This window comes from Octopus bimaculoides, chromosome 3 (genome assembly GCF_046866305.1).
Source record: "Octopus bimaculoides isolate indiv1 chromosome 3, ASM4686630v1, whole genome shotgun sequence".
NCBI classification, from domain to species: Eukaryota; Metazoa; Mollusca; class Cephalopoda; order Octopoda; family Octopodidae; genus Octopus; species Octopus bimaculoides.
The window spans coordinates 47,109,723-47,178,727 of record NC_142930.1 but is presented as its reverse complement, the minus strand read 5'-3'; the positions used below and the strand labels follow the sequence as shown (position 1 = coordinate 47,178,727).

The window sequence follows — 69,005 nt, the reverse complement described above, 5'->3', positions numbered from 1 at the left end:
TTGGAAGGGAAACAATGAATTATTTTTCAGAAGTTATTTCCCTTGAAAACAATTTATATATTATTGATTTCAAATTTTAGCACACGGCCAGCAGTTTCGGGTAATGGACTAAGTCGATTGCATTGATCTCAGTGCTTATCTAAGCATTTGTCCTAATGATTCTGCCAGCTCGCTTATTTACCTCTAAAGAAAACATTTATTATTCAATTACATCTTGGATGCAGTATAGAAATATTAAACTGATCCTGTTCTGGACTGCTATTCTATCTCAAAATTAAAGGGCAATAAATTTGACTTTGGCACTACGTATATAAACTTTGTTTGTAAAGGGCAGTAACTACATACGCAAACATTTCGTCCAACGATACTAGTATTCTGTTAATTCAGTCCCCTTGTCATAAAACATTGTGGTATAGCCGAAGACTGGGTTTTCAGTGTTGGCTTTTAAGTGGTAGTGTTAGTAAGGGATAGAGGGGGAGACGCGATGAAGTCCGCCCTGAGTAATACTTTTATGGAAGCGGCAATTTTATGTCTTCTGTTTAAGCTTGTATATGGCGTATAAGTCTCCTGGGAAAGTGGCAACGAACTCAGGTGCAGCACATAACTTTGCTACGCCACTGATCTTAAGCTCTTTTTTCAACCCTACTTTTTTTGTGCTCAGCACTTACTACTCTTATTTAACGAAGGGATTGTAATTCAAATGTATAACCCACAGTCTCTTTTATGGGTGCTAACGTATATCCCTGACGTAGAAATTGGTATGGATTCTCTTGGAAATCAGTGATCCTAACAGATTCTGGTAGAATAAGAAAATATCAGTTCCAGTGATATACCATGCTCAGTTCAATCAACTATATCATTCCATTACAAATTTGTAACTTTGTGCTAATATAGGAAATTATTTTAAATATAGTTAAAAATGATGGAGTAGCCGATCATATACGAAGTGTATTCTAGAAGTTTCCTAACTTTTTTTAGGAGAAACATTTATTAATTTCACAGAAGTACAAAAACTCCAATTTATTTCAGAATAGGATCCTCTGACCTCAATCCACTTGCTGTAGAGCTCCAGACTCTCTGTGAAGGCCCCATGGAAGTCTTCCAAAGTAAAAGTGCCTGGAACCTTTGTCAAGGCCTTCTTCATCTTCAAAGCTACCGTCCATGAGGTTCTCCTTCAGTTTAAAGAACAACCAAAAGTCACTGGGACCAAGGTATGAACGGGAGAGAGGGTGAGGGGCAGCCAAGTAGTTGGTTACCAGGATGTTTGTCACTGCACATCTTGGGAACAAACTTGCACATGTTCAGATTTTCATGAATAATTTGGTGTACAGTTGCTACACCAACTCCAAACTGTGTGGTTAATGTCTTTACGGACACTCGATGGTCATCATCCAAAAAACTGTGAATTTTTTCAACTGGATCTGATGTTCTGATATGTCTCTTCTTCATGCACCCCTCATCAGCTCTCTTTTCCTCTCTACTACCCTTGAACCTCTTGTGCTAGTGAAAAAGTTAATCCATAATCAGTCTGGGGCATTTCATAAGTTTCTGTAACGTTTTTGCCCAGTTTAACACAAATCTTTATTGCATAGCAAGCTTCCAAACATCCCACTGCATTCTGCAAACTAGCAGTGTTTAGTAGGGTGTGTTCAAAGTGTTGTTACATCTGTCTCCTTCAGTCTGGTATATAAAAGTTGGCAGGTCAACTTATTCAATGTATAGCAAAATATAAACTAAAATTATAATAATTTCAGACAATTATAATTGCCTCTCTTGAAAAAATCTCAAAATTTCTGATGTTCACCTTGTACCTACCATGATATATTTTCGTCACTCAACACACTCAGTTCAAACTTTACTGCAGTTGACTTTTTTTAATATTGTTCTACAATAAAAAAAAAATCAGTACCAATCATAGGAATTGCATCAGTCTAATTAATTATACTCCTTCTTCCCTGATTTTATTGTTCTTGTTCCTTTATGAGAAATCGTTATGAACAATGTCACATCAGCAGAAAATGAGCTTTTACATCCACTTATGTATTATTGAAGGCAATGCCATCTATTAATCCCCATTCAAGTTTATTTTAAATGAAGTTAGGCATCTCATGAATAAATTGATTTCAATCCATGGTCATTTGTTTTTATTCATTTTGTAGGTGTGCTATGTTTAACATGTTGAATAATTAATAAGAGAAAAAAATTATCTTCAGCAATGTTTATTAACAACGCTAAACATTTTTAATATACATAATGTACAATTTATTATATGCATGTTATATATGTGAATTAAGAAATAATGAAATTGTCAAAAAAGGAGGGCTGAAATGGTATATGGTATATATATATATATATATATATATATATATATATATATATATATATATATATATATATATATATATATATATATATATATATATGTATATATATTTTATTTTATTTAAAAGAGTTCCAACTCTGTCTGTTTTTTATGTTTTATTTATATTCTTGTAAAATTAATGTGGGATATAGAATATGGAATATATGATATATAATATAAAAATAGATGGTACAATGAAATGAAGTATTGAATGTCTTATTGAATATATGAAATATTGAGTGCTCAATATAAAGAATTAAATATATAAAGGCGAATACGTATTTTCATACCTTGTGGTATTCATCAAGGCCTTCGTCTGACAGACTGTAATACACATATATATATAGTTAATAAAATAACATATATCAGAAAGAAGCACACTTTAAAAAGTAGACCAGTAATTACTATAACAAAATTTAATATCTTGGGCAACTCTATGTTCAACATATAAAATTTTGTTGTAATATATGATATATATATTTAGGTGCAGGCATGGCTATGTGGTAAGAAGCTTGCTTCCTAACCACATGGTTCCAGATTCAGTCTGTGTGACACCTTGAGAAAGTGTCTTCTACTATATTCTAAGACCAACCAAAACCTTGTGACTGAATTTGATAGATGGAAATTAAAAAAAGCCCATCGTATATGTATATATATATGTATGTGTGTGTGTCTCTGAGTCTGTGTTTGTCTCCCACCATTGCTTGACAACCGGTGTTCTTTATGTCTCTGTAACTTAGCAGTTCAGCAAAACTGGCCAATAGAATAATTACCAGGCTTGAAAAGTATTGGAGTGAATTTGTTTGACTTACAGGTCTCCAAGGTAGTGCCCAGCATGGCTACAGTTTGATGACTGGAACAAGTAAAAGATAAAAAATAAAAGATATGTAAACTTGATACCAGTTCAAATATGTCTGAAAGGTATTTAAATCTGTAAAAGGCATTTCATTACAGTTTGTCTTGAAGGAAGAAATTCTTGAAACAAAAGGGTGTCTTGAACTAATTTATACTTGTGTTTATCTTGGTTTTCCTCTACATATGCTCTTTATATCATATCTACTAACACTACTAACACTACAACAGTGGTGTTGTTGTTGTTGTTGGCACTCCGTCGCTTACAACGTCGAGGGTTCCAGTTGGTCCGATCAACGGAACAGCCTGCTCATGAAATTAACGTGCAAGTGGTTGAGCAGTCCACAGACACGTGTACCCTTAACGTAGTTCTCGGGGATATTCAGCGTGACACAGTGTGACAAGGCTGACCCTTTGAAATACAGGTACAACAGAAACAGGAAGAAAGAATGAGAGAAAGTTGTGGTGAAAGAGTACAGCAGGGTTCGCCACCATTCCCTGTCGGAGCTTTGTGGTGTTTTCGCTCAATAAACACTCACAACGCCCGGTCTGGGAATCGAAACCGCGATCCTACGACCGCGAGTCCGCTGCCCTAACCACTGGGCCATTACGCCTCCACGTCTTTATGTGTATGTATGTATATTTGTGTATGTGTATATACATGTATATTTCTGTATACACATACATATACAGTGCTTACACACCCATAGACACATAATACATACACAAAAAAATACATAAATATAAGCGATTCAGATGAAAAACAATTCAAGGAATTAACGTGCAAGTGGCTGAGCACTCCACAGACACGTGTACCCTTAACGTAGTTCTCGGGGATATTCAGCGTGACACAGTGTGACAAGGCTGACCCTTTGAAATACAGGTACAACAGAAACAGGAAGAAAGAGTGAGAGAAAATTGTGGTAAAAGAGTACAGCAGGGTTCGCCACCATCTCCTGCCAGAGCCTCGTGGAGCTTTAGGTGTTTTCGCTCAATAAACACTCACAACGCCTGGTTTGGGAATTGAAACTGCGATCCTATGACTGCGAGTCCGCTGCCCTAACCACTGGGCCATTGCGCCTCCTCCAGTGGTGTATGGTGGTTGTCGTCATTGGGTGTTCTGCCACACTGACCATTCTATGAGTAACATTAGTATTACTCAAGTTAGATATACAAATTGTGAATTTTTATTCAAAGTTCAGGAGCCAAAATGTAAATAATGTAAACTTAATTCAATTGGGATACAGATATATGTCACTAAAGTAAACTGAATTAATAATAACCTATAAATTGTAAGCATTCTAAAATAAGCCATGATTTTCTTATGCACACACACTGAAAAATAAGAAACCATATAATTTTACTTACTTAAATTATTTATATGTAATTTCTCTTCTTCTTCTTTGAGATGTAAAATGTTTAATAACCTCATCAAAATTCATTATTGAAATATAGTGAAATTTAAAGAACAACTCGTCAATTGTATTTATAAATGCTTTTTATCATTGCATAATGATAATACATGAAATAGTTTTTTCACAAAAATATTTCTCCAAAATCAAATTATTCAAATTTATGAAAAACTTCCGCTTGGCTATATAGGCCTCTCGCAGGTTACAGTTTAGACTGTGAAATTCTTAAATTTTGTTACTAATCAGTATATAATCACTGGAAATCAAATTAAAAGCATGTATTTCTGTGGCTGGAAAAGCATTTAAGATCAACACTAATTAAATTTTAAATAAAATGCCTTTAAAATTTAATTAGTGTTGATCTTAAATGCTTTTCCAGCCACAGAAATACATGCTTTTAATTTGATTTCCAGTGATTATATACTGATTAGTTACAAAATTTAAGAAAATCACAAAATTCATTGAGCAAAATATCAACGCACAACCTTTCAGAATTTGACCTGACTTAAGTTTTGTTTCTGACTTCTAAAATTGTATTATTAGTTTTGAAAACAAATCAAGATCAAAGTTATACGATGATATTGTAAGAAAAAAATTATTAAAAAAAATATTAGTGTTTTCTTTATGAATTTGAACTGAATTTAAACGTACAACTTCTCACCATGAAAATGACTATGTGGCCATGCTGTCAAAGCTGTCGCACACCCTTTTCCATTAATGTTTTGGCATTCTCCCATTATCCTATGATATGCCAGTACCATATTCTTTTCTACTCTAGGCACAAGGCTTGAAATTTTGGGGGAAGGAGCCAGTTGATTAGATCAACACCAGTACACAACTGGTACTTAATTTATCAACCCAAAAGGATGAAAGGCAAAGTCGACTTCGGCGGAATTTGAACTCAGTACGTAAAGACAGACAAAATACTGCTAAGCATTTCGCCTGGCATGCTAACGTTTCTGCCAGTTCCCTGCCTTATGCCAGTACCATATTATGACACAATGCACTGTGAGGTGTGCAGTGTTATTTCAAGACACCTGACACCAAATTTAAAGCAAGGGTACAACAGTTTTCCATTATGATTTGTGATTAAATTAATGAGTAAAGTTAATATTTATAATGAATTTGCCAGCTAAGTTCCCAAGGAAAATGTTGTCTGTAAATGGTAAAGGAAAAATATAATTTACTGAGAGAAATAACTCAACTTTCAGCCTTGACAACTCTCCCACTCTCTCTGTATCACCACCAATCAATCTTTCTCCATATATTTAAAATACTATTTGACTCACACTCTCTCTGTATATGTAATTAACTCCAATGCAGAACTCTACTTTTGTTTAAAACCTTGCCTTCTAATATTTGCTTTCATTTTGTGATATACAGCTTATCACACACTAAATGCTTAGCTTGCAAATTCTGTTTGCTGATTGAGTAAAAATGCTCTTTAAACCTCTGTAACATTTTTCTCAAATTTTTCTCGAATTAATGAATCACAAACTCTGTTTGGTAAGTAGCTTGCTTACGAACCACATGGTTCCGGGTTCAGTCCCACTGCGTGGCACCTTGGGCAAGTGTCTTCTACTATAGCTTTGGGCCGACCAAAGCCTTGTGAGTGGATTTGGTAGATGGAAACTGAAAGAAGCCCATCGTATATGTATACATATATATATATGTATGTGTGTGTCTATGTTTATGTGTCTGTGTTTGTCCCCCCAACATCGCTTGGCAACCGATGCTGATGTGTTTACATCCCCGTAACTTAACGTTTCGCCAAAAAAGACTGATAGAATAAGTACTAGGCTTACAAAGAATAAGCTCTGGGGTCGATTCACTCGATTAAAGACAGTGCTCCAGTATGGCCACAGTCAAATGACTGAAACAAGTAAAAGAGTAATACATCAAATTTGAAAATTTTCATTTAATTTTAAGATTTAAAAATCAGTGACAGCAAGAGAGAGGATCTTCTTTCCTTTACCATCTCTTTCATTTTCTGATGTTAAACTTTCTCACTCCCTATAAAAGTATATCACTCACATTGAGTGTGTGTATGTTTGTCAGTGTGTGTGTATGCATGTGGAGGCGCAATAGCCCAGTCTTTAGGGCAGTGGACTCGCAGTCATAGGATCGCGGTTTCGATTCCCAGACCGGGCATTGTGAGTGTTTATTGAGCGAAAACACCTCAAGCTCCACGAGGCTCCGGCAGGAGATGGTGGCGAACCCTGCTGTACTCTTTCACCACAACTTTCTCTCACTCTTACTTCCTGTTTCTGTTGTGCCTGTAATTCAAAGGGTCAGCCTTGTCACACTGTGTCACGCTGATTATCCCCGAGAACTACGTTAAGGGTACACGTGTCTGTGGAGTGCTCAACCACTTGCACGTTAATTTCACGAGCAGGCTGTTCCGTTGATCGGATCAACTGGAACCCTCGACGTCGTAAGCGACGGAGTGCCAACAACAACAGATGTATGCATGTAAGGAGTTTCTTTAGGGCGACAGATTTATTTAAAAAAGGTATGTAAAAGATCATTTATTTTAATAGCATGCTTTTCTGTTAGTAAAAAGATTTTTTTTTTACATACACACACACATACTTGTTTGATGCCGAATGGGGTGGGTGGGTTAAAGATTTAAATAACAAATTGTTTGGTTGTTGTTTAGATCCCAGCAATGGACAACCACATCATCATTCCACTAAATGTGTTCATGGGGAGAAAGATATAGAAAAGCATCAATACCTGTCAGAGTGACAACGAAACAAGTAAGGTACCAGGTGGTTGCGGGATGTGCTAGAAACAACAGCTAAATCTCCCTTAAGTTACACCATTACATCTGAAAATTATTTTGGAAATTTTAGGACTTATAGGGTAGAGGTGAGGTTAATGAAAAAAAAAAAAAAAATTTAATTTCGTGACTGTGTGGTAAGAAGCTTGCTTCCCAACCACATGGTTCCAGGTTCAGTCCCACTACATGGAACTTTGGGCAAGTGTCTTCTACTATAGCCTCAGGCTGACCAAAGCCTTGTGATTGGATTTGGTAGACGGAAACTGAAAGAAGCCCGTCATGTGTGTGTGTGTGTGTGTGTGTGTGTGTGTATATCTTTGTGTGTGTATCTTTGAGTCTGTGTTTGTTCCACCCCCACCGCTTGACAACTGGTGTTGGTGTGTTTACATCCCCATAACTTAGTGGCTCAGCAAAAGGGATCAGTAGAATATGTACCAAGCTTTAAAAAAATACTGGGGTCTATTCATTCGACTAAAATTCTTGAAGGTGATACCTCAGCATGGCCACAGTCTAATGACTGAAACAAATAAAAGATAAAAGATTTTTGTTGTTAAATTATTTTTCATTTTCTATGTGAAAATAAAACAAGAGGTGATTATAATGGAGATCACTGGTTTCCAAAATTATTTTTTATAACCTTCAAGGTTTCTCCATTCGTTTTTAGGTGTGTAGTGCAAAAAAAAAAAAAAAATTGACAAAATCGGTACTGGGCGAGGAAGGGAGGTTGAAAATAAATTGCTAAATTTAAAAAAAAAAAATCATTCAAAGCTACCTCCGCCCATCATCTACAAGTGTGTGATGAAAAAAATTTGAAAAATCCCTGTCAAAATGGAGAAAATCAAATTTATGTGGTTGTGCTTTCCGAAAGTCTGCTAAGGCATTCTAGTGTGAAAATCAACCGGCAACGACGGGATATTCAGGTAGTGTAAACGTACATATGTATATATCGAGGAGGCGAAGGAGAGATAAAAGCAAAGAGTGAGGTAAATCACGTACAACCCAGTCATGAGACTGCAGACTTTTAACACCCTCCACTCTTATTGATACACCACAGCTGACCTGTGAAACCAAACGAGGATTATCTCCTCTTATTACTGCCTTAGAAGCTCGTGCAGAAGTTACAGTTGAAACGATGTTTCTCTTAGGACATTTCGCTCGCCAAGCCTTGAGACGTCAACTTTATTTTAAAACACAGACACCATGGTAAGGGAATATCAATATATAGATCTACAAAGCAACAGCTGATTTTTGTTTTCTTTCCACGTATTCTTGTCGATCTAAACTGTTTGTTTCGTTTTTCATTTCTTTTCTAAATCACACTCGTATTGATAAACACTCGAACAGGATTGTTTATTGTGAGTTCAAGAACTGGGACACTTCTAACCGCTCTGGTTTTATTCTTTTGGGTTTTTTTCTGATTAATTTTTATATTGTTTCGTAGAATCATTGTTTGATTTTACTACTCCTTTTGAAATTATTCCCTCTTCCACTTTTTACATTCTTCGTTTTCCCGTCTTTTGTTTTACTTATACTGTTGTTATATGAATCAGACAGAGTACTGAGTGTCTTGCAGAAGTTATTGCTCAGTCACATTCATGATGAATACCCTTATAATTTAAGTTAATGCCACACCATTAAGAACCATTACTGTTAGTTAGAATCACACCCTTTATAAACACTAACACATTAGGTAATCATTCGCTTCTGTGTTGTGACAGACACTACCACACGAAACGGAAACCAATACTACTAATATCAAACACCCAGACTCATAATTCGATCTGATTTAAGTAGATACTGGTCTAGTGGTAAATATACACCCTAACAACACTTCATCTGGTTGTGCGATGGTTCTGTTTTTCCTCACGCTAAAGAGATTATGAAATGTATATGTTAAGTACTTGCGTACTTGTTTACTGTCAATCTATAAAATTTTGACACTTGTCTGTTTTTCCAATTCAAACGAAGACGAAGAGTAAAAGAAAATATAATAATTGAAGCCAGTGTTGTTGGTCTAAATGGCTTAGTATGTGTAAAACTAACATATACCTGTTTTTATTACCAATGACTAAATGTATATATTTCTTTCTGTTTGTTCCAGCCTTGTTCCAGTCACTTCAGTCAACACATCGAAATGTCGAGCTCAGTCGACTCAAGCAAAGGTACGTTTTTATTTGATTAATTAATTGATCATATAGCTTAACGTTTTATCCGAAGCTTCAGATCTCACGGCTCACTAACTTGTTTTATAAACTTTTGTCAACAGTGTTTACTCGCCGCACACAATTATTAATTAACTTGGTTTCCAGTTTACTTACATTTCTTCTTTGAACTTTTGGTACCCATTAAGGCGACCAGGTTGTTCTTGGGGCACTGGTTGGCATGGAATGATTAAATTTAATATTTCTTATCATAATAATGACTTTTCTTCTTTAAAAAAAAAACAAACAAACCCAGTTAACTGGTAATTTAAACCAGATTGGGTAAAAAGAAAAAAAAGCATTTGTTTATTTTAAAGTAAATAATTTTGTTTATATTGGCAGGGAAGGGTTAAAAAGAGTAACCAAGCCCTGTTTTTAGATTTGCTTTGTTCTTTTGAGTATGGTTGAAGTCAGATGTAACGTTGATAACAGAATGTCAGGAAACTGTTATGATTAAAAATAAAATGAAAAAATATATTGAAAATAGTCTTTCTAATTCAATGAGTTTTTTGTGTGATACTTGATAGTGTAATATTTAACGTATGTCTCCCAGGGGAATCAACTATCAACACCAGTGGCCCAAGAAGGACAGTGTCCATGACCTTTCATGTTTACACGTTTCTTTTTTCTTTTTTAAATATACAGCTTTTATTATCAATTTTAAGCTTAGATATAATAAATTTGGTTTTAATCATTATAAATATCTACAAAAAAAAGTCTGTTTCGTTTATGTAATTAATAATGTTCCATAATAAAATAAAATATGTTGCTTTTAGTTTTATTATATAATCTCACCTTCACACATTAAAATTCTCTAACATCCCATCAAAATAATTGAAATGCTTCTTCGGACATAAATGAACTTTTGATCATCACTATCAAACATTTAAACCCTTCGACAAGTTTAGAGCAGTACATTTTTTTATTTACGTAAGGTATGTTTGTACATGCGTGTGTGTGTGTGTGTGTATGTATGTTGTGGCCTACTGAGGTTTCGTAGCAACGTCTTCTTTTTTTTTTTTTTTTTCATTCACGGAATAACATCCAGTGAATATTCGATATACTATATTTTGTATTCTGTAAGATGATATAAGAATGAATATAAATCGACCCAGTTCTTGACTGATACTTTAATTTACCCACGCGCAGAAGGATGAAAGTAAAGCCGACTCCTATAGGATACCATATTAGTAAGGTTCTAGATAAACACCCACAATTTCATATCCGAATTTTGACAAAATGTGACAATCAGAATTTCGAAATTTGGTTATTTTGAAAACACAATTGCTTTCAATCTTGTTTGTTCACTACGTCCTTCTTTCTCACCCCACCCCTCTCTCCCTTCCCTTCTCTCACACTCCCTCTCTCTCACACACACACATACACACGTTTCATTTTATACTCTCTATTTGGTCTATTTGACATATTAGGTGACTTCACTTCCATGATTCACACATAAAGCGCGACGGGCCACAATCGTGGTCCAGATAGATGCATTTCATTTATGGGCGTTTGTTGGGTCTAATGTAACTCAAACGCTCCCAACTAATGACTTTTCAGATGATGTTATAGGAAAGTTGGTTATACATCATTAGATGTATACCTGACTTTCCTATATAAAATTAGAAATTAAACGGAACGCTGAACTCCAGACTATCAACTTAAACAACATTTTATTTAGGTGGTAAATATATACATCTTTAGCTCTTGTTGTTACAGCTTCTATGTATGTGAGTATAGTTGTTGGGACGTTGTTATGTAGATGTGAGCGAGCTGTCGAGTGTAAGTCCGAAAGATGGAGAGTGACAGCTATACACGTAGAGAGACTGTCTCCAGGTTGCAATGTCAGAGACACTGCTTGACACGTCCATGCTCTATTGCTGGCCAGCAAGAAAGAGAATGAATTGAGCGGGAACGCTTGCTTGTTTAATTCCACGCATGCTAGTTGTGACCGGTTACCCGGTACGAAATATTCAATTCGGCTAGCTCTTACTGTTGTGCGTTAGTGGAAACATCCACTCTAACAGAGTCGATAAAACCGAGTGTGTTGATCTGGTGTGTCCCTGGTGGTGGGGTTGTTGGCGCACGACATTGTGGTAGACAGTACATTGATGGTGAAGACGGCGCAGGAACTGTAATATAGCTGTGTTCTGTATGTGTGGTGGTAATGATGTTGACAGTGGTAACGGGTCAGTTGAAACTTGGCGACGTCGGGGGGAATGCTTGTAGTTGGTAGTAGTAATTGTTGTCGTCACGGTGGTAATCTTGGTTGAACGAAGCTGGTGGCGAAAAGGCTGTTTGGTGATGAGTGTTTGAAGAGGTACGCTTTTACAGACAATCGACAGACAAATCTCTGTACGACCATTAGCGAAAACCTCGAAGAAAAATTTTCTTAACCCAAGATGAAAAAACGACCGTGCGAACTCAAAAAAGGAGAAATGGTGACGAATGGAAAAACAGAGGACTCCTTTTATTTAAACGCGTCACACGGTCGAACACCAAAATATATATCAAAGATGATATACAAGTAATTATGTTATACTACGGTAACATAGATTTCGTAAATACCAGTAATGAGACAATAGAAAAGACAACCGTATGAAATGAATAACAAGAGTTATTGTGTGGCATAAAAGATGTATGTGTATGTGAGAGTGTGAATGTGACATATAGGAACATAATAAAAAAAAACAGGCCGTCTATATGTATGTTAGATATCACAGCAGAAAGAAAGTCAGAACACGTGAGAGTTTTATACCAAGTTTTTTGAGTACACAATTGGAAAGTCGCAGGCTGTAATTCTTGTCTGTTTGTCGAGAGTGGAAAAATCCACTCTAACAGAGGCGAGAATAAAAACCGCGCTTGTTGAGTCATGTTGACTATGGTTGGAGATGTTGGTGGCGTAGTAAGTCGTGTTGGCCATGACGATGATGCTGGTTAGTAGTTCAGTCTCCATGGCCGCATTTGTTCTTTAGTCGGGTTCACCAGTTATAAGTTGGTAGTCCAGAGTCCATGCTGCGTTTGTTTCTTCGTCGAATCACCACTTTATAAGAAAGTGGGTTATTGCAGCTCAGCGGGCTGCGTGTTTGAATCACGTCGGGGGTCACCAGTATAGGAAAGTTGGTTATTCAACATTAGATGTATACCTGACTTTCCTATATAAAATTAGAAATTAAACGGAACGCTGAACTCCAGACTATCAACTTAAACAGCATTTTATTTAGGTGGTAAATATATACATCTTTAGCTCTTGTTGTTACAGCTTCTATGTATGTGAGTATAGTTGTTGGGACGTTGTTATGTAGATGTGAGCGAGCTGTCAAGTGTAAGTCCGAAAGATGGAGAGTGACAGCTATACACGTAGAGAGACTGTCTCCAGGTTGCAATGTCAGAGACACTGCTTGACACGTCCATGCTCTATTGCTGGCCAGCAAGAAAGAGAATGAATTGAGCGGGAACGCTTGCTTGTTTAATTCCACGCATGCACACGGCGTTACTACAATGTAAAACTTGCCACCATTATATAATAATAAGATATTTTAACTATTTTTTTTTTGTGTGTGCAATGTTGTCTCATTTTCATAAAATGTGCTCAGCAGTCAATGCTATGTAAGTGCAAATTTCAGCACTTTATGGGTTAATCACAACTTCATGTCACTAATTCTATTAAGTGTTGTAAACTATTTTCCCATTCTCCTATAGTTACATTTCCAGCTTTTATTAAGATTTTAACTTTATTTCCTGCTAACGCTGACCACTCTCTATATTTAGTAGACCACCACTGTTGGTGCATTCATTTGATTGTAAACTTCATTTCATTGAGTCCTTCGTCCTAATTATATGTAATATAAACCCTACTTAGTGGTGTGAAGTTTTTTAGTTACAGATTGAGTGTAGGAATGGCTTCATGATTAAGATGTTTACTTCATAATATTGCAATTCAAGGACCAATCCCAGTTCGTCACTTCTTAGGCAAATGTTTGCTACTCTAACCTTCATTTGATCTAAGATTTTTGATTGAAATTAGATAGACAGAAGTTGTACGGATACCCATTGGATGAACAGTACCTGTTGTTCTTGGTAAGCTTACTCTATTGCCCTGCTTAACTGTCATATGGCCCTTGTATGCTGTTAGTGAAATCTGCTTTGTTGCTAGCATTTGGATCAAGTCTTCTGTCTGAAGACAACCCAACCCATGAGTTAAAGTGTGGTTCCTTTCTCTATTTCCCCTACAAGTCTTGGAGGGTCTCCGTGCCGGTGGCACGTAAATAGCACCTGCGTGATCGTTACCAACGTCACCTTCCTGGCATTTGTGCCAGTGGCACGTGAAAAGACATTCGAGCAAGATTGTTGCCAGCGCTGCTGGACTGGCTCCTGTATAGGTGGCACGTAAAATACACCATTTCGAGTGTGGCCGTCACCAGTACCGCCTGACTGTCCCTCGTGCTGGTGGCACGTAAAAGCACCCACTACACTCTCGGAGTGGTTGGCGTTAGGAAGGGCATCCAGCTGTAGAAACTCTGCCAAATCAGATTGGAGCCTGGTGTTGCCTCTTGGTCCACCAGTCCTCAGTCAAATCGTCCAACCCATGCTAGCATGGAAAGTGGATGTTAAACAACGATGATGATGATGATGATGTTGTGGGAAGCTTACAAGTGCAGACATGGCTGTGTGGTTAAGTAAATTCGATTCCCAATAGTGAGGTTTCAGATTCAGTCCCACTGCATGGCACCTTGGGCAAGTGTTTTCAACTATAATTCTGGACCTTGTGAGTGAATTTATTAGAAAGAAACTGAAAGAAGTCTGTTGTGTGGGTGAGTGTATATATACATAAATGTATATATTTGTGTGTATATATAAATATATGCATATATTTGTGTCTCCTTGTCCTGATAGTTGTAAATGAGTGTCACTGTCATACAAGTGGTGTTATTCATTTTCATTTTCCATGAAAACATGCCCAGCCAAGGGGAAATATTACTTTACTTGGAAACAGGTGGAAGTTGGCAACAGGAAGGGCCTCCAGTAATAGAAAATCTGCCTCAATAGTTTCCATGCAAGTATTGAAAAGGGAACATTAAAATGATGAACATAGGTAGAAGGCCTCAAATGTTTGAAGCAAGGGTATGGTTAATTAAATACGTAAAATATGCTGTGCATGAGAAGACCCGGCAAGCCAAGTGAGACCTAAATCTAAGGCCTCAGCCAGCCCACTTATACGTACCTTCCTTCATTGGACACTAAACTCCACTTGCGAAGACCTGTTGAGGCAAGTGAAATCGAAATCGAATTAAATTCGGCGACTGGCACCCATGCCAACGTCGTCTCCTTCATTGGAAACGAAACTTGGCTTACGAAGACCTATTGGGGCAAGCAAAAGCGAAACTGTCATGGTACCTGTGCCCAGCATCACCTTCCTGGCACTTGTGCCGGATGGCACGTGTAAAGACATTCGAGCGAGATCGTTACCAGTGCTGCTGAACTGGCTCCTGTGCAGGTGGCACGTAAAATACACCATTTTGAGTGTGGCCGTTGCCAGTATCGCCTGACTGGCCTTCGTGCCGGTGTCACGTAAAAGCACCCACTACACTCTCGGAGTGGTTGGCGTTAGGAAGGGCATCCAGCTGTAGAAACTCTGCCAAATCAGATTGGAGCCTGGCGTAGCCATCTGGTTTCACCAGTCCTTAGTCAAATTGTCCAACCCATGCTAGCATGGAAAGTGGACGTTAAATGACGATGATGATGATAATGATTGATATTTGTTGTGTTGATGCTAGAAGGATAAAAGCAAAGTTGAAGTGAGATTGTAAAGGGATGCAACCAACTACTGTAAGGCATTCAATCTAGGCTCTATGATTATATAAATCCACTACCCTAATAAAGTTATTGATAGACAATCCATTCTATTATAGGCACAAAGCCTCAAATATTGAGGGAAGGGGATAGTCAATTAAATTGACCCCAGTACTCAACAAGTACTTATTTCATCAGCCTTGAAAGAAGGAAAGGTAAAGTCAACCTCAGCAGAATTTGAACTCAGAATATAAAGGTAGATGAAATGCTGCCAAGAATTTTGTCTGGCATACTAACAATTCTTCCAGTTTGCTGACTTAATTGATAGATAATATTGTATTTCCTAAATATTCTGCAACAATAGGCACAGGAGTGGCTGTGTGGTAAGTAGCTTGCTTACCAACCACATGGTTCCGGGTTCAGTCCCACTGTGTGGCACCTTGGGCAAATGTCTTCTACTATAGCCTCGGGCCGACCAAAGCCTTGTGAGTGGAGTTGGTAGACGGAAACTGAAAGAAGCCCGTCGTATATATGTATATGTATATATGTGTGTGTGTTTATGTGTCTGTGTTTGTCCCCGCAACATCGCTTGACAACCGATGCTGGTGTGTTTACGTCCCCGTAACTTAACGGTTCGGCAAAAGAGACCGATACAATAAGTACTTGGCTTACAGAGAATAAGTCTATACAGATTACTGTTTTAGTTGATTTCTTGAATAGCAATAATAATTTCTAATATAGACCACGCTGGCAAAAATTTTGGAAGATGGATATAATCAAAATTTTAATTCTAGTACTTGATTGGTACACTTCCTATCAAATCCAACAAGAGTGATAAGCAAAGTTGTGTCCCTTCTACTCTGAGCTCAAATTCTGGCAGGATTTCAATTCAGAATGTACAGACATATCCAAGCAGTGTAAGGCATGTTTTCCTTTGCCCAAGCATTTTTGGCATTCCACTTTCCTAATAATATAAATAATTCTTTCTAATTTTGGTACAAGGCCAACAATTTGAAGGGGGGAGGGGCAAGTCAAAATGATGAAAGGCAAAGTTGACTTCAGTGAAATTTTAACTCAGGAACATTAAACCAGAAGAAACGCTGCTGAGCATTTTGTCCTGCATGCTAATGATTCTGCCAGGTCATCCCACTCCTGAATAATAATAATAATAATAATAATATAATAATGGTTTCAAATTTTGCCAGAAGGGCAACAGTTTTGGGGGAGAGGATGAGTCGATTACATTGACTCCAGTGTTCACTTGGTACTTATTTTATCGACCCTGGAAGGATGAAAGGCAAAGTTGACCTCAGCAGAATTTGAACTCAGAACATAGCATTTTGCTAACGATTCTCCCAGCTTGCCCACCTTAGTAAGTAAAGTTTTCTTCTCAAGTCATACAGACTCATAAGGGCCAGTTTCCATGGCGTAAATATTCCCCACCGAGACAGGATGCCAGTCTGTTGCAGAATTACTCATTTTTGCCATCTGAGTGGACTGGAGCAACAGGAAATGAAGTGTTTTGCTCAAGGACACCACGTGTCACTCGGTCATCATCATCATCATCATCGTTTAACGTCCGTTTTCCATGCTAGCATGGGTTGGACGATTTGACTGAGGACTGGTGAAACCAGATGGCTACACCAGGCTCCAATCTGATTTGGCAGAGTTTCTACAGCTGGATGCCCTTCCTAACGCCAACCACTCAGAGAGTGTAGTGGGTGATTTTACGTGTCACCCGCATGAAGGCCAGTCAGGCGGTACTGGCAACGGCCACGCTCAAAATGGTGTATTTTATGTGACACCCACACAAGAGCCAGTCCAGGGGCACTGGCAACGATCTCGCTCAAAAATCCTTACACATGTTCGAAAATCCTTGATAATAATAATGGTAATAATAATAATAATAATACTTTTTACTATAGGCACAAGGCCTGAAATTTTGGGGGAAGGAGTTTGTTGATTGCATCAATTCCAGTGCTTGACTAATACTCATTTTATTGACCCTGAAAGGATGACAAGAAAAGTCAGCTTCAACAGAATTTGAACTTGGAATGTAAAGCTGGAAGAAATGCTGCTAAGCATTTTGACTGATATTCTAATGATTTTTACCAGCTCAATGTCTTCCTAATTTTGCTGTTGGCACTCCATAGCTTACGACATTGAGGGTTCCAGTTGATCCGATCAACGGAAAAGCCTGCTCGTGAAATTAATGTGCAAGTGGCTGAGCACTCCACAGACACGTGTACCCTTAACGTAGTTCTCGGGGATATTCAACGTGACAAGGCTGACCCTTTGAATTACAGGTACAACAGAAACAGGAAGTAAGAGTGAGAGAAAGTTGTGGTGGAAGAGTACAGCAGGGTTCACCACCATCCCCTGCCGGAGGCTCGTGGAGCTTTAGGTGTTTTCGCTCAATAAACACACACAACGCCCGGTCTGGGAATCGAAACCGCAATCCTATGACCAGGAGTCCGCTGCCCTAACCACTGGGCCATTGCGCCTCCGCCTTCCTAATAGGTAAAAACAAAAGCTGATTTATTCACACACTGAAGAACAGTTCCAGATCCTTCAGGATGCTACTATAGAAAACCTTGAAAAGCAACAGCTGACCTTCTCTGTAGTCTTCCTGAAAGTTGGTATGACACCTTTCACATCTCGCAGAAAAATTATATTGTTGAGGAACAGTATTATGATATGTGTGAGGTGTTTTATGATTGGATGGTTTTTAAATAGGTCACTAATTGTTGCTTTAGGTTATTGATTTAGCCAATAATAAAATTGTACTTAACACACTAAGAGAAAAAGCAACCCTATTGCATTAGTGCTTGTTTAAATTCCACGTAATACTTCAACTAAAATTATGATAAGGCACCCTTCAGATATTGAACTGATAAGCAAACTTTATCAAGCCAAATACCCCAGTTGCTCAGATCAACCCACCTCAAGAATTTGTTGTTTTTTTTTAAGACTTTGGACCAAATCATTTAATTTTGTGTATGTTGTGTATTTGGAACATGAAGCAAGTGTTTTCTGTTAAGTTGTGATCTGATTTTGATTGCCCTTTGGAACTATTTCACTTACGTTGCTAATATTCTGAGGAGAGGTATGAGTGTAAACCACATACCTTACCACCTATGTATATTTGCTTTTCTATTTAAACAATAAATGAGGTTCCCCGTTAACCTATTTAATAGTCCCACTTGTTGAACTGATATAGTGGTTGTTTTAGTGCATTGTTAAATTCTATTAAGCCAATTGGTCAAAGCAATGTTTTAATACATCTCTGTGTATGTAGTGTAGCACTTTATTGTATGAAACTTTTTAATACAGCTGTGTATAGAAATTAAATGAATCTGCATCTCTTTTGACAATGAATATTCAGTTCTTTGATCAAATATAAAACCTGCTCATTAAATTAGCACATAAAGGGCTGAGTATTCCACAGGTGCATGTAACCATAGCATATTTTTCAAGCAGAATCAGTGTGTGACACTGATTTACTGGTACAAGTCATTTACTAGGCATGGGCTGTAGTAAAAGACATTTGCCCAAGATGTCAAACTGGAGTTCAGCCTAGAACCTCATGATTTGTGAAGCAAACTTCTTAACCACTTGTGCATCATCATCATAATAATGTCCATTTTTCCATGCTTGCATGAGTCAGACAGGTTTTCTACAGCCAGATGACTTTTTTGTTATCAACCTTCACCTCATTCCAAGCAAAGTAATATTTCCCCATGGTCAGACATGTTTAAGCAGAATATTGGAAATGAATGACATTATTTGGATAACAATGACACTCATTTGCAACTACCATGCCATATCAAGACAAAAAGACACAAATATACATACACTCACACACTCACACGGCGGGCTTCCTTTCATTTTCTATCTGTCAAATCCACTCAAGGTTTGGTTGGTCCAGTGCTCTAGTGGAAAACCTTGCCTAAGGTGCCATGCACTGGAACTGAACCTGAAACTATGTGATTGGGAGTATGTTGTTTCAGATCCCTCCAGTATGATACCATGTTAACCATTTATTATTATTTAACATAGTACTGTATAATGTTTTCTGTTATGTTTTCTAGTTATAGATATATGTGAGTACACTATGGTGCAGAAGGTCTTTACTATTTCATCATTCATCCATGATAAAAATGTTCAGTCTTCTCTAACAATCACAGAATAAATCTGTTGTGCTAAACCATGTTTACTCAGATACCTAAGCACTGTACTTTTAACAGTTATTGTATCTTTTAACTCTTTTTTTTACTGTATTTGTAATGAATCAGCCAAGCCGCAGCAACACCACCAGTGGGCCAACAAGGGAACCTGGTTCCTTAGCCTGCTACAAATAGCAGATAAATCTTCCTCAATTATATGTTACTGTCTTATTAAAGAAAGTTACAATTGTAAAATGTAATCCAAGATATGCTATGCCCACTAAAACACTAGAGCTGCCCAGGAGCTAAGCAACAACAGTAATAACACTAATGATAATCCTTTCAACTAAAGGCACAAGGCCTGAAATTTTGGAGGAAGAACTAGTTCATTACATTGACCTCAGTATTCAACTGGTGCTAATTTTTTGGACCCCAAAAGGATGAAAGGCAAAATCAATCTTGATGGAATTTGAACTCAGAATGTAAAGGTGAACAAAATCTCTCTAAGCATTTTGCTTGGCATGCTAATGATTCTGCCAGATCACCACCTTAATAATAATAATATTTTCAAATTTTGGTACAAGGCCAGCAATTTCTGGGAGGAGGTAAATCGATTACATTGGCTCCAGTGCTCAACTGGTCCTTATTTCATCAACCCCAAAAGGACAAAAGGTAAAGTTGAACTTGACAGAATTTGAACTCAGAGCATAAAAACAGACAGAATGCCACCCAGCATTTTGCCTGGCATGCTAATGGTTCTGCCAGATTACCACCATAATAATAATAATAGTCCTTTCTACTAAAGGCACGAGTCCTGGAATTTTGGGAGAGGGGGCTAGTCAATTACATTGACCCCCAATACTTGACTGGTACTTAATTTATCAACCCCGAAAGGATGAAAGGCAAGTCAACCTTGGCAGTATTTGGACTCAGAATGTAAAAACGGACAAAATGCTGCTAAGTATTTTGCCCGTTGTGCTAACAATTCTGCCAGCTCACTGCCTTAGATAATAATAATAATAATAATAATAATAATAATAACAATGATGGTGATAATGATGATTTGTTATATAGTTACAAAACCTCACCCTTTAAAGGAGGTGCAGATGCATTTGCTTAGATTGGTCCCATTACCTGATTTATTATTTTATCATCCCTCCTTCCCTCAAATTATGCAAGGCAAAGTTGAACTCAATGGGATACTAATTAAATACTGCAAGATATTATAGTATTTAATTGCAGTATTGTACATCATCATCATCATCATCATCATCATCATTTAACGTCCGCTTTCCATGCTAGCATGGGTTGGACGATTTGACTGAGGACTGGTGAAACCGGATGGCAACACCAGGCTCCAATCTGATTTGGCAGAGTTTCTACAGCTGGATGCCCTTCCTAACGCCAACCACTCTGAGAGTGTAGTGGGTGCTTTTACGTGTCACCCGCATGAAGGCCAGTTAGGCGGTACTGGCAACAATCATCGTCATTATTATTATTATCTTTAAGGTACCAAGTTGGCAGAATCATTAGCATTCTGGGCAGAATGCTTGGCAGCATTTCGTCTGTCTTTACACTCTGAGTACACATTCTGCTGAGGTTGATTTAGCCTTTCATACTTTCAAGGTTGATAAAATAAGTGTCAGTTGAGCATTGGGGGTCAATGTAATCGACTTAACCCCCTCCCTTGAAATCACTGGCTTTGTAACAAATACTGCAAGATATTTTATCTAGCACTCTACCAAATCTGTACTTAATAAATGATATTAATGATATTGCTAATTTACAGTAGGAGAGTACAGTTGATAAAATGTTTCTTTGAATATCTAGCGTACCAAATACCCAAAGTGTTTCCCTGTGTTTCCTTTCACAATATTCCATTGAATCTAGTTTATCAGACATATAGATGATCTCTTCCTGTGTTGACTTTACATTATCTCACTCTATCTCTAGTCTTCCTGTTCCACACTGAATCTTTGTCTCTATCAGACATCTTTACACTGTCTCTCTCTCTACTAATTTCTACAGCATCCAGCTGCATCTCTAGTACATCAGACATTCAGTATATTTTATACCAATGCTTCCATTGTATCAGTTTTCAAGACATTTGGCCTCAGTTATTAGATCTCAAACTCACTCCAGACCTCATACAATATTGTACACCAACTGAGCAAGTCCTTCTGCATGTCCTTAAACATGCTACCAGTTCCTTGATATTATGACTCTTCCTAGATACCATACTAAGCAGTTTTCCACAGTATTCCTTCCTAGAAATTCACCTCTCTCAGAACCTGTCCCTCATATCTACTAACTCTCACATAATTCTTCACTCTACTCATCTCTTTACATTAGGGCACCATGGAGCCCTAGTTCAAATCTCACCCTCACTACTACTCTAATTAATACATTTTTTTCTTTTTGTTTTAATTTACCAGGAGTCTCGTTCGTTTGCTATGAATCTATTTCGAGGAAATGTCATCTCTGATCAAGTCTTTCCATTTCCAGAAGGTTCTGTATTTTTTATTTTCTTTATTTTTAATTATTATAAGTTATTCAGAAAATGTTCATTCTTTTTAAATTCTTGCTTTTTTTTCCATAGTATTTTCTCATGTATTAATTCTTTCAGATCAATAATTTTTGAAAAACACATTATTATTTATTATTCTTATAACAGTCATGTAGTCATAATGAATGAATTAATTCTATTTGCCACCAGATTTGTGACCTTATGCTAATTAATGTTAGAAATCATTATAATCACCAATAGTGTGGTTATTGATAGAATCGTAAGTGCCAGACAAATATCGTATAGCATCAAGTTTGTTTTTTTACATTCCAACTTTAAATCTTACCAGGGTCCATTTTGCCATTCATCCTTCTGGTATTGGTGAAATAAATAACTATTATGAGTAGTTAATGTACCTTGCCTGCTAAAAATCATTTAAATTGATGTTCCTTGAACAGTTGCAAGCGAATGGCTACAGGAAAAACATAAGCAGAAAGAGAATTCCAGGAGAATGTCACTCTGGAGAGAGAGGATCTGATCTATTGCTTAGTGTAGGAAAAAGTCATTGTGGGGAACATAATATGGAGTGGGAGATAGAAGGGGAGAGTTTGAGTGTAGGTTGCATGAGACCAGCCAGCTCCAAGGAGCAGAGATAGGAGACAGAACATCTGTCATGTTGGCCAGCTCAGATCCCTCGCTTAAATATCATTGAGCAAATGTGGACAGAACTAAAGAGAAGAGTTTGTCAGAAGAATCCACACAACCTTGAAGAGTTGTGGGATCTCGGCCACAGAGAATGGCATTTCATACCTGTGAAGATGGTGAAGGATTTATACACATCTCTTCCCAGGCACATTGAAGCAATTATTCAAGCTAAGGGAAGCCACACAAAATATTAACAATGTACAGTAACTTCTTGAAATGAACATTATGTAATCAATTTTCATTATAGGCATTTTTCTGTTTTAAAACACTGTATCTTGATTGGTTTATGTGAGGTGACTGAAAGCTTTTGCATGGCCATTTTTGGTAGTCGTCTCACATCTTTCCCACTCATTCAGAACCCCCTACTACAAAATATAATGATTAGGTATGGAAATGACTCCAAGGCCAATGTTTCATCTATGAAAAACGCAATGCAAAACATCCACTTATAAGTTGGCAATTAGTAGAAATTTGCAATAGTTAAAAGGGGCCAAAGAATTTTGCATGGTACTGTAGTATGTAGTTCAGTATTTTGTATTGTTATTTATTCTTGATCAAACATGATCAAATACATGTTTATTTTATTCTTTTTTTTTTCTTGGCTGTAGTGTATCTAGAACTACTATTCATGTAATCTTGTTTTTTTTAATGTTAGAGGGAGATTTGGCTACTATCTTTAGTTTGGTTGAGTTATGTTAGAAATTCCTTCAATGGTTCGTGCATTTTGTTTTTGTTTCTTGAAGTATTTTGTTTGTAATTTGCTAGTGAAGTTTAATTGTTTTTCTAATATCAGCAGTAATTATAATGGTGTGTGTAGATGTGAGGAGGTTTGTTGTTGTTGAAGCTATCATATTTGAAAGATTTGTGAGTAGTAGTATGATGGTAAAGTGTCAGACTGTATGACATCTCTCTGCCGCCTGAATATATGAGTTGCTAATGTCAAGGATGTGTCTTTCTAAAGTTCTAGTAGACTTACATTGGAGAGTGATGGATATCTGTGATGTTTTTGTTAGGTTTTAGAATTTGTTAGGCTTTAGAACTGTTACAAATTTTGTGGATTTGGCAGTATTGACATAAGTTGAAGATATTGGTGGGTGCAATAATTACTTCACTTCTAGGTATTTTAGTTTGTGTTTTCCCTCGTTTTGAAGGCATTGTGGTTTGATTCAATAATGATTTGGTTGCTATTTTTAACAAGTCAAGTTATGTTGCACAAACATCTGTAGTTGTAGTGACTGTTTGAAAAATGAAATGGGCATATAAAATCTCTTCCAAATGAGCATGAAACCCTTTTTGAAAGGAATCCAGTCTTTCAACTCCTGTAGATTGTATGTTTTATCAGTTTAGCTCAAGGGAGACAGAAATTAGTCAAATCTCAATGCATAAATGGGGTTTTTTTTTTTAACGCATAAAGATTTAAAGCAAAAGTATGTCTTTCAGGATTTGAACTCTGATTATGAAGGATCATATTATGTACATTAAACTTGTAGTATCACCTACTATCTACTGTACTAATTTTTGTCTCCCAGTTCCATGTGAAAACATGACATAGACACATGTGGAGAAATTTTGAGTAACAGGAGCCTTTTATTTTTAAATTTCATCTTTCAGTTCTAAATGAAGACCAGAAGCAAACTTTGTCTGAGTTAGTTGATCCTTGTGCTAAATTCTTTGAGGTAAGTTCAAAGAATTAAACTTTTAAAATTGAATCTAAAATTGAAACTGAAAAAATGTCCTTGATTTATTAAGCATTGATGTCTTTTTGACTATAGAAAGACTTTATAATCATGGTTGTATTGAGTAGTTTAGATAAAAGTAATAAAATATTTTCAATTTTTGATTGGAACTTTTAGAGTCCATTACTTTTGAAGTGATTCTATACTGTACTTTGCCTTTAATGTATGGTTGCTGCTGATACAGAGGTAAACATTCTTGACCACATCCAGAGAAAGTTTTTTTTCACTCACTTGTAACAAACTACAGTCACTACCTCATCCTTTTTCTGTCTTATATTGCTACTACAACCTTCACTGACCAACCAAAAGCTTAATTTTGCTCATTGATTTATTAATATCCATATTTTTTTATACTATTCTCATTCAGCATTTACCTTTTAAATATTTGTGTGGATTAGTGTCCCATTTATGGAAATTATGAAAGAAGGTGAGGAATTATATAATGAAATTATTTTCAACATTAGGATATTATTAGTCATGTTTCTCTTCACTGGTTACACAATGTTTTACTCATATCCTAATAATAATAAAGATTGATTTGGAAAATGTGTTTGGAATATATTTTACCTGATTTAAATATTTTATTTCTAAGAAAAAATCATAACCCTTCTAAACACCCATTCCCCACTTGACATTTGTTTCCCCCTTTCTGAGCTCACAATGCCTCCAAGGGGTTGCCTTTGCCCAGGTTAAGAACCATTGTTCTCTATCTTATATTCTTTATGATGTTGAATTCTGTACAATGCTTTGTTTTATTGTATTGTATATGGTGCCTTTTTCCATTTTACATTGTATTCTCTATAATACTGTAATCCATTTAGTGCTTTATTTCCACATGGTACTCCTCCTCCTCCTCCTCCTCCTCCTCATCATCATCATCATCATCATCATCATCATCATCATCATAACCACCACCATAATCCATGTTGGCATGAGCTGCAGTTTGACAGGAGCTGTCCAAACTCCAATTCTGTTGTGGCATAGTTTCTGTAGCTGGATCCCCTTCCTAATGCCAACCATTTGACAGAGTGTGCTGAGTGCTTTTTACATGCCACTGGCATGGGTGCATTTATGCAGCACTGGTGCGAGTGCATTTCATGTGGCATTGGTACCTGTAAAGGATAAGCTTGTATATATGGATGACTGCAATTTTACTTAGCTTGACACATCTTCTCAAGTACAGCATATCACCACAACTCCTGGCCCCTTGTCATTTCTTCAGTGAAGCCCAGCATCTGAATGTCCTTTCTCACCACTTTGTCCCACATCTTCCTGGGTCTACTCCTTCTACAGGTTCCCTCCACAATTAGAGCTCAGCACTTCTTTACACAGCTGTCCTCATCCATATGCATCACATGATCAAACCAACGCAGTCTTCTCTCCTGCACCCAACATCTGATGCCTCTTATATCCAGTTTTTCTCTTAAATCATTTACACTTAAATCATTACACTTTGTGCACACTGACATTACACATCCAGTGGAGCATGCTCCCTTCATTTCTTTCAAGACTTTGCAAGTTCTGTGCATGACTTCTTCTGCAATGTTACTATTATTTTTGAGTGAGGTGGTGATAGAATGGCATAAATGTTAGCATTTGCCCTAAATGATTTACAGTATTCAGTTTTGTCCTTCTGAATTTTGGATTTGAATCTTGTCTAGAGATTTTCATCTCTCCAAGGTTGATAAACTAAGTGCAGAGGTCAGTCTTGTAGACTCTACCCTTCCTTTACAAATGTTTGATATTATTTATTATTTCATGCACAAGTATTCTTATTGTTAATACTTGTGCATCAAAACCAATAACCTGATATTGATTCCCAGTTCAAACATTGCTCTTTTGTTACTGAAGATATTCAATAAAGCATAAATGTCATAATTTCTTTGATTCCTCTCAATTCACAGCTTCATTGACACTGTAGACAATTTGATATGTTTAATTTTGTTATGTTTCAGGAAGTAAACGATGCCACCAAGAATGACCAACTTGAGAAAGTGGATGATGCTTCCATGGACGGTCTCAAAGAAATGGGAGCATTTGGCTTGCAGGTTCCATTTGATTATGGTAAGTGAAATGGAAAAGATTGTGTAAATTTGTGTAAATGGATAAGATTGAAGTTGGGTGTCAAATTGGCAGTTTATTGTTGTTCATGACAAGTCTGAAAGTTATAGATTTGTGTTCTTTTAACTGATTTAGTGTTTTATGTGTGAGAAATTAAGCTCCTGAAGAAAAAAGGATGGAGTGACTTGGATTTGGAAGGGTTGTTAAACCAACTTACAATGTGGGACCTCATATTCTTTGAGTAGAAATCTTGTCAAAATAAAATGCTACTAACATTTAGAACATTTTAAGCATGAATCACATTTTTCCTACTCGGGTTTTTGTTGCTACAAGAAGTATGTGTGTATGTGAGTTGTTTAAAAATGACTCATCTATTACTAATGAAACTGGTATCTCTTAGAAACATCACCGACATTATTAAGTGCTGAAAGAACTTTAACAATGTTGCTGACCAGCTTGGAATATTTCATGTTATTAAGAGTTTAAACCCAATACCAATTAGTATACGGATGGATTTATACATAATAATTGACTCCCTTGTCCTCTAACTAATTTTCTAAACAACTTGTTTCCCTTTTTTTAGGGGGTTTGGGCCTCACTAATACAATGTATGCTCGTCTCGTTGAAATTGTTGGTGCTCATGACCTTGGCGTTGCTATCACTCTTGGAGCGCATCAGGTAAAAATTTCTGGCTTTCTTTAACTTTTCTCTTAAACTATAATTACGATGCACTACAGCTTGTATAACTAAACAAATGTAAGGTTGCTGTGAAATACTTTCTTCACCATCAACTCTGTGAGGCTTGATATCTAATTAATCTCATTCATCTTTTTTGTCAAAGATGCAAAGCCTTGTGAGTGGATTTGGTAGACGGAAACTGAAAGAAGCCCGTCGTATATATATATATATATATATATATATATATATATATATATATATATATATATATGGGTGTGTGTGTGTTTGTGTGTCTGTGTTTGTCCCCATAGCATTGCTTGACAACCGATGCTGGTGTGTTTATGTCCCCGTCACTTAGCGGTTCGGTAAAAGAGACCAATAGAATAAGTACAAGGCTAACAAAGAATAAGTCCTGGGGTCGATTTGCTCGACTAAAGGTGGTGCTCCAGCATGGCCGCAGTCAAATGACTGAAACAAGTAAAAGAGTACAAAATATGAAATATATAACAGAATGTTTATAAGGTGTATATATTGTATGTGGAAAGTAGAGCCATGTGATTGCTATAATGAGTTTTGGAAAATTGTAAGGATAATTAAAATTCTGATAGCACAGCCACTGATTATATTTTCTCACTAATATGGCTTTTGACCCCAAAGAACATTTATTTTTGACTCTCAATCTTCACTGCAAGACTAAATATGTTTACAAACACAATAGATTTCATATCATCTGGTGAGTTGTACAGAGTTAACATTCACAAGAGTTATAGCTGGATATTTAAAGGTTGTACTGGCCTCGTAACAGAAAGGTTGATTGTTTTTAGGTCGTTATTGGCACTGTTACTCAAACAGTTGTAAATAGGTATCATTGACATTGAGTGGCAGATCTCACTTTTGTTGGTTTTTATCAGTTTGCTGTGTTGATCAAACCCTGTAATAGACCGGTGTCATATCCAGGAGAAATATCTCTGAATATTAGCATTCACATTATTCTGTCAAAAGTAAAGCTTGTTTATTCACATGTTTTGAATTAATCTTGCTTTGTCTTGTAGCTTTGAGATTTTGATGAAGTAACTGTTTCTTTTTTAGAATGATATTGTAGGGTTGGTGTGAGAAATCAGATCTAGCTTGTCTGAACATAAAACGGGTAGAATATTTTGGCCAGATATTGCTTGTTTAAATGCTAAAGGGTTAATGGTCATAAATCTTGGGTAAACTTGTCACATTTTTTTTTTGTAATTGTAGTAGATAAATATAAAAATTGGAGGAAAAATGTTTTTTTGGAGGGGAACAACTGAATCATTTACTTTGAAACATTTACTTTGCTTATGAGAGTTTGGTGAATTGACTTCCAGTTAATTCAGTAAGTCACTCTCTCCATCACTGCTCCCAGGTGAATATAGGGACAGAATTTGTTCTTACATACATTCAGCTAATGTTAGCTACTCCACTATTGTAACTTATATACAAAATAAAAAAAAATATTGTTTGCAAACAAAGTATGTGTGTGTGTGAGAGAGAGAGAGACTAAGACTGAGACTATTTCAAGTAAACTGTGTATTTGTTTCAAATTCATAAAACAAGTTTTGTGTAAAATTCATAAAAATGTGTTCTGTAGAGAGAGCTGAATTTGTAATATTATTTGATTTTATGACAAATGAGATGATTATTAATTCTCTTTGAGTCTATTCCTTTCATATACTTATGTGTGTGTGTGTGTATGTATATATGTATATGTACATTTCTTTTTAAATATATTTGCATTAGTCGATTGGTTTCAAAGGCATCTTATTATTTGGGAATAACGAACAAAAAACCAAATACCTGCCGTCATTAGCCACTGGAGAGAAACTTGCTGCCTTTTGTTTAACTGAATCTGCGAGTGGATCTGATGCCAGTGTAAGTAGAACTTTAACAATTCTAACATCTTAAATTACTAACCATTCTTAATGTCTCTAATATGATAGCATTGTTTTGAAAAAAACTGAGTAGTGCAACTTTGTTGGTTTTTGTTATTGATTTCCATCAAAGGCTGAACTTCATCAGTACGGCTTAAAGGCTATCTCGAGAGTTGCAAGTTTTAGGTAGAAGTAACATATTTGAAAGACCTTGTTTATTTTGAAAATTGAAGATACATTGAGTCTTAGATTTCCTTGTTGTAATATACAAATAACTGATAAATCCAAATTTATGTATGTATATTTGTTGTCAAGAAACTGATATAACTTAAATTGCTTTCACCATGTATAATGTAATTCACAGAACATATCAGTTTTGTTGTTTATCTGACATCTAGCAATCTGTAGCAGAGGAGCAACCAACATGTTGAATGTAATGACTAATATTTTTTGAACATGGTATGAAATAACCAAAAGGGCAAAATAGTTAATGAAATGAAAAATGCATGCATTTATTTGTGACATGTTCCTGTATACTCAAATGTGGAATGACACTTGCTGCTGGATTTTGACTTGAAAAACAATTTCTCCTTCAAAACTTTGTATATTAAATATACAACATGCTCCAAATGACATCTGCTGACTTTTGGACATCAGTGTTTCAGCTTCATTTTAACTCTTCCTTGATAGACACTACATTGGTCCTTTGGAGCTAACTTGTCTTTTTAATATAAAGTCTCTGCGGCGAAAATGTTTAATGAGACAATCCTGCAGTGAGTACCATTCCACATTTATTTACTTACTTTTTCTCTAAGTGGAGATAATTTCAATAAATCAGATTTATCTTAGATTTAATTTCTCTTTATTTGTCTTTATTGTTTCAAATTTATGCCACTGGTCACTTCGCTCATTTTTGTTACATATCCTTATTTATTTTCAATTGAGGTATATGTGTGTATATGTGCATATATATATATATATATATATTATATATATATATATATAGTTTTAGGGAAAATAACCAAGTTTCAAGAACTCATCGATGAAAATCCACTATCACATATAGAAAAATTAACAATTAAAAGCACAATAAATGAGTATAATATAAAGCAAAGTAAATATCATAAGATAAATATAATATAATATAATATATTATATTTATATTATGATATTTACTTTGCTTTATATTATACTCATTTATTGTGCTTTTAATAGTTAATTTTTCTATATGTGATAGTGGATTTTCATCGATGAGTTCTTGAAACTTGGTTATTTTCCCTAAAACTATATATTTTATATATATTTTATCTATAAAGCTCAATTTAATTTTAATTTTTTATAAATTGATTTTAATTGAGTTTTTACTTGTAATTTTGGATTTTGTCCCTAATATTATTATATATATATATATATATATATATATATATATATATATATGTGTGTGTGCGTGTAGGTACGTTTGTTGTTTTTCACTGTTTTGTTTCATTTAAGTTATTAAAAATCATTGCTTTTAAAAGTTCTATATAATTTTCATTGGGAAGTTACATTTGTAATCAAAGAATTGATTATATTTTTAGTCCATTCGAACAACTGCCACTCTCTCTGCAGATGGTTCCCATTATATATTAAATGGAAGTAAATTATGGATCAGTAATGGTGGCTTGGCTGAAATCTTTACTGTCTTTGCACAGGTTTGTGTTCTTTTCTGAATTCTTGTACATTTGCAATGATTTATAAGAAAACTTTTTAAAATATTTTATAAGTTATATGTTTGTGTGTCTGTGTTTGTCCCTCCAACATCGCTTGACAACCAATGGTGGCGTGTTTACGTCCCCGTAACTTAGCGGTTCGGCAAAAGAGACCGAAATAATAAGTACTAGGCTTACAAAGAATAAGTCCTGGGGTCGATTTACTCGACTAAAAGGCGGTGCTCCAGCATGGCCGCAGTCAAATGACTGAAACAAGTAAAAGAGTAAAGAGTAAGTTAGTTAAAAGTAGTTAAAGGTGACGACATCTATTCAGCAGTATTTTTGCAAGCTCTCTAAGGCTGTTGAAGTTTTAGTTGATGTTCAGCTTGAGTATTTGTAAGTCAATGTTTACAGGAAAAGAGTGTACAGGGAGGATATTTCTAGTGATTTGCTATTCTGGGAAGAAAATATTAGATGAAGCGTAATTGTCCAGTGTTGTAAGTATTTAGGAGGTGAGTCGTAGTAAAAATGATGACGGAAGGACAGAAAGCTGAGTGGGGTGGATTAGGGTGGGAGGGTTATGAAAGAAAAGAAACAGCATGTTTACAGGTTGAAGATGTTGGTAATAAATCTTTACCATTCTGTCAAATAACCTGAATTTCATCTATGATGTTAGTGTGTATCAAAGCAGCATTGTCCTGTAGATGTAGTACTGTAGAATGTAATTTTTCTCTGTATGACAATGTGGGTCTTATCTGTTTTTTTAACTTAGTCTGGAGGAAAGATAATACCTTTGACCTTTCTCAGAGCCTTTGAAACTGGTGGGAGGGAGCGAAGACGGAAGATATTTTTAGATTGAACCCCAGTACAAAAGCTTACAACAGAGTGGACTTCAGTAAAGATACCCAGGGGCGATGTGGAGGTACTAAACTGGGTGCTGGGTTAAGTCTTTCACTCAGGTAGATCATTTACTATTGTACCTGACTGTAGCAAGGTTAAGACAAAGCTTTAAGCAAAATGAAAGCAATGCATGAGAGATAGTATATATAAATGGCAATACCCCAGCATGGCCACAGTCCTTGGACTGAAACTTAAAGGAGAGAAAAAGAAAAGTAATATATATAGCGAGAGAGAGTGTGTATGTAGTAATAGTGAGATAGATTGATGGTGACAGAAAATAGGAGATTTGTAGATCTAAAAGCTGAGTTATTTTTCATAGCAAATAATATTTTTTCATTATTAATTATGGATAACATTCTGTTTGGGATACAGATTTCAAAAGTCATCATCATTTAATGCCAGTTGTCCATGCTGGCATGGATTGGACTATGAAATTCATTTTTCTTAAAGATACACTATTTCAGAGCCTTTTGGGGCTAAACACACATACATAGCCACATACACTTGCATTTATAGTTGTTATATATATATATTATACTCCAGCTTTGTAACAGAGTGTCCATGATCTGCGGAACTGCTACTAATCCTAGAAGGTATCAAATCTATCTGGCAGTGTTCTGCTTACATCACTAATTTTCCAGGAAAATAAGCATAACATTTTCACACCCACTTGAAATCAACAGAGAAAGCTCTAACATGGAAAACATTTAATTAGAAAATGTAGATACTTAAATGGTTAACTTCTTTCTTCAAGCTTGCCTGAGATAAGTAAATGTTAATAACACTGATTTCTAACATAGGCACAAGCTAGTCATTTTAAGAGAGAGAGGTATAGTTTTTTTGACTCCCAACTCTTTACTGCTGTTATACTTTATGTGCCCGCTGAACATTTACCTCAATGGAATTTGAACTTAGAAACTTAGAATATAAAAGGGCAGCAACTAAATGCTACGTGAGATTTTATCAGTGTCTTTACATAGCCTTATTGTAGTTATTAAAAAAGACATTAGTCATTTTATATGAGTATCTGACCCTTGGGTTTCGTTTCAAACTTGTTAAATTTGGTTGTTATTCATCGAAACTGGCCTTGTTGAGATATTATGTTTAGTTCTAAATCACATGGGAAGTCACAATTCAATTAGATTCCGTATTTCATTATTTTTCATTTTACTTTTTTCATTTACTTTTTTTACATTATTTTTATTTACTTTTATAAATTAATCAACATATTTAATATTGTTAGTATTAATGATTATTGCTAAACTATTAAACTTTCAACTAGACCTAGCATTCTATAAAAATACATCAACCTGTCTCACAACAAAATATTTACGCATTGTAAATATTGGAGAATTCAATCATAGACAAGACACCACTTTACTCTTTATGAATACTTTGATGTGTCTGACATTATTAGTGTTAAGAAATGTGAAATTGTTATTCTTAAACCAGGTACTTCACATTGTGTGTGTGTGTACCTTGACATATTTAGCACCACTAATGTTATGAATATTGAAGTGTTATATGTTAGATATCTCACTCTTTATGAACACATGAAACATATCTGAAAGTTTAAGGATATATTTATCCATTTCATTATCTGCTTATATGTTGTTGTTGTTGGCACTCCGTCACTTACGACGTTGAGGGTTCCAGTTGATCTGATCAACGGGACAACCTGCTCGTGAAATTAACGTGCAAGTGGCTGAGCACTCCACAGACACGTGTACCCTTAACGTAGTTCTCGGGGATATTCAGCGTGACACAGTGTGACAAGGCTGACCTTTTGAATTACAGGCACAACAGAAACAGGGAGTAAGAGTGAGAGAAGGTTGTGGTGAAAGAGTACAGCAGGGTTCGCCACCATCCCCTGCCGGAGTCTCATGGAGCTTTAGGTGTTTTCGCTCAATAAACACTCACAACACCCGGTCTGGGAATCGAAACCGCGATTCTATGACCACGAGCCCGCTGACCTAACCACTGGGCCATTGCGCCTCCACTGCTTATATGACAAAACAGGGAAATGGAAATTTTTTTACTTATTCTCTATTACACATGTGCCATTTGCTAATAGGAATTACAAAGATTTACATGTTGGATAGACATGTAAGGAATTTCTGATTAGAAATTTGTCAGATCAAGAAAAATCTTTTTTAGGAATAAGCAGATGTGCTTCAAGAGGGAACAGCTGGGATTTACCCTAACTATCTATATTTTATATGTACATTTCTCTCTCTCTCTCTCACTCTCTCTCTCTCTCTCTCTCTCTCTCTCTCTCTCTCTCTCTCTATCTATCTATCTATCTATCTATCTATCTATCTATATGTATATATATATATAGTTGCAGGAGTGGCTGTGTGGTAAGAAGCTTGCTTCCCAACCACATAGTTCCAGGTTCAGTCTCACTGCATGACACCTTGGGCAAGCATCCTCTTTTATAGCCTTGGGCTGACCCAAGCATTGTGAGTGAATTTGGTAGATGGAAACTGAAAGAAGCCCATCATATGTATATATATGTATTTGTGTGTCTGTGTTTGTCCCCCCCACCATTGCTTGACAACCAATGTTGGTGTGTTTATGTCCCCGTAACTTAACAGTTTGGCAAAAAAGACTAGGTTTACAAAGAATAATTCCTGGGGTTGATTTGTTCAGCTAAAGGCGGTGCTCCAGCATGGCTGCAGTCAAATGACTGAAGCAAGTAAAAAAAAATAAAAGATTAAAAGAATATATTTTTATTTATTAGACTCGAGTTCATGATAAGAAGAGTGGCGCCGAAAAAGACAAAGTTTCAGCATTCATTGTTGAACGAAGTTTTGGTGGAGTGACATCGTAAGTTATTCTTTACTCCATACTTGTGGACGTTCTTACTGTTAGCATTATTTTACTAGATATGCTGATGTTGTTCTCTGATTAACTTGAAACATTGTTTATCAATTATTCTGAGATGTATGTATGTGTGTGTGTGTCTGCATATATGTATATGTGTGTGTGTGTGTGTCTGTGTATGTATATATGCATATATATATATGTGTGTGTGTATATATATATGTGTGTGTATGTATATACATATGTGTGTATATGTATATATATATGTGTGTATGTGTATATATGTGTGTGTGTATGTAAATATGTTAGTTCTGTGCATGTATGCATTATTGTTGGCATTGCATGTCTTTACTTGTGACTGTGAGAAAAATAATGATATGCTGTTTACATTATTGACATTACGATGTTATGGTCAATTGTTCTGAAAAACAGATAAACGTTGGTATACAACAACAATGAAATGATCAATCTGAAATACAATAACAATAATAGGCCACTATATGTAGTAGTAGTAGTAGTAGTAGTAGTAGAAGCAGGAGCAGCAATAGTAGTAAAAGAAAAGGATACTGCAGCTAAATAACAATCCAGTAGATATATTTTGTTGATATCTAGCAGATCATCCAGAAAGAGAGAGAGAGAGAGAGAGTGTATGTGTGTGTGTGTGTGTGTGTGTGTGTGTGTGTGTGTGTGTGACAGATTTGCAGTTAATATTTTAGTACCAGAAAAATTTCAACTGGTTCTTTTCACTTGAATTGCTTAAGTAGAAAGAACTGAAGAAGACATGGGAAGAAGTAGTGATGGTTTCTTTTTAGAATCTGATCCTCGCAAGGAACTGCAAGATGCTATGCTGGAGAAGGCTCATCCAAGCCATGGAAGGAAGCATGGAATAATAAATGTAAAATGATGATGATAGATGCATGCATTATGATGTGCTAACTTGGAATACAAAATGATATGCTAAGATTTCATATAACCAGTTTTGTACTAATTAATACTGAAAGTGAGTAACATCAATCAAACAAGGTTTACTGCATGAAACTTTTAGATTTGGTTTTGTAATACTAAATAATGCAAATAAGGTCCCTAGCTAGATATTATAAAATTTTAGTCTTGGTGGGATTTCAACTAAGAATGTCTACTGCCAGTGAATCTGATTTTTTATTACCCATGCAGGCTAACATAGAGGGGGCAATGCAATGTGATTGGGGTCACATACAATTGAATGATATAAAATTTTCATGTACAATGAAATCGAATGAATTGCAACACAATAAATTACAAGCAATAAATTACAAACAATAAACCACAAAGAATAAATCACAAACAATGAATAACAAACCACAAACAATAAATCACAAGATGAGGTGTTCAAAACAGGTATGCCCCAACCCCTTGAGCCCTGTCTTTAACACGAACTTACTGTTAGTCTCACAAGCGTGCTCACGCAGGGTCTTTCACTCCCAACATGTGTGCTACACGCATCCATCGTTTTTAAACTCACTATCGGACAAACACCTCCTTTCCATCCCCACCTTCCTTTTCAAGTGAAAAGTGAACATTTTCACGAGGGTGAGGTCGGAGACGGATCAGGCCTGTAATACCTTTGACCAATAGCACCTCTCCTTCTTCGCTTAACTTCTGTTTATTTTTCTTTATTCTTAGCCTCAATCTTTGATTTATTGCCTTTAAATTTCCCTTCACTTTCTCCACTACTACTTCTTTATTGTAGTGGTTCACCTGAGAAAAAAATGGGGATCAAAGCTTCCAATACAGCTGAAGTCTATTTTGACAATGTGAAGGTTCCTAAAGAGAATCTTTTAGGAGGTAAATAGAATTATTCTTATTTTTATTCATCCATTTCCATTTCACTACTCCATCATAACATGTGAATGAATTCATAACTTCTTATTTTTGTTTTGTTTTGTCAATTCTCCATACATTTATCTCATAAACAATCTACAATTAGAACCTTTAAGATCACTAGAAATGGTTTAACCTCTTGATTAGAATACTACTCACTTGTCTGTGATGGGGGCAGTTGCTACACACAAACTGTCTACATTGCATTCAAAAGGATGTCCTTAGCTAAATAGCAAATTCACTTAGCAATACACTACAGTGACTGGTCCATAAACATAGTCTTCTCTTTGTGTCTGTTCTATTGATACTATAATAGTCTCTGTTCCTATGAACTGTAGTTATATACAATCTTCCCAAAGCTCCAGTGATGCATCTATCCATCCTCAAACTGTGTCATGTTCTCAAGGACTAGCACTAACTACTTTTCCAGTCCCTTTTTTGTAGAGTGTTATTCTTCTAGATTCTCATCCTCCACATCAACTTACAGATGTCCAGGATGAACATTTAACCATATTAGTTTGACCATTGTCAGAGGTCCTATGAAGGTTATAGGGGGACTCTCTTCTTCCTAACTTAACCATAACAATAAGGTATAGTCAGTCTTACATTCTGATGTTTTTCTTTTACCATTGCCATAGTACTCAAATCTGGATCTTTGTTTTCACTATTGCTATGTTTGGGATAACAAACACTGTTCATTGCCTTCCTTCTCCTCTGACCTTCATTAAATTGCAATTAACATCTTGTAGAGTAAAATCAATTTGAGATAAGCCTTGAAAAAGATATTGTATTGAAAAGATATTGAGATAAATCTTGAAAAAGATATTGTATGTGGGACGTATCAACTATGTTGACCTGTTGCCTATGCTTGTTAGTATCTGTTAATAACATGCCACAATTCATTACCCAGTTTTTACTTTCTTTCCATCATGACACAGTCAAGATGACAGAAGATAGACAGCCCCTTGGTTTGGTTAGGGAATTTCTCTGATACTGATGTTACTGTAAGTACAGCTGAACTGCACAGTCATATCAGCTGGTGGTAGAAAGGTTATCTAGTGATAAAAGCTCAAAAGAAAATCTAAAGCAATAGAGTGAGGCTGGAAATAGTAACGTGTTGATGGAATCAATATTGGATGATATTAATATTGTGTTAGGGTGTGGAAACATGTGGAAGTCTTCTCTCTTAAAAATCTATTCAATGCTTGCTTACATGAAACAATATATGTAAATAAGCTGATGAAGTTAGTGGATCCAATGGTGTCACAGACTACAATATGATGATTATATCCAGCCTCGATAGAGGAAGTCTCTATGTAGTTGTCTCATCTGCTGAAACCAGTAGCAAAATCTCATATTGCATTTATTTGTCTTAAAGGAAGAAAGGACACATGTAGTTAATTGCCTGGAAAAGATTGTGCAGTGGCCACAGTTAGACTGCCTTTGATTATAAGTCTGCTTGTTCTGGACTGATAAAAGCCTTAACAAGAAAAACAACACTGAAGAAAAGTAACTACCGTGCTTCAACCAATCCATTTTGTTCACCTCCATTGTGGCCTCCAACAGAACCTATAGACTGGACAGTAAAAAAAAAAAAGTGCCATATATCCAGACTACCATACTGCATCAAGGTGTGGTGCTTAAAGCTTTTATGTAATTGCAAAATCCTTTGCTAGAAATAGCAGCCATATTTCTCTCAAATCACAACCTACTATTTTTTAAAAAGTGGTGGAAGAATAAATTGAAGAATTTAGTCTGAGATAAATTGTCTGAAATAATAGGATGATCATGGCTATAATGGCTTTAATCAGGATTCTTGGGGCTAAATGCCAAGAACCCTCACTGAATGTCAGGATGCATAATGTCCTTAACCAGACAAAAGCTAGAATATCCAGAATGGGGATTCTGTGGATCATATGCACATGTTAACCAGCTACATCTGCGCCATAAATCTGGTTCAGTTGAGCTGACCAAAGGAGTTTGGTGGGAGCTAAACAGCAGCAACTAAAAAATTCTCTCACACAATTATTCACTATATCATATTTTGTTCCATTTTCCCTCTCTTGTCACATCTAAACCAAAACAAGATTGAAATAATGAAAATCTTTCAAGTTGTAAAGTTGTTATGGGTATCATTACCATCACTGTTATCCTTATTAAAAATAATAATAAATGCGCCCTTTTAAAGCCTAGCCAGGCTCATGGGCCCGGTTTCCCGGTTTCTATGGCGTTTGTGTTCCCCAGCTGGACGGGACGCCAGTCCATTGCAGCGTTACTCATTTTTGCCAGCTGAGTGAACTGGACCAACGGGAAATGAAGTGATTTGTTCAAGAACACAACACGTCGCCTGGTCCAGGAATCGAAGCCACAATCTTACGATCATGATGCCGACACCCTAACCACTAAGCCACACACCTCCACTGTTATCCTTATTACCTTTCTCATTGTTGTCATTGGGTGGCAAATTGACAGTTGTTAGAGATTCAGATAGAATGCCTTGTGGTATTTGTTCCAGTCCTCTGCATTCTGAGTTCAGATCCTTCTGAGGCCAACTTTGCTTTCATCCTTTCAGGGTTAAGAAATAATGCATCAGTTAAGTGCTGGTGTTAATTTCTTGTGAAGGCCCATAACTCAGTGGTTAGAGCATTGGGCTCACTATCATGAGGTAGTGAGTTCAATTCCCCGACCAGGCTGTGTTGTGATCTTGAGCAAGACACTTTATTTCACATTGCTCAAGTTCACTCAGCTGTAGAAATGAGTTATGACGTCACTGGTGCCAAGCTGTGTCAGCCTTTGTCTTCTCCTTGGATAACATTGGTGGCATGGAGAGGGGAGGCTGGTATACATGGGTAACTGCTGATCTTCCATAAACAACCTTGCCTGAACTTGTGCTGTGGAGGGTAACTTTCTAGAAACGATCTCATGGTCATTCATGACCGAAGGGGTTCTTTACCCAATTTCTTGTTGGAATTGGCTGTGTGAGGAAGCCAAGAAAGAATATCATTACCATCACCACTACTATTATCAACATCACCTTCTTTAGTTTCATGGTATCTGACTTCACAACTTTCAATGTCTCCCTAATCTTCAGCAAAATTAATTCAATTATGAAGCTGAAATATTTATTTATTTATTCATTTATAGAAGCTGGTGAAGGTTTTAAAGTTGCCATGAATATATTAAACAATGGTCGTTTTGGAATGGCAGCCTGCCTCTCTGGCACAATGAAAACATGTATACAAGCAGCTGTAAGTAGGATTCTTTTATTCTTTTCCTGGTTTCAGCTATTGAATTGTGGGCATGTTGGGGCACTGTTATCAGGGGTTGTAGTTAATTATGCTGACTGCTACTAGTTTTCTATTGCATCTGGAGCATAAAGGGACATAACCAAATACCACAACGTTGTTTGTCCCATGCTCTAATCTTTTTTACCACATATGTCTTGAAATGACTATATTAATTCATCATTTGTTTCATAGTAATTGAATAATATTGTTAATGCTAATGACATTCTAACTGCATTTTAGGCTGCACATGCAAGTCAAAGAACACAATTTGGTCGTCGTATTGACAGTTTTGGAACCATTCAGGAGAAGCTAGCTAGAATGAGTATGTATCAGTATGTTACAGAGGTAAGTTTACAGTTTTGTTGCTTTCACTACTAAATGGCCAGTACAGTGCAGCTGTTATTATTAATGCAGTAACTTCATCCAGCCGTTTAGGAGTTTAGACTAATAAATCTTTAGCAGCATGTGTTTATCAGCATGTGTCTCAAGTATAATAATCTAAAGCCAGGTTTTTCCTTTTACCAGTCAATGGCTTATATGGTGTCTGCTAACATGGACCAGGGTTCTACAGAGTTCCAGATTGAAGCTGCTATCAGCAAGATTTATGCTTCGGTTAGTACTTTAGTTCTTTTTTCATTTTTTAAATTTATTTACAAGAAAGTGAGTGTTATTGATTGATTTGTTTTTTGTGGTTTAAAATGTTTGTAGCTGCTATACAAGCAAGAATTCTAGATCCTCTAAAAAAAAACATCAGTTGATTAATTGGTGAACTTCTATTTCCACTTTCTTTTCTATCACCACTTCAATGGTCCCTACTTCTCAGAACTATCAGAATTGTACCCAGCTCACTTGATACACCTTTTTTCATCTTTTATTCCTACTATATCTTACTCCACCAAACCCAACACTAAGCACTTTTATTCATAGTCCTTACTCAGAACTGCAACGTTTTGGGATTTCTCTCTTCTTCATGCTTTCCTCACCCCCACTGAACTGCAGAAGTTCTAGCTGAATATCAACTACATCAAACTCACCAGTCATGGAGAATAAGTGAAAGTTATGGGTACTGTTTTGCTTCTTGGAAATAAATGATAAAATATGAAAAAGCAAAGATAACTACTCCTGGTAGATGGAAAGACTGTTAGACCAAACAGTAGGTGTTAGCCATCTTCAAACTTCTGATCACAATTCAGTTTTTTTTTAATTCAAAATCCATTGACTGGTACTTAAAATGTTTCCTCCACAGTTCTGGCATCCAAAGTACTGATACTGAGACCATAAGGGCAAATTTTTCTGCAGGGCATTATATAGTTGGTGGATTTGATCTCTGTATCAATTTTGCTGTTACTTTGCAGGATATTGGAAAGGAATAACACTGCATGTATGAAAGTGGTACTCATATATGACTGTCATGCTATGTCAAGACAAAGAGACACAAACACACATTCACACACACATATATGGTAGAAGTCATACAACATACATACATGTATGCATACATCCATACATGAGTTTTTTTCAGTTTCTGTCCACCAAATCTACTCACAAAGCTTTGGTTGGTCTGGGGCTATAGCAGAAGTGCTGTACTGTGGGACTGAACCCCAAATCATTCAGTTGGGAAGCAACACCTGCACCTTAGTCATGTTAACTTATTGTTATTGGTGAGAGAAGACAGTGCAGTTTGGAAAGTATATCAGTATGAAAGAGATCAGCTATAAGAATACTATAAGAAATTTATGAATTCTTATATTCAGAGAAGCACTTTTTATTAGGATAATCTAGATAATCCTTAATAATACAAGGAAATTAGGTGCAGGCATGGCTGTGTGGTAAGAAGTTTGCTTCCCAACTACATGGTTCTGGGTTCAGTCCCACTGCATGACACCTTGGGCAAATGTCTTTCGCTATAGTGTTGGGCTGACTAAAGCCTTGTGAGTGGATTTGGTAGAAAGAAACTGAAAGAATCCTCTAAGTGTCTGTGTTTGTCCCCCACCACTGCTAGACAACTGGTGTTGGTGTGTTTACATCTCTTAGCAGTTCAGCAAGAGAGACTGATAGAATAAGTACAGGGGTTGATTCACTTACTAAAATGCTTCAAGGTGGTGCCCCAGCATGGCTGCCATCTAATGACTGAAACAAATAAAAGATAAGAAATGTATAAAGTCTATCTCATTAGCTTATTTTCTTTGTATACTATCTCTGGTGACAAAATGGGAATACAAATGTTTAGCTCCATAGTTTCTGAGATCAAACCGTAGAAGATATACTGTTTGCCTTTCATTGGTCCATGTATGGTGAAATAAATACCAGTAATATATTGAAATAGAATCAATCATTAAGGTGGCAAGCTGACAGAATCATTAGCATGTCAGCCAAAATACCCAGCAGCATTTCTTCTGGCTCTTTACATTCCAAGTTCAATCCCACTGTAGTTAGCTTTGCCCTTCATCCTTTTGACTGAGTCAGTGTAACTGACTTGCTCTCTCACCACCCTTAGAATTACTGGCATTGTATCAAAATTAGAAAGAATTATTAAAATACAATGTAATTAATCATTTTATGATTATAGATTATATTGATGATTGTGGGTTTTATCCGTAGAAATTTTACATGTCAGAATCACTCTTTTCTTTTTCTTGTTTAATTAGGAATCTGCCTGGTATTGTGCTGATGAGGCTGTACAGATCCTTGGTGGTATGGGTTATATGAAGGTAAAGACAACTTCCTTGACTTTTATTTTCATATTGCATTTGGTGAATAGTAGTATTGTTGGTTATAGGTTTCTAATGAGCTCATCACTACTTCACTGCATTTCTAAAAGTCAGAGTAACAACTCGAGTGGAACAAATACCATGCAAGTTATTTTTATTTGAAAGCACTACGTTTTTTGGTTTTCACTAATATACATCAATCTCTGTTGATGAAATCCAGTCACAAGGCTTTAGTTGGCCTGGAGCTGTAGTAGAAAGCACTCGCCCAAGGTGCCAGCAGTGGAACTGAACCTGAAACCATGAGGTTGGGATGCGAACTTCTTAATTGTACATGTCTGTATCTACACATACACACACGTCTGTATCTACACATACACACACACATGTCTGTATCTATACATACACACACAATCGTTTCCACAGTTGCCATCTGTGATCTGACTGTGGTGGCTACTGAAGACCTACTGTGCTTTTCTCTTTTACTGACCCCGTGAACAGAACAAAGGATAACTGCTTACAATATTCACTATAATTAATTTGTTACACTATCTTAATTGCATGTGTTTACTGAGGAATACAGCAAAATTCTTTTTGTGTTTATTGTGATTGAGTGATGTAAAGTATCAGTGGCCACATCATAGATGTATGATGAAACACTTTGATAGCTAATAATGATTTCAAATTTTGGCACAAGGCCAGCAATTTCAGGAATGGGTCAATTACATTGACCCCCCCCCACCTTCCCCCAGTGCTCAACTGGTACTTATTTTATCAATGCTGAAAGGATGAAATGTATAGTTGACCTTGGCAGAATTTGAACTCAGATCATAAAGACAGACAAAATGCCACTAAGCATTTTCCCCAGAAAGCTAACAATTCTGCCAGCTTGCTACCTTACTTTGATATCTAATAATATATATCATTATAGCAAAATTAATGATTTCTTTAATCTAAACACAAAGTTAGAAATTTAATGGGAATGTTATAATATTGATTATATTGATTCCACTACTCATTTTGTCTGTCACTAAGTTTGCTAATTCACCACCCTTATAACAATGTGTTTTATAACCGCAGTGACTTTACCAAAATGTAATTGTCCTCGTAGTTTCAAACACATCATCTCAGATCAAATCACCTGCCAAACAGTTATGACTCCAGAATATTGGTATCTTCATTCAGGCCACAAAAACGTTCCTTTTATATGTTGCCTGATGTACATAAGAGCCCCACAGCAATTTTACTTTATTAAACACTGTACTATTGCACTAAATATATACAATAATGAAGTGTTAATGCCACTGAGTCCTGTGTTGACGCCACTTAAAAAACACTCAAGCTGATGCCACATAAGAGTGTTTATGTGGTACCATGTTTAAAGCATCCAGCGCACACTATAAAGTGGTTGGCGTTAGGAAGGGCATCCAGCCATAGAAACCAAACCAAATCAGACTGGAATCTGGTGCAACTCTCCAGCTTACCAGCTTTGGTCAAACCATCCAACCCATGCCAGCATGGAAAATGGTCATTAAACAACGACGGCAACAACTTATTTATTTATTTATTTATTCTAAAACTTGACTTGAAAAAACTTCCACAGTGCAACATATTTCGATTTTACCAGAATTAAATTAAAATTAAATTAACCAAAAAATTAAGACTCCTTTTTCTTTTTTATCTTTTCATGCAGGAAGCTGAGTTGGAGAGGGTCATCAGAGACTTACGAATATTTAGAATATTTGAAGGAACCAATGATATTCTGCGATTATTTGTTGCCTTGACTGGAATTCAGGTGAATATGTTTATTTAAATAATGCTTCCTAATTTTCAACATTTAAATCTGGTGATAGTGAGGTCTGAAGATATCAGTGTGTGGAGACGTGGTATCTGGAGATATTTGGAGCTGGAAATATTCAAGAATAGAGATGCTGAAATCTAGAAACATGGGAATGTTTCTAGATTTGGTGATTCTGTCTGTTTAAATTTTTATCGTGTTTCAAGTCTTCCAATAAAGCCAATTATAAAGCAAGCCATTTTGTACATGTGTGTGTTACATGCATGCTTTTATTGTAAAGATTACATTGTGTTCAAACCCAAGTTAATGAAAGCATTTAATCAACAATTAGCTATTCCTAGTTGAAGTGTCTTTATACTCCGCTCAGAGAGTCTAGAGATATTTGAACCATGCATCCTGTGCCACATACTCTTATTTAAATAATAAACACAGTCTCTCGTATACTGAAGTGTGATGCTGCATTAAAAAGAAGTGATCAAGCTTAATTTTATATATATATATATATATATATCTAGAACTCTATTTTACACACTGGAGCGAAGACATGTTATGATACAGGTAGAGAAATTTGAAAAGACAACACAAATTCGGTTATTTCTCCAAATACAATGTTTATATACCCAAAATTTTATAACATTTTTCTGACATAATTTAAATATATACTTTAACCATGTAACACAAGCCTTCTGTAGTTTTTTCACTCTTGTTTATCTTTTATATATATATATATATATATATATATATATATATATAACATCACACAGCATAAGACAGAGGCTATTTTATGTATAGAAACATAATTAGTGTTGCTAGAAATCTTCCACGATGAGAAAAGGTCTACCTGATAATGGAAGCCACTATCAGTGAATTTAAGAGAGATTGGGCCATTACATACATTTCAGCCATTACACACAGAATCTATAACCTGAATCAGTGCCTAGATCCAAAGATAATGTTGACCAAGATGAACAGTGGGCTCTGGTCTAAAGCTGAGTACTGGGCTAACTTCTTCACTCACATTGGATCTCAGCAATGTAAGGCAATGAACCACATAATAATTCTGAAGTACCCTGTGAACCACCCAGCAAAGTGAACTGCTGAGCTATATAAAAACTGGTCATATTCAGCCAAAATATTTTACCTGTTTTATGTTTAAACTGACTAGATTTGGCATCTCACACCTAACATACAATGTCATTCTAAAAGTAAACAATCACCTCATAAAAATCTTGATGTGTGATTAATTTCAAAGCAATGAATAAATAAGCATTACATTTGACAGAATAATCTGAATGCAAAGGGTTAATGTCACAATGCAGCACTGCTGACAGTGTATGAACCATCCACTGTTTGCATAATAACCTGTTAACCCTTATTGACATGCCCATCTAATGTATGTTTTGGATTTAAACCCAAATAGGTGAGAAAAGCATGTAGGCAACTTTTCAAAACCAAAAGATTTCTTTGAAGCAATAAGAATGTGACAATTTCAGGTAAATGTGAAGAGTTAGTATTTGTAGAATTAGTAAAAAAGTGGATATTACAGAATTATTGATTGAAAAAGAGGTTATTGTTATAATGTGGGTGCTAATGAGAGTTTATTGTTGACTATTGGTAGGTAATTGAGATTTTATGTTTATATGTCTTTGTAGTGCCTGCCTTAATAAGTAAAGCTTATAACATAGGCAGTGTCTAACTCATTTGTCTAAAATCTCTTAGTTACCATTAATTCTTGACATTCCAGTATGCTGGTTCACATCTGAAGGAACTGCAGAAAGCTTTAAAGAATCCTACAGCTAACCTGGGTCTCATATTTGATGTTGGTGCTGTCCGAGCCAAAAGGTTTGTCTACTTAATTTGGATTATATTTGTTTTGTTTTAATTTGCTCCCTAAAAAAGATGAGAATTGTCTTGACCAGATACAAGACTAACTTTTGGAGAAAAAAAGAGATGATGTCAACTAAATCAAAACCAGTATATTATTAGTACTGACTGTCATCATCATTAAAGTCCATTTTCCACACTGGCATGGATTAGAGGTTTGGCCAGAACTGGTAAGCTGGAGAGCTGCACCAGGCTCCAGTCTGATTTGGCTTGGTTTCTATGGCTGGATGCCCTTCATAACACCAACCACTTGACAGTGTGTGCTGGGTGCTTTTAATGTGGTACCAGCACAGGACTCCTGCAGGCCAATCATCTTCCCCAGGGAGGGGCAGACTTAGTAATTATTTTATCAACCTTTAAAAGAATGAACTGAAAAAAAGTCAATATTAACAGGAACTGAACTCATGTACTTAAAGGCATTTAGTCTCTTTAATTTTAATTTCTGTCAAAAAAAAAAAAATGAATGTTTTATCAACCAGTTGTTATAGTAGCTTAGAGATGAAACGATGGTAAAATTTCATTTTGTTTATAATGATTATCTTTATGATTTGAATGAATGCAGGACCATCGCTAAGCCCCTGCGACCACTGCAGTCGCAGGGGGCCTCCGCAGTTGAGAGGCCCTGTGTTAAGATCAAAGTACATAGATGAGCCATCTATTTACTTTGGTTAAGATGTTAACTGAAAATTTCAAGCCAGCTGAGGGTAGAGATATGAGGGTGTACTGTAAATGAATTTAAAAGAAACGAAAAAAGTAAATGAAACAAGCTTTTCAATGAATTCCCTAAAGAGATAAAAGAAAAATGAAAGAAATCCAAAAACAATGAGAATAAGGACAACTTCAACAGAAAAGACAAGAAAAAGAAGCAATGATGATGAAAGGTGGGGGATGTATACTTATACATACATACGAACATACACAAACACACACATTCACACATACATATGCATACGTACACACATTCACACGACTGGCTTTTATCTGTTTCCGTCTAGCAAGTTCATTCACAAGGCTTTGGCCAGCTCAGAGAGAGAAAGAGAGAGAGAGAGAGATAGACATGTACCAAACACACACAGGCATCTCTTATTCTCTGTCTCTTTCTCTTTTCATTTCTCCTTCTTGCTCTCTCTCTCTCTCTCTCATATATATATATATATATATCATCATCATCATCATCATCATCGTTTAACGTCCGCTTTCCATGCTAGCATGGGTTGGACGATTTGACTGAGGACTGGTGAAACCGGATGGCAACACCAGGCTCCAGTCTGATTTGGCAGAGTTTCTACAGCTGGATGCCCTTCCTAACGCCAACCACTCAGAGAGTGTAGTGGGTGCTTTTACATGTCACCCGCACGACATATATGCATATATATATATATATATATATATATATATATATATATGTATGTATGTATGTATGTATATATATCATCATCATCATCATCATCGTTTAACGTCCGCCTTCCATGCTAGCATGGGTTGGACGATTTGACTGAGGACTGGTGAAACCGGATGGCAACACCAGGCTCCAATCTAATTTGGCAGAGTTTCTACAGCTGGATGCCCTTCCTAACGCCAACCACTCAGAGAGTGTAGTGGGTGCTTTTACGTGTCACCCGCACGAAAACGGCCACGCTCGAAATGGTGTCTTTTATGTGCCACCCGCACAAGAGCCAGTCCAGGGGCACTGGCAATGATCTCGCTCGAAAACCCTACAAAGGCCAGTCAGGCGGTATATATATATATATATATATATGTCTGTATGTATTGTCGTCGTCGCCCAACGTCCGCTTTCCATGCTAGCATGGGCCGGACGATTTGACTGAGGACTGGTGAAACCAGATGGCTACACCAGGATCCAATCTGATATATATATATATATGTATGTATGTATGTATATATATATATATATAACGTGAGAGAGTTAGGGGTTGGGGGTTCGATTGCACAAATTCTTTAGTAGGTTTGGCCTATCCATAACTATTGAAAATGAAAACTATTCTATTAATTACTTAGATGCAAACTGTAACCTAAATACCGGACTACATGAGCCGTATATAAAAGAAAATTCTAATATAAGGTATATAAATAGTTCTAGTAACCACCCCCCACAAATGAAGAAAGCACTTCTTCTGAATATAAGCAAAAGGATTTCTAACCTCTCCTCAAATGAAGAGATATTCAATAAACGTAAGGAGAGATACAATGTAGCGCTAAAAAATGCAGGGTATAGGGATGGGATAAAATACACCCCCAGTGACAATAGTAACCAGAATGATATAGATGAAACAACCACACCTGGGAGAGGGTGCTTTGCAAAATGTAGCACGGCCAATAGCAGGGATAGCGCGGCAAATGGCAGGGATAGAGACAAAAGTATAGGTAATAATAATGGTTGTCGTAATAATGGAAATACTTGGTACGCCAATAGTAGGGGTAATGGTGATGTTGGAGGCGGCAATAAGAAAAATATCATGTATGGGCCGGGACAACCGGTGCGGAATGGTGGTGGCGGAGACGGTGGGAATAAAATCCTTACTGATAGAATTGCTAGTGATAGAGATACTATAGAAGGCACGGATGTAAATAATAGTGAACGAAATAATAACTTCAAAGACAATAATTGTAGTAGGAATAGCAGCGGCAGAAACGGTAACGGGAAGAGCAATACTAATTCCAATGTTAGCAGTTATAATATTGGTAGACCCACATATAGCATAGGCAACCTTTATAAAGACAAAGCTGGGGCGGACACCCTATGGCTAATAATTCCCTTCGCCATGCAGATTAAAAATGACATAGTAAAAAATATCTTCAATATAATCAATAAACACTTTGTAAAGGGAAAGAATAAATATTGGGAGTCAATCAATAAAAGGACAATAAGAATAGGATATAGCTTAACACACAACCTGGTTGCAATAATCTCCTCAATTAATAATAAGAAGTTAGATAGCTTCTATACAAGTAGGAAAAATGGCATAGACAACACAACCTTATATGACAACTATGTTAGCCATAGGACGGATAATCAGGACGATAACAATGTGGATACTAATACCCACACTGGAAACATTGACATCAACACAGATGATAGGATCAGTAATGATAATGATATTAATATCACAAGTAGCAATAGAAGTAGTAGATATAACGGAGGTAAGAATCCTAACACTGCTAACAACAATAGTAATGGGAATAACAGGGCCCTGGGGTTAAATGGAAGCGCAATAAATGGCAGTAGCATAACAAATCCTAGCACTAATCACACTAACTATGGGCACCCAGGTAGAACCTGCAATTGTAGAGTAAAGGAAAGCTGCGTGTTCGGAAATAGCTGCATGAGAAGGGAAGTGGTATACCAATGTGTGGTAAACACAAAGTATGAAAACAGGGCATACGTGGGTGCAACTAAAAATAGTATGAAACAAAGGTTTAATTATCACTACTACACGTTTAGGAACGGGAACAGAAGGAATTCTACCGGATTAAGTAGCTACATATGGGAACTAAAGGATAAGGGCATCAATTTTAACCTGCACTGGAAAATATTGGCATCCGCACCTGCACATAATAACAAAAATAGGAAATGCCTATTATGCATAAATGAAATCTTTTTCCTAATTAGGACCAAAATCCCGATTATTAATAGTTTGAAGGAAAGAAACGTTTCATGCCTTCACAGAATTGGATGTACTTTCTCTAAATTCAAGTAGAACTCGGGTCTAGATACCGCGCATGCTTTTAATAATACATATTTAAGTTAACCACTATTCTTATGCTAGGTTATGGCATATGTAATGCTGTTATCTACATACATAGATCTAATATAAGAAAATACCTAGTACTAGGACACCGCTTTTCGCTAGCGATAACTAATTATGCTCTGCTGACATTGGGATGGCTAACACTTGATACTTAAGTGAACATGCACACACCTACACACCACTCCAGCAACCACAAATCATATTCACACACGCATATTTGCATACATATGTACACACACATACAAACACCATACGCCTGTTCCCCAGTAAAAATGTCACACACACACACTCAAAAGAAAAACACACACAATACAATCCCAACAATCACAACAAACACTCACAAGCACACATGCACAGAAGCATGCACACACAATGACACACCTCCCCGACAAATACAAGCCACATAGACGCACTCACACAAACACACGCACACGTATACACACATATACTGTACTAACAATACAAACAAAACTAATCACTCACAATTACAGCGCACACACACATGTACACATATACACCAGGAAACTACACAAACCATACCCACGTACACACACATACAAACGCATACCCAGTACCAACATACACAGAACACACATGCACACACATACACCTCACCTGGATAAACCCAACGTACAAGGACACCTAATAGATACAACACACACATACATGCTCACACACACATACACCCTCATGTACACACATACAGTTGCTCCCTCACACACACACGCACCACAATGACAACTCAAACACAAGCATACTTAGAGACACACACAAACTCACGTACACACATATAACACCCCCACCAACACACAACACAAATAAACATACGTACACATACAGACATACACATACATATGAACCATCACACACACACATACGGTTGCTTACACACACACACCACAATAGGTATTTAAAACAACACACTCACTCAGACACAGAGAGAGACACACACAGACTCACGTATACACACACTCCCACATTCACACAAAACACTCCCACGCACACACACAGATGCACACATACATACACACACAGACGCACACATATGTACACACCCTCACACATACATACGGTTGCGCTCTCTCTCACACACAAACATCACAAGGACGATTAAAACAACACATACATACTCAGACAAAGAGATATACGCACAGTCTCACGTACACACACCTAACATCCCCACCGACACAAAAAACACACAAACACACATACACACGCACTCACGCACACACACGAACAAACACATATACACATACACACACATGCGCACACACAACACCCTAACAAATATTAATCACACACATACACACACCATCCTACCATAGATAAAAAACACACACATACTCATATACACATGCCACACACGCACACATACAGACATAGACATACACATACATATGAACCATCACACACATACGTTTGCTTACACACACACACACACACACACACACACCACAAGGTATTTAAAACAACACACCCACTCAGACAGAGAGACACACACACACTCCCACACTCACACAAAACACTCCCACGCACACACACAGATGCACACATACATACACACACATACGCACACATGCACACACCCTCACACATACATACGGTTGCTCTCACACACACACACACACCACAAGGACGATCAAAACAACACATACACACTCAGACAAAGAGATATACGCACAGTCTCACGTACACACACCTAACATCCCCACCGACACAAAAAACACTCAAACACACTCTCATATACACATTCCACAATAAACTCTGGGACCAATAAAAACGGCACACACACACACACACACACACCCACACCCACACACGGACACAAACACACATATATACACACACACATAGAGATGTGCACAAAACCAGTCCCAAAAACCAGTAAACCATGACAGACTGTCACAGACCAACCAAAAATAAAAAAATCTTCTTTAACTCTTCTTCCCTCCCACCCCAGCTAGCCAGTCATACTGTCTCTTAAGACAGTAAAACATTCCCTCAATATACACAAGAGAAAAAGGCCAGGTCAGTTCCTCCTCAATTTTATTCGATTGTCAAAGCATATGTATAAGAATATGTATATGTATTTTTCCATATGTGTATTTCCATACACTGTTTTTAACACTGTTTTTAACAATTTCACCTTAATATCAGAGAATGTGTGACAATCAGTATGTAACACTACAAAGTTCATACAAAGCTTTATACTTTAAATATATTTTATCATCAAAGAATGTATATATGCATTTTAATACTCAAACTGTTTTTTAACATTTTTTATTATTCTCAAAGACTTTTGATAATCTTTTTCTAAAAAAGTGAAACCGGTTAAGTAAATAAATATTTTAAAAAAATAAGTGCATTTTCAAACCTTCTTTCATATATATATATACATATATATATATATGTATGTATGTATGTATGTATGTGTATATATATGTATATTTGTGTATGTGTGTATGTGTGTGTGTATATGTGTGTGTATATATGTGTGTGTGGATGTGTGTATATATATATAGCTACAGAAATTAGGAGGTAAACCTAGCTTGATATTAACATATAGGCAGGAAGACATACACTAGAAAATGGGTAGCACTGCAGACACGGCCCCTCTATCAAAACTAATAGAAGTGGCTATGCGTACAGCTATGTGTGTATGTGTGTGCACATGTAGATGTACCTACATGTTGTTGTCGTTGGTATTGTTCTTGTTGCCGTTGGTCTTCTATTACTAGAGATACTCCTCCTGTGTGTATGCACATGCATATCTATTTGCTTGTGAGTGCATGCGCAGATGTATGTACGTGCATGTGCGTATGTGGATGTGGATACCTATATGGATGTATGTATATGTATATGTGTATGTATATATATGTATATATATATATATTTGTGTATATATGTGTATGTATATGTGTGGGTATATGTATATGTGTGTGTGTATGCATGTATAAGTATGTGTGCGTGTGTGTACATCTATTGTGTGTGTGTGTGTGTGTGTGTGTGTATTTATGTATGTGTATATGTATAGGTGAGTATGTAGGTAGGTATGTAGTTGTGTACATACGGATGTAATGATAGTTGGCCACACAGTTGTGTATGTATGAATAAGTATGGGTATATGTGAGGGGACATAATGTGTATAAGGGTGTGTATCCTGATATGTATAGATGAGAATGTATTTATCCTCATTGTTACTGTTATGGCTATAGAATTAAGAGATGTGTGGCTGGGCGCATACATATGTATATACATACACGCACGCATGAGCGTGAGTACGGGGGGGGGATATACATAGCTCGCGCGTGTGTGTGTGGGGGGAGGGGCGCAGGCAGGCTAGCATCTTGACCGGCCAGTGGCTATCCAACCCTCGCTAAGTGTAGGCAGTTTAAAACAATAGTTGCCCAATTGGAAGGAGGAAGTTAACGGTAGTAATTAACCCTCCCCCATTAGCAGCAGAATGGTAGAGCTGTTGGAAGAAGCAACAGGATATCTTACACCGCTAAGTTTGAAAGTTTGGCATATTATTGGTGTTGTTGTTGTTATTGTTGTTGTTGTTGTCACCATCATCGTCACCATCACTGTTATTGCTACTAGAACATTAATAACTTGTATAAAATGAACTTCTACATAGAACCTTCCAATATATACAGAAATGACACACACACACTCAACAAAACTTCCTTTCTAATAAACACTTACAACTTTCTAGATACGGCTAATAGAGCTGATACCACAAACAACATATATGGTGGAATGTTTGCTTATAAAAACTTGTATATGCACACATGAGAGTAAGGGGACATCCGAGTAAGGCTGTGCACACGAACCCACACATATAGATGTGCATTGGAGTGCCTATAGCGACCTATCTATAGTGTTTGTAGGCTTTTTGGGTGCCTTGTATTTTTAAGGGTTTTTTGACATATATCTTTTTTATATTTTTGCATGTCCCACATGCTATACCTTCATTTATGTATTCTTTATTATTATTATTATTATTATTATTATTATTTTCCTGCTGTACCCTTATTTTTATTTTTATTTATATTTTGATTTCAATTTTATTTTTTATTTTTATTTCTATCTTATTTTTGCTGTTGTTTTTCTTCTGGTCTCTACCACACCTCTGTTTTTACCTCTTGTTCTACATTTGTATGTAACCCTTTGTGAATCTCTGAAGAGGCCTAGAGGTTCGGGCATGTAACCCCATTTCAAAATGTCATCCGATAATCACTCCAGAAAGGAATATTCGGATAGAATGGGGCTTGCTAAAACTAGGCCGAAACAGCTGTAAGATTAAACTTCTGTTCATCCTCTAATTCCTTATGTACTTTGTACTTCTATATGTAAACCATGTTGGCAAAATAACATAGTCTGCCATGGACACCTGTGCTTTGGTTCTTTCTTTTTCTTTTCTTCCTTTTTTTGTCACTTTTGTTATGAATTAAATTAATGAATTCAACGGGATACACCGTCTGCAAGTAGTTGGGTTCAGCATATTATCCTCCATTTTCTAATTGTTACACATGTATACGAACAACCATGCGTACGAACAACCATGCGTACGAACAACCATGCTACATGGCAGTGAAACATGGGCTGTAACTGCTGAGGACATACGTAAGCTCGCAAGGAATGAAGCCAGTATGCTCCGTTGGATGTGTAATGTCAATGTGAATGCCCGTCAGAGTGTAAGTATCTTGAGAGAAAAGCTGAACATTAGAAGCATCAGTTGTGGCGTGCAAGAGAGACGATTGCGCTGGTATGGACATGTGGTGAGAATGGAGGAGGATAGCTGCGTGAAAAAGTGCCACACCCTAACAGTTGAGGGAACCCGTGGAAGAGGTAGGCCCAGGAAGACCTGGGCTGAGGTGGTGAGGCAAGACCTTCGTACATTGGGCCTCACCGAGGCGATGACTACTGACCGAGACCTTTGGAAATGTGCTGTGCGTGAGAAGACCCGGCAAGCCAAGTAAGATCGTTGCCAGTGCCCCTGGACTGGTTCTTGTGCGGGTGGCACATGAGATGCACCATTTTGAGCGTGGCCGTTGCCAGTACCGCCTGACTGGCTCCTGTAGGATTTTCGAGCGAGATCGTTGCCAGTGCCCCTGGACTGGCTTGTGCGGGTGGCACATAAAAGACACCATTTCGAGCGTGGCCGTTTTCGTGCGGGTGACACGTAAAAGCACCCACTACACTCTCTGAGTGGTTGGCATTAGGAAGGGCATCCAGCTGTAGAAACTCTGCCAAATCAGACTGGAGCCTGGTGTTGCCATCCGGTTTCACCAGTCCTCAGTCAAATCGTCCAACCCATGCTAGCATGGAAAGCGGATGTTAAACGATGATGATGATGATATATATATATTTGGCATTGCTATTTGACGTTGAAAAGCTGGACACTTTGCACCCAGAACAGTAGTCTTTGACCTCCTAAGGCAATAAAAACTGGAGACAAAATTCTTTCTGTACCAAAAAACATGGTGTGCGTGTGCACACACACACACACACACAAGTTTGTGTGTGTGTATGTTAGGAACACAGATATTGTTTGCTCACTGTCAGCAAGCATCTCAATTCTTCAGATGTAACTAGTTTGTGATTGAGGTATCTTATTTTGCATGGTATTATTTTCCCTTGAATTTGTGATTTCAGAGAAAGGTAAGAAATTCTTCATATTTTGCATCTTTGGTATTTTGTCATTTCATGTTGCCATTTGATTTACATATGTCTATTTTCAGACTAGTTGGTTTAAATTCTGGTCCTTCGTTAAACGAATATGTCCATCCAGATCTAACCAAAGTAGCTGATAAGGTTGGTAAAGTTTCTGTTTTTACTTGCTCTGTCTTTATTGGTTATTTACAACAATCTTCACTTATATATTGATGAAGAGTGGAAGTGTCAGTTTGATTAATCATTGATTTGATGTTTGCTTTGATGTCTAGTAATCTTCTCTACTAGACCTCTGACTGACATCTAAATCAAACACTCTTGAGTACACTCTATGACATGGTTGATTTGTGTGGAGATTAGGTCTTCTGTGAGGTGTAGTGTGGGCATATGGCTTTTTTACAACACGAGAGTTAGGTGTCTGCAGTGTGGCTGTCCAGCCTTATACAATGTTAGAGTCTAGCTTTATGCAGTGTGGACAACTGCCCTTATGGATTGTAAGAGTTTGGTCTTGTGTGTGAAGTGCAGCAGCAGTGTGGTAGTTTGAACCTTGTTGTGTGAAAGTGAGTGTGGATCTTCCAAAATTATTGGTATTGAAATAATTTTACTGTACGTCTTGTAGTTATTTGAATCACAAAGCAATAGTAGTAATTTTGCAATTATGTCATGATGTTGTTCACACACAAACACACACACACTAAGGGTGGGAGAGAGAGAGGATTGTTCATATGTAAATGCAGAATACCAAAGAGAGGTGACTAAACCACATGTTTGTGACATATATTTTAGTTAAAGCTATGGCGTTAAATCTGCTCAGAATTACCTGTTTTTTGTATTTCCCATTGATAATGGCTAAAGAGCTAGAAATGTCTGAGAATCCAGTAGAGAGCAGATATGGTGTCTTTACACCTTTTACCATAAAAGAGAATTTTTTCTCCATGGTAACTGCAGTGAATTTGCCTTTAGAAGTTAAAATATGTCACAGATATATTTTAACTAACTTGATGTTCACATTTATGTATATATATTTGTGTATATACACAAGATTCTTTCAGTCACTCGCAAGACTTTAGCTGGTCCTGGGCCATAGTAGAAGACACCCAAGGTAATACGTAGTTGAACTGAACTTGAAACCATGTGGTTGGGAAGTAAACTTCTTAACCACACAGCTATGTCTGTACCTCCCAGTCACATTCACATATGTGTGAGTGTCACAGTACTGGTGTGTTTGTATGCATGTATGAATATGTTTGTGTGTGTTAAACTCCTGATTATCTCTGTAAGTGTTTGAGTGATACCTTTTTTATATTTTTGTGTCTTTCTGTTTTTGGTTTAGACTTCCAAAGCCATTTCACTGTTTGGTTCCACTGTTGAATCATTGTTGATGCAGTATGGAATGAAGATTATTGGTAAGGAATTTTTTTCCTGGAGCAGGGCAACAGTTTTGGAAATATCTCTGATTATTTACTTTTAAGCCAAATATCGAAACAAATTCCAATTGACTCACTGTTAACTTAGATACAAAGCCACATATTTAAAGAAAGAGAAAACAGTTGATCAAATCACTCCAATTATTGATTAGTACATATTTTCAAACCCTTTAAAGATAAAAGGCAAAATAATTTAAACTAAAGTGTAAGTGGCTATAAGTATTTGACTCCCTACACCTCTAGTTCTGCCAACTCATTGGCTTTCTCTTACATTAAAATTAATAGCAGTCTCATTGATATATTATGAAAGATCATTAGCCATATATGGTATATATTATTGCCAAAACAATCTAAAATATATCTAGTTAATATTACTGTTAAAACAATCATCATCATATTTGTTGAAGTTAATTGACAACATCACCACACCACATTTTGGTGATTTGGAGTTGGGGTCATCTTATACAAGCACATAGAGTGTATCTTAATATTTCTATAACTAATTAGTATGTTGTGTTTACTGATATCTTTATTGTTACCCAACATAAGTATAGAGAGAGAAGAGATGGGTGAATCAGTAAGACAGCTAACCAAGTTGTCAGTAGTTCATATACTATCAGCAGTTCATATACTATCATATCTGTGGCTAAGACACTTAAGAATCAGTAACCAGTTCACTCAGCTCTAACCTGTGGTAGCACTATAGAGTTGTTGAGTACTTTACTAGCTTGCAGTACTGAGTTCCAACTCCTGTTATAGGAAAAGTCTATCTACAGTAGGCTAGTATCCTATCCAAGGGTAGGCTTGTCTGTTATTTGCCTAATTCTACAACTACTAAAAATGAAAATAAGTCATGCATATTGTTGCAATTCAGAAAAAGGTTAGCTATGTCTTGGACTATTTGAGAATAGAATGAATAATCTCAATGTTCAATTTGCTTATTTCAGATGAACAGTTTATTCTGAACAGAGTTGCAGATTCAGCCATTGATATTTATGCAATGGTCAGCATTTTATCTCGTTCGTCAAGGTCTCTGGCTCAGAGACTTCCCTCTGCCCAACACGAGAGTCTTATCTGTAATGTTTTCTGTGATGAGGTAAGTTTTTTTTTTTTTTCGTCTCTCTAACAGCTCTTTCAGTCTTCATCTCCTGCATTCACATCACTGCAGTGTGTGTTCAGCTTGAACTGTTGTAAATTCATACTTGTATAGAAAACATGTTCAGTGAAATGTATGTGAACTGGTTGAGCTTGGGTAGATGAAATGTGCACTTTTCTGGTTCAGAATCATAGAGTTAATGGCTATGAAAGAGACTATGAGAAATAAAAACAGTGTGTCAGTGAAATAATGGTTGTTGTGTGTAGGTGACTGAGTTTGTGTGGTTGTAGGTATGTTGGTAGTGGAGGCGCAATGGCCTAGTAGTTAGGGCAGCGGACTCGCGGTCATAGGATCGCGGTTTCGATTCCCAGACCGGGCGTTGTGAGTGTTTATTGAGCGAAAACTCCTAAAGCTCCACGAGGCTCCGGCAGGGGATGGTGGCGAACCCTGCTGTACTCGTTCACCACAACTTTGTCTCACTCTTACTTCCTGTTTCTGTTGTGCCTGTAATTCAAAGGGTCAGCCTTGTCACACTGTGTCACGCTGAATATCCCCGAGAACTACGTTAAGGGTACACGTGTCTGTGGAATGCTCAGCCACTTGCACGTTAATTTCACGAGCAGGCTGTTCCGTTGATCAGATCAACTGGAACACTCGACGTCGTAAGCGACAGAGTGGCAAAAAGGTATGTTGGTGAGCATTTGAGCCGTTGTGTGTTGGTGAGTGAGTCTTTGAGAGGTGGTGGTGTGTTGACCTTTAAGTGGTACCATGTTGATGAGTGTTATATCTGAACTGTGGATCACACGTACAGTTGATTACCGGCTTGATCAGATTGATTTCGTACTACATAACAACATGAATCTCCCATTTACTACTGTCACATTAATCCCATCATCCATCTTCTGTTACATTATTCACAAAATATTTATGATCAGTTTTCTTTTTTACCGTTGTCATATCAACTATTACCACCACCAATTTCTCTGTCAGAATGTTATTTTCTTAATACTTGATCTGATAGTGTTGCTTAGCCTGAGGTCATACTTATGCAGATCTATGGTCAAAGATATTACAAATATGACCATCCTGGATTTAGTGCATCTGTGACTACATTATTTAATGTGACCTTTCTTTTTGAAGACAGTAGAGTATAATTTGAGGGAGATTTTGCTTCTATTTCTATCAGGTGAAGCAAATGTGTAATGATCCTCTCTTTGGTATATGTTATGATGTGTGTATGTGTGTTAGCTTTATCTTATCATTTCTAACTATTTCTAATTTTATATCACACTCAGGCACTTGAAAATGTGGAGAACAAACTGAAAACTGCCAAAGACCCAGAATCTAAGAAAAATTTCCAGAAAATGTCATTGATATCACGAGACATTGTAGAGAGTGGATGTGTTGCTGCAAAACACCCACTGGGATTTTGATGAAGATTGTACCACTTAATGAATCATTTTTATTAAAATGTAATCCCATTTCCACTTTTTTTTTTCTTTTTGTAATTAACTAAAAATCTGATTAATTGAATCAAAGAGAAATCCTAAATTTATATTTCAGATACACTAAAAAATGTGGAATATTTCCATTGATAAATCTATGCATAAACTTACACACAGAACACATAGATATGCACATAAATATCATATGTGTGTATATATATATATATTATACATAAACACACATGCATATATATATATATATATATATATATATATATATATAATATACATAAACACACATGCATATATATATATATATATATATACATATATATGTGTATTGTACAGCATGAATGTTTGATGAATTGGGCATATAATTTCATCTCCTCCTCTGTTTAAACCAGCCTTCTTTTTGTCAGTGATTTCTTCTGACATCTTAGATTATCAGTGAAGCTGCTGTGTTCCCACTACACCATGGACCATCAGGAATAACGCTGTGTGCCCCCATCACAAATCTTCAGCAGAAGATGGCGAGTTTATTGAAATTACTAAATATGATGACTTTTTAAATTCAATTTGTACTTTTGTAAATACAAAAACCAAACTACTACTACTATTATTATTATTATTATTATCTCAGAAACAATTTATAATTCACCTGCTGTATTTGTTGATTTTTTTTCCAGTAAAATTTGATTGTGTTTCAATCTGGGGAGAAATCTTGATTTGAAGCTATATTTTCTGCCATACAAATATTCTTTTCAAATATTTTTTTCTCTATAATTTGATAAATCTGGGATAGTTTTATGACCTGAAATCATACTGGAAAAGGTTGAAAACTAAATTTGAAATTCAAACTGGAATTAAATTTCCACTGAAAACAATTTTGTATGAGAATTTTAATTTCATTTTGTAAAAATTTTCAGTAGTTTTTATTTATTTCATTTCAATTCAAGACAATTTCTGTTTTATGTTAGTATTTCAATTAAAAAATAGAATTGGAGAAATGGGTTTAAAATATTTCCGGTTCACATTTATTTTGAATATGAGGTTTTATTCCTCAACATCCTCATTTTTACATCTGCCTTCCCAGCTGGAATAAGTGGTATGAGTAGAATAATGTTTGTCTGTCATTGTTGACAATGACCAAAGACAACATGTGTGACCAACTGTAGCCAATCTGGCCATTGCATGCTCAGAAGGTTCTATCACAGATCAAGCACTGGTGGTCTGCTGCGAATGAAGGCAAAGAGTTGGCTCTGGACTTGTGCAACTCACATTTTCTTTGTACTCCTGCGATCCTGTTCTGTTCGTAGGAGGTGGTACCTCTGTTGGTGCAGCTATGCCAAGCAAGGTGGTCCTGTACTTATATTTCCCAGGTATCGGGGTTGATCTGAAAGCACTTCAGTGAGCTTTTGAGTGTATCTTTGAAGAACTTTTCCTACTCGCCTTGTGTATGCTTGCCTTCTGCCAATTCACTGTAAAACAGTCTTTTGAGTAGTCATGTGTCAGGCATTCAAACAAGGGTAGTCACAGCCTGAGTCAGTTCTTATTCAGAGTTATTGCTCACCTAGATAGTTCAGCAAACCATATCTCATTTATACTATTTAGTTTATGCCAGGCAACTATGGTTGGATGTTTTTCCTTAATATCAACCACTCTACAAAATCTATTGGACTCATTTTATTATGGCATCAACACTAGTGAAGCTGCCTTGTACTTCACAAGACAAATGCATACTCACTGCTGTATGTTGTGTCTGTTTATTGAAGGTAATATAAACTGTGGAGTAGGTTGAAGAGAGGACACTTGTTGAGGGTGAAAGAAGTGAGGGTATGAAAGGAGAAACACAGTGATTGTAGAATCATCTTTCTTGGACTTTGAGTGACTATCAAGAAAACAATACCACAAATTTTTGGGGAAAGTATATTTGATTAGATTGACTTGATTGGAACTTGTTTTATTGACTCTGTAAAGAGAGTAGGTTGACAGATGAGATGTGTAGGGAGGGACAGTGTTAGAAGGAGTGATGAAGAAAGACACCAATGGTAGCTACATGTTTTTCTGGTAATTGAGAAAGGGAGCATGAGTACTTATTAGCTGTAGAAATGATCAGTGGTAAAAAATTGTAATGGACATAAACAAGGAATGATTTGGAGAAGAGGAAATATAAAACAATAATAATATTAACTGATAAGGGACTGTGTGAGTGATGAATAGTTGAGGTAAGAGTGATACAATTTTGGAAAATAGATAAGTGTATCTATAAATAAATTATTGGACAATTTAGTTAAAAAACAACAAAATAGTCTTTTCTCAAGTGAATCAGTTGGCATTTTGCAGGCCTATGATTAAAGATATTTCAACTATAGTCACTCTTTTTTTTCTTTATTTAGACATATATATCATTTCTTTTTCATACAATCTTTTCCCTAGCTTTACAAAGACCTAGTCTTCAGTAATGTGATACAACAGTACAAATAATAACTTCAGTAATTTTCTCTTGTGTTCATGTGGCCAGGACTGGTATTTGTGAGTTTAAGAACCACTTAGATAACACAAGCTTAATGTCCAAGTTGTGAGGGGAATCCATACCGTCTTGAACTAGATGTGCGTTTATGAAAGTTATTCATTAATACATCCACTACCTCATCACACATATCTATTCACCGCAATGGAACTAATCATTATTATTGGTTTCAAATTTTTACACAAGGTCCACAAGTTTGAGGGAGAGTGTAAGTCAATTACATCGACCCCCCCCCCCCCACCAGTACTCAACTGGTACTTATTCTATTGACCCTGAAAGGACAAAAGCTAAAGACAGACAAAAAAAATACTGTTAAGTATTTTGCCCGGTATCCTAATGGTTCTGCCAGCTCGCTGCTTTAACTGATCATTATTATTGCCATACTGTGAAGATGGCTACTAGTAGAATCAGACAAAATGCTTGGTGGCGTTTCATCCGTTTTTACATTCTGAGTTTCAATGCAGCCGAGTTTGACTTCACTTTTCTTTCTTTCGGGGTCGATGAAATAAGTATTAGATGGGCACTGAGATCTATACAATCGACTAGTCCACTACCCACCAAATTCCTGGTCTTTTGCTTATAGTAGAAAGGGTTATTGCCATGCTGTGAAAGTGGCATAGTGGCATTTTTTCTGGTAGCTCTACATTTTGAGTTCAAATTCGGCCATGGATGACTTTGCCTTTCATCCATTCGGGGTTGATGAAATAAGTACCAGTTACATACTTGGGTTGATATAATTGACTAGCACCCTCACCAAAATTTCAGGCTTTGTGCCTGTAGTAGGAAAAAATTATCGCCATGCCGTAATAACTGTCTTTAGCTGTAGCACAAATCTATTTGAAGGGAGGAATAAGTCAATTAAATCCACCCTAGTACTTCCCTGGTACTTCATCAACCTCTGGAAGGTAAAGTTGACTTTGGTGATAGTTGAACTCAGAACGAAGAGTGATGCAACAAAATACCATAAGGTATTATTTTGTTTCATGCTCTCACGATTCTGCCAGTCCATCACCCTGTGAGCATGTTGTGATAAATGTTTCAAATTTTGACACAAGGCCAGCAATTTCGGGGAGGGACTAAGTCCATTACATCGATCCCAGTGTTCAACTGGTATGTATTTTATCGACCTCGAAAGTATGAAAACAAAGTCGACCTTGGCGGGATTTGAACTCAGAACGTAACGGCAGACGAAATACTGCTAAGCATTTCGCCCGGCGTGCTAACGATTCTGCTAGCTCGCCGCCTTCATTGATGTAATTATTGAAACTGGTACTTATTCTATCGACTTCGAAAGGACGATAGGCAAAGTCGACTTCGGTGGATTTGAACTCAGAACGTATTTCGAGTTAATATTAGAAATCAATATTATCAATGAACAAAGCGTCGAGCTGGTAGAATCGTTAGCACGCCGGTTAAAATGCTTAGCATGAGTTCACATTCCGCCGTGGTCAACTTTGCCTCTGATCCTTTCGGGGTCGATAAAATAAGTACCAGTTGAACTTTGGGATCAATGTAATCGACTTATTCCCTTCTCCGAAGTTGCTGGCCTTGTGCCAATATTAGAAATTAAGAAGCGGCACTGGAGCAAAATTACACTGTTTTTAGTACAGCTCTTGCAAGAGTTGAATTTGATTTTTCTCCATTTGGTATCACCGAAAAATAAGTGTCAATGCGATACTGTAATCGATTTTAATAACTGTGCTTTTCTTATTGTACTCAACAAAAATCGATAATATTTAATTGGGGATTCTACATTGATGGTTCTATTTATATTGAGTCCATGAACTGGTTGTCACTTAAAAACCACCAATAGACGTTTTAACCGCTATGCTATAGAAAATGTTTGGCTATTATTTTTCAGACTTTTTTTTTTGTATATTTCATCGCTATATTGCAAGTATATAATAACAGTTACTAGCATAAATTCCTGACAAATATGTAATTATGAGTGTGTGTGTGTTTTCGTTTTTATGTTTCAATTGGAAGAGATCAATGATGACTGAGAGAAAACATGGCCAGTAAGCATACAAACACACTATGTTCAAGTTATTCAAAATATTATCGATTAAGTATCTGGCAATCATTGAAGGTTATCCAAATGTAGAGTTAACTCTGACGACCTGTGATAATTTTACAGACAGATTGAAAATAACAAACAACCAAAGTGTTGGCAAAAAAGACCGGTTTAGTGGGCCCCGAATGGAAGGAATCCATGTGGAAATAAACTGGTAAAACAACTAAATGTGCAACAGTCAAACCATTTAAAAGCTAATAACAACAACGATTTCTAACACAGGTAAAAGACCTCAGTTTCTTTGTGTGGTGGTTGGAGTGAGTAATCGAGACGACAGTAAAGTATACCAACGTCAGTACTGGACTGATACTGTAAGGTCTCGATTCCAGCAAGGATAAGAAGCAAAGACAGTCGTGGCTAGGTTTGAACTCAGAGCTTGATTATATCAAGGGAATTTTTATCTTTTGCTCACACCATTTTTGCTGTGGTGGAATAGGTAAACACTAAAAATAAATAAATAAACTAGTCTTACAATAGTTAGTATCTTCTAACGCTAAAAGGTGTTAGGGCGTACACGAAGAAAAAAATTCGTATCCTTGACTCAATTCTGATAACCACCAGAAGCAACAAACGGCTTCCTTCTTCCACCTCATTAACGCCAAGAGTCCCTAACTCTTTTGATGTCACTTGTGCTCTCTATGTTCGCTCCCCACATTGCACGTCCCACTGATCTAAATACAGCAACAAGCTAACAAAATAATTCAATGAAAACAAACAATAGCCATCATTCTATACGACAATGTACAGCCTAAACCATCATCACTATTTCGTAGTCACTCGTCCACTGAGGAGGACAAGGCACCATAATATTGGCCTCGTCTTTTCTTCGTCTGTCATCACTTGCTTTCTACATCTAAAATAGGGCATGAAATTCAGTCAACCGAAACATTGTTTACGGAATTCATATTCATCACCGTTTCCTCTCCCATTGAAATGTACAGTGAGCATCAGGTGGCTTCTACCTAACCCCGTCTTCAATCTGGACAAATGTCCTTTTTCAACACCCATTAGTATTGCACTTGGATATCTCTATTCGTACTAGAACATTGTTCTCTGAATCAGTGAGATATTCGCCTAGCCTAACCTAGGTGACATGTTATACCAGAACAAAGCTTAGCCTATGTGCAGTTCATAAGAAACATTTGATATTCCACTTGTCCAGCATCCTTTTCAGCGATTCTGAACAAAATGCTGCATTATCAGACGTCGCTTATTTCCTTTGACACCCTCGCACTTTTAGTTGCTGACTCTCAAAATAGTCACTCCTCCGAGTTCACAGTGAATCTTGTAAAGTGCCACATCAACTGTTTAGCTCCTTCAAATGTCTTCTACTCGAATCTTCCCGTTTTATGCACGTTCAGCGCGGGGTTAGTTGACTGCCATATATCTTAACTCCTAACCATCTTCGAAGATCTCTCCTGTAACATAAAAATCAACTTTTTTGATCAAAAGTAGAGTTCTGTCCACTACTAGCACCATACTATATAATCTCATTCTCGGATTTAGACACACACCAGCTCCTTCTAACAGGATTTCCCCCCACCCCACTATGTCTTTTATCATAGTAACTATCCTCTTCACCTTCACTCTCCAGCTCACTCAGTTAGGTCTTGTTATGGCTACATGGAATTCGGAACGATTCAATGATAGAGTAAAGGACCGCCAGCCTTCCACACGGAGAACAGTTTCCTTTGACTCAGAGAAATTTTCAGTTCTGGAATCTCATTATCCTTCTAAAATACCAGCTTGCCCACCTTTTCATTCATTCCAGTAGTTTTGCAGTCAGCCCCAGATTTTTTATACGTCTCCTTCTTCAATTATAAACTTGTTCTTAACGGTCCACCTTTACTTTCAGCACCAGAGTCACTCCCTTCCAGAATAGTTCACCAATATATTTCAACTGTACATTGCTCGACATCTAACTGTATAGAAATCTTTGTCCACAATCTATAAGATACATTTCTTTCTCCAGAGCTCACTTCAGCAATTTCACAGTTGTTGCTCTTTGGCTTCACACTCACGGCACATTTTGCGCCATGAAATTCTGTACCATCTTCACAGGTAAAAATGTTTCCCTGTCAGCAGATCATATCTATAGCCAACACATTATTGACACTATTAACAATGTAGATAATCCCGATTACCTAAGCGTCCAATAGCGTTCCATGTACCATCAACAGCACAGATCTGGTATCTCTAGACCTAAACTCATTACCACTGAACACCTCTATACTACTGATCCCACTCCAGCATTCCACTAGTCACTAAAGTGGTTGTACAAACCATGCCAAGAGGGCCCTCTCACCATTGCTCTCTACCAAAATTTCGAATACGGGTAGTGAATGTGGGATCACCTGTACTCAATGCGGCAGTAGCTACCGGCATGGCAGTCTTCTCCTGTGACTGTTTTCCTATCTACAAGAGTTTTCAGAATGACCTACCCTGTTACATTGGAAGCAAATTAATTCAGGCTTGGGCTCTTGCGATCCCGATCATATGAGGCTTGTAATCTTTAAAGCACATTCCTCGAATGTTCAAAGGGTGATTTCATTACACCAAATCCCACCCAAACCACTGCTGCAAGATCTTTCTTGAGTTTTGTTTCACATTGACTATCAAGACCTGGTGACTAAATCGCCCACAGCCACAATGTCCGGCAACCGCCGCAGCCCCACCAAAATTTAATTAGGGAAGTAAGCCACTTTCGAATTTGTCTCCGGTAAGTCCGGATAGACCAATCAACCTTCCAATCTCATTAATACGTCCACTTGTTTTCTAATGTACTTAACACTTTCTAGCTCATTGGAGGCAACTACGAATGCATCTGATTGCCAAGCTTCTATTATCCCCGCGTCTAACTGGTCTTCGTCACTCGTCTCTGAGTACAGAGCTAACGTAGTCCCTTCCAGATACAACAGCAAACAATTCGTAACGTGGCACTTCCTACAGTTTCGCTATAAGTCTTACTTTCTTCGGCCCCTTTCCCAAACTCCATCACCTTATCGTTTCGCTACTGATCCAAATATTCTCCGACATATCTCTTTTGTTCACTGAAATATGCGAATAAAAAAATGTGGTCGAGCATAAAGAATCAAATTTCGTTGGCCAGCAGAAGCAACAAATGATTTTTTTCTTCCCCCAAATACCCCGCACCGCTGGCTCTCCCGATCCACGTCACTTTTATCATTCATGTCCGACTTTCACATTACAGTCATAATGTGTTGAAAAAAAAAAAAACAAAGGTAAAAATTACTGAATTATAAAATTGAAAGCTTTTTCACTTATAATGGCGACTGCTTCAATAGTTATAAATAACATATAGATATATGCATATAGACATGCGCCTTACAAATATTTAAATTTAACCAAAAAATGAGGATATGCAGTCACTCTTCTCTGTGTTTGAATATATGAGCATTTGAATATATTTTGATTTCAAATTTTGGCACAAGGCCAGCAATTTCGGGGCAATAAGAACTTGGCAGGTACTTATTTTATCGACCTCGAAAAGATAAAAGGTAAAGTCGACCTCAGCGGAATTTGAACTCAGAACGTAAGGCAGATGAAATACCGCTAGGCATTTCACCCGGCGTGCTAATGACTCTGTCAGCTCATCGCCTTCATTTGAATACATATTAATTACTAATCAGATAAGAATTAGATAGGTCAAACCTACTAATTGTTCTCTCCCCTGAATTATGACCTTGTAATAATGTTAGAAATCATTATTGACAACAGAGGAAATTTCTTACAAAAATCCCTTTTCGAACCTACTCGCTTGAAATTGCATTTGGTTCAAGGATATATAATTTCCTGTTTTAAGTGTTTATATAAATTAAAACTTTATATAATTTTATGCAACTTCTGTTAACTATTATTTACATTATTTACATTTGACGGATATTTGTCCTCATCTTGTTTGTTGGTAACACAACGTTTCGGCTGATATTCCCTCCAGCCTTCATCAGGTGTCTTGGGGAAATTTCGAACCTGGGTTCTCATTCCTAAGGTATTTTTCGATGTTGTTGTTGTTGTTATTGTTGTTGTTATTATTATTATTATTATTATTATTATTATTATTATTATTATTATCATTATTATTATTTTTATTATTATTATTATTATTATTCAGGTCATTGCCTGGAATCGAACTCGGAATCTTGGGGTTAGTAGCCCACGTTCTTAACTACTATACCATAGGCCCATGGGCATATGGCGTAGTGGTTAACTATATTCCAAACATCAACTTAATTATGGCAAGAATTCATTGTTTTACTATATCTCTTCAAATTCTTGATTAAATTAGTGTCTCATATCAGGACTTTGCGAAAGTCAGTCAGTATTCTTCATAAGTCTTCATTTGACTGATAACGTAGGATAAAAACTCGTGGTTCACTGCTCACTCAAATGTATTTATTTTATTATTTCTGTTATTGGTTTCGATGTTTCATTTGTTTCTTGGACAAGTTGAAAATAATGTGGAAGTTTTCGTTAAATGGGAAGGAAACCTCGCTTTGAGATAAAAGACATGTTTGCCGAACATTTAATTTCTGTTAACCTACACCTCGTCTTCCCTCCAAAAATAGTAAATAAATTTTGTCCTTTAAAATGAAGATTTTCCAATGCACAGATGAGATTCGTCACGTTTCTTGCATTCTGCGAATTATATTTGAAATAATTCGTTGACTAACTTATCATTTGTAACGTAATTACTTCTATTCATTACATTTCATCTTTATTTACGAAGTTTTAGTTCTGTTTATTTGCTTTTTTAATTATATTTCTCTGAAGAAGGATTTCTATGCAGGCAAATTCTTAGTATTGATTATAGAGCAAGGACCTTGTTTAAACAATTGGAATTATTTGTTTCTCTCCAGTCTTTTC

At 36.6% G+C, this 69,005-nt stretch overlaps 1 protein-coding gene across 4 annotated transcripts; it reads left to right on the top strand.

Annotated features, from left to right (window-relative positions):
• Positions 1 to 8,501: 8,501 nt before the first annotated feature.
• Positions 8,502 to 59,555, top strand: LOC106875659 (very long-chain specific acyl-CoA dehydrogenase, mitochondrial-like). 4 transcript variants are annotated; one of them, XM_089348931.1, is made up of 20 exons: positions 8,502 to 8,611; positions 9,510 to 9,570; positions 22,004 to 22,076; positions 24,391 to 24,455; positions 26,471 to 26,579; positions 27,160 to 27,254; positions 29,022 to 29,153; positions 30,730 to 30,843; positions 34,484 to 34,569; positions 36,296 to 36,390; positions 39,571 to 39,674; positions 39,954 to 40,058; positions 40,239 to 40,325; positions 42,362 to 42,424; positions 44,115 to 44,216; positions 45,964 to 46,061; positions 55,618 to 55,690; positions 56,883 to 56,955; positions 57,924 to 58,072; positions 59,368 to 59,555. In XM_089348931.1, the coding sequence occupies exons 1-20, from the start codon at positions 8,541 to 8,543 to the stop codon at positions 59,503 to 59,505; spliced, it is 1,893 nt and encodes a 630-aa protein (XP_089205057.1). In that variant the 5' UTR covers positions 8,502 to 8,540; the 3' UTR covers positions 59,506 to 59,555. The 4 variants fall into 4 exon arrangements, with proteins under 4 accessions (XP_089205057.1, XP_089205059.1, XP_089205058.1 ...); XM_089348933.1 differs by lacking the exon at positions 8,502 to 8,611 and adding an exon at positions 8,660 to 8,763; XM_089348932.1 differs by lacking the exon at positions 8,502 to 8,611 and adding an exon at positions 8,766 to 9,216.
• The last annotated feature ends 9,450 nt before the right edge of the window (positions 59,556 to 69,005 follow it).

What these genes read in the sequence shown, in the direction of transcription:
- LOC106875659 (XM_089348931.1), top strand. Translation starts at nt 8,541, where the DNA reads ATGTTTCTCTTAGGACATTTCGCTCGCCAAGCCTTGAGACGTCAACTT. An exon ending in GCAGGTTCCATTTGATTATG is followed by an intron (nt 26,580 to 27,159) that starts GTAAGTGAAATG and finishes CCCTTTTTTTAG; the next exon opens with GGGGTTTGGGCCTCACTAAT. An exon ending in TTGCCTTGACTGGAATTCAG is followed by an intron (nt 44,217 to 45,963) that starts GTGAATATGTTT and finishes TTGACATTCCAG; the next exon opens with TATGCTGGTTCACATCTGAA.